Consider the following 72089-nt stretch of genomic DNA (forward strand, 5'->3'; position numbering starts at 1 on the left):
AGCCAAAACTAATAAAAGGCTCCAGTTTGAGAAGAGGGCTGTATTCACTTCAGTGCAGTGAGAGAGGGATAAGTGTTGTGAAGAGAAAAAAAGTATGTTTCCCACCAATGTTTAAAATAATGTAGAACAAATACTGCTGCTTTGACTGTCCATGGTTTTGCAGCCCTTGTGATTTTGCTAGAAATTACTCCCCTTCTTTGTTAGTTACAACCTCATGCTGTTCACACCAAGTTTCATGGAGTTGAATCATTGTTTGGAGACTTAGATATGCCCAAATTCTCTCTCTGCATGTTGGCATACTCTTCACTTCTAAATGAAGAACCTCCAACTGGAATAGCTATATAGTGATAAAACATATTGAGGCATACTGAGGGCTCCAGAGACTGATTACCTTCTATTAATGAATAAGAAAAGAATAAAATATTAAATGAGCTATCAGAGATCTTTCAAGATGGATGTATCCTTCTGGGTAGCAAGAAAAAGAGCCTGAGAACATAATATTTCATACTAAAAGGTTATTTTTCCTCCATTTTTTTTTCACTTAGGTATCGTTAACCATATTATCTTACCCATTGCTGCACTGGACCACTTCTCAACTTTCAGCTGTTCGATGTTCCTCTCAATGAAATCAAGTATCTGAATCAGATAACTCTGGAGAAGTAAAGGGAGTGTGAAATTTTTGTAATTTCCTCTCATCATTTTGTCTTGATATTCCTAGTGGAAGTGGAAAGGAGGAAAACAAATAATAAACCTTGCTCTTATTTGACACGTGACTTTTCAGCTGAGGTGGTTAAAAGTATTTTATGTTTAAGATAGCATATTGCTATCAAGAATTTGCATGTGATAAACAGCTCCAGAAGCAACCACAAACATGGCTTGCATTAAAATCCTTATAACATTCCATGCAGGCTGTGTACTCAGTAGTAGACTGAATATAAAAGTAATCATTTCAGTTTGTGTTCCAAATCTATTGGAGGCTTGGGAAAAGTTACAATGAGGTGTTTATGGGTGGTTTTCCATTCATACTTTTTCATGGCAGATTTTACATGGAAAGTTCCCAGCTCAAATTCAGAAGACTGTCACTTTTTCCTCTTCCTAACCCTTTATTTTTTTGTGTGTTTGCATTATATAACCCAAAGAAATAAAGAGCAACTAAGTGTCATGTTAAGGTGCAATTATCCAAGAATCATTAAGTTCAAACATAATGAGAAGTAAACAAAATACTTTGTGACTTTTAAAACATTCGTAAATACAAAGCAATCTGTAGGAAAAATATAAAAGGCATGTAAGTGGAAAGAGTTAGAAAATATTCTTCTTCCATGCATACGATATTTGTTTTTATATTTCCTAAAATTCATTTGAAATAAGCTGAATGTAATTACTTGTAAAGAAAATTGGTATTACACTTTCTCAATGATTTTTCAGCTCTTTCCCAACCTTATTATTCTATGAGTCCTTTGTCTACTTGGCAGAAAGGTATAAGTAGGTTACTCAGTAACAATTTCCTCTTCTTTTGTACCATTGTTCACCATATGTTTATCTGAATGTTTTAACCCTAATTTTTAAATAAGCTAAATAGGAACACCTTTCTCTCCTTCTGAATTCTTATTTTGTTCTCATTTATAGTGTCCAAGAAGATTTAGGTAAATTAATGATCAATATATCAAAGCATAAAATACATCTTAACAGAAATTCCAAAAAGTACAAGCCACTGATACTTTATATAATATATTTGGAAATTAAAATCCTATTGTACTCCCAATTCTCAGTATGAAAGTTGTAGTAAGAACAGGAAATGGCATAAAGTATTTTCTGCATGTTACCGATTATGTCATTGAAATAGAAAATTGTGAGAACTTAATTTTTGTTCCTCTCTCAAGATAGCAATTTCACAGCCATTTCTGGATGAAATTAAACAAAAGAGCTGCTTGGCTTTTATTTGCAGCACTGATCTGCAACCATCTCTTTTTCCCAAGCAGTTTTAGTGTAGGCACATATATTATTTACAGAAAATCCACAAGGAACATTTTTATGGTACCAGAATAGAAAGCATACTGTAACAATAAAGATCAAAGATTGATGCAATTGTGAGTACAAGTAATAGCTGCCTTGTGTGGCTGTTATCTCCTCCAGGGAATTCTTTAGAATGGCTTTCATTTTATGAAATGTGTTTTTTTTCAGTGCAGCCGTACACAAGTAGAGAACTGTACTTGTGTATCTTGGGTTGGGGGGTTGACTTCCTTTTTCGGCCCCAAGAAAGAAAAGAAACCAATATAAAATTGGTATGACTGGTTTCATGAACTTTGAGACTGCTCTGAACTTTAAAGAAATCAAAAATCACAGAGCTGTTGTTATATGTATGTAGTTTAAATATATTTTGCCTGTCTGACCTGTTTTTAAACAAGCAGGTGCCAGTAGCTCTGATGCTGTTCATGGAGTTTAATAATTTTCATGTAGAACAGTCAGGAAATACACCAGTGTAATGCATTATCTGCTGGCCAATAATGCTGTTTAGCCACTTTGTTCTGGAAGCATCAGATCTGAGATGAAGCCAAAGCAATTTGCATCAAATGAGCATCCTTCCCAAAGACACACGATGACAAAATGTTTGTCCTTTAAGATGGGGAAGATTATAGTTTATACAAGGTGTAAATATGTGTGTGTATATGTGTATATATATTTATATACATCTATATCTTTAATATAATATATTATGCAGTATATATAATTCTGTATATCTTTCTATATATGGAGTAATATAATACATGTAATTGTAAATGGGGACAGCATGAGACCTGAAGAAACACTGGAACACTCTTTTGTTTTCGTGAGCATGGCTTGACCTGACTTCAATTTTACTATGGTTTAATGCCCATGAGGAAATTATTTATATCTTATTTGTCAGCAGAGGTATAAATGTGGCAAAAAGGTGATCAAAATTTAAATGATTTCCAAAATGACAAAAAACTCTGGGACAACGCTATATTTTCCTCCTTTTTCCACCCTGTTGTAAACATTTCTTTCAGTGCAACCAAAATCAACCAAAACTAAAAAGCATATGCTTTTTCCTAAATCAATAGTCAGTCTCAACAGAAAAAAAAAAAAAAAAAAGTAAAAAAAATGCTGGCGTATGTTGCATTATGTTTGCAGATGTAAAAAAAATGTTGGTTTAGAATGGCAGGAAGGAGAACAGAAGTGATGACCTGAGTGATGCTCAGATGAGTCTGGGAAATAGAATAGTTTATGGTGACACTGATTTTTCAGGTTGATGGTGATAGAGAAAGACATATTCATAATGGCAAGAAAAATGGGAAATAAGTTCTGATACTGCTATGGTAGGTACTGACATTTAGCTACTGAGAAATCTAGAAGGAATAACACTGCATGGACATCCAGGTGTCTCTGAGCTGCCAAGTAATGCTTGATGCTTTGTACCCCCAGTCTGACACTGCTGCAAGGCTTCCAAGAAACCGCCATAAATATTTCACATTTGCACTGTTCATTGCTTTCATTACTTCAGCTCATATTTCTGTGAGATAAAAGAGGTGATAGTGTATGACATTGCTCTACCTCTCATTTATATTGCCAATAGGTCCTGCATTTTTTGTTTGTTTCAATTTCATCACTGTATACAAAGAAACAAAGGCTTGCAGCCTCTCTTGGCAAGCCACTTTACTTTTCCCAGCTAAAATGTATTCCTGCTGTGTAGTCATTTTCCTGAGCTTCAGTCTTTCACATCAGTATTGAAATACATTTGCCCTTTGTCAAGAATAGTCTTAATAACTTAATCATCATTTCATCATTTTTTTTTATTACTGAATTGCATGAAGCAGTAAACAGCACGTTAATTAAAATCTTCAGGCCCTATTTAATGTGAGGTATTACAAATGACAAGGAGGCCAAAGAGATAAATCAAAAAGGGTCAGAGGCAGGAAGTTCACTCTGAAAAAGATGACTTCATGTATTACAGGGGGGAAAAAAGAATCACAATATAGACTTTTAATTGAGAAGAAGTGTTAGGGAGGACTTAATCCCTGATTTAAAGAAGGGGGAGATGAAGATGTAACGTAATATAGTGGGGAAACAAAGAAAAATGCTAAGGCAATCAAGTTGCATAATATCAAAAGTAGGAAGGTGAACATTTTTTTGCAAGTAAAACTGCACTCAATAAAACTGATAAGAATTTGGAATATGAGCAATAAAAATAATTAAGACAATGGGAAGACAACCTTGTGAGAAAATTTTAAAGGAGATAACTCAATCAAATGACATCAGGAGGACACTTTACCTTTTGCAAGAATTTAAAAGTTGTATACAGTAGGCCAAAAGGGATTTATCCACCAGTCACCAGGGTGCATTTTATAAAACAGAAGAGTGCATTAAATTACAATAGTGCCAAAAGAAATATTGGACTTTATTTATTTAAAGACCCCAGAAAATTGTTTTGTCAGGATAAATCTATGAGAACAGTGTACTACAGGTAGAAAGAAATCTCAGAAAATAACAATGCAAATTAGCAGCAAACCAGGACAGAGTATCAGACACCCACTGAAAATAAACATATGTCAGCTACAATGTAAATTAGAACATCATGAACATAAAAAGAACACAGGTACATCAGCAGCAGAGTAATGCAGACAAGCAGTAAGAAACAACAGAAATAAATAAATACATAAAATTCAATCACATGAATCCCTGGAAATAGACAAACAAATGCAATCTTGCTTAGTAGCTGCTTGTCAGCAGTCATAGTTTCACAGCTCCTCCTTACCCTTTTAGCAATGTGAACCTACCAACCCACCTACAATCAGGAGAGACCCCATTTCTAAAGAAGGAAAAATGCATGTGACTACAGCTACTTTCTTCCATTCCTAGAATGTAATATTGGTGGCAGCAGCATCTCTTTGTTTTTTGTGTTGCCCTCCCACAGGCTCTACAAGATTTTAAACCAATGGCACCAAAGGGCTGTGCTGCAGGGTCATGCTTATTATATGAGATATAACCAAATAAAAAAGCTCCTCAAATTAAGAACGAGATTTTCCCAAAACTTTTTTTTTTTTGCAGTTTAATAGTCTGTTAAATTAATGTAACCTCTTTCCACTTGATATGTCACTCGTAGTCAGACCAATTTTAATGACAATACCTAATCTCGTCATGGAGTCCGAAGAGCAACATCTTCTGTTACTGAACACCTAACTTTCAGTAGTGTAGAGTGATGGATATTTGTAGGTATTCATCATCTAAAGTATTCTGAGAGCCGTGAAAGCCAAGCTGTCATGATGCCCTGGATTATTAACACTACGTCCTTTCTGAGGAGCCAACCACAATCCACACATTTTGGCATTCCACATAACTAGTGTCAGAATAAGAGAAAAATCTATCTATGAGAGTTTGTTTCTATTTTTTACTAATTTATGACTCAGAGTTGACAACTACCTCACAAGCAACTGGAAATTGACATTTCCCCAAAAAAAAATTTAAATGAATTTACATTTTTAGTTGCCATATTCTACCACGCATATTCAAGAGAAGCTATTTTCTGACTGAGTCCTGTGACATTTGACATGTCATCAATATGAATCAGACAGTCTTATGGTGTCAGAGATGTCTCCTTTGCTTTTAATGGAGACATGCCCATTTACAGCATTTAATGATGTAGTTCAATGTGCATTAAGTTCATTCCCTAGAACTGTCAGACCTGAAGGTCTTTGATTTGTGCAGCTATTGCTGTGAATCTGCCCTTCTAATTTCTCACACAGAAGAAGCTGGTCTGGAAGCAATAACAATGACAAAATGCAGTAAAAGGGGCTGAGCTTGTAATTTTCTTTCCATGTCAGAAATTGTACGTGAAAAAAAAAAATGTCTGAACAAAAGGCCAAGACTATTGGAAGTTTTTGTCTTGAAAGGATAGTAATATAGTGATTATAACTTATAAAGAAAAAGCTGTTTGAGGGAAAGTATTTTGTGCTCTCACGGTACCATCCCATTCTAATTAGAGCATGTCTAGAGAAATCATATGACTAACATTATAGTTTTTTTTAGAAAATTTATAAAACAACAGTAGGGATAATTAACACTGGGTTCACTGAAATGTTACTAGAAATACACATTTATGCAATACATTATTTTATTAAGGCTCAGGTCAAGTTCTGACTTGTGAGGTTAAGGTGGCATAAACAAGTTCTGTACTTATTGATACTAACCCTTCACGATGCTGAAAACTGGAACCGATTGTCAAGCATTTTGTTACACTGAATAGAATACTTGGGTGGAAAAATGGCTGATTAACTTCAATTTTACTAAATATAAAAGCCTGACCATGTAGAAAAACAATTCTAACTTGACATATCCCATAAAAGGATCTGACAAAGCTGTTGATATTCAACAACAAAGTGTGGGATTTGTAAAAAACAGTTCAGTGAAAGCTTTGCCTGAACGAATAATTGTAGTCAAAGAAGCACATAGAATGTTAAGAATCCATGCAGAATAGCAAAGGACAAACTGGAAAGCATAAGTATTCAACACATCTTCGGTGTTAAGAGCAGGTCCCACCTCCCTAATTCAAGAAGGAGACTATCAAAAAGCGTTTAGAGAAGCATGTCAAAGGTAAAGTTAAATCAGTGTTACAGATTGGCTTTTTTACAAGAAGAGACTACTGAACAGACTAGGATCTTTTAATTTGAAAGACAGATACTTAAAATGGAACATGGCAGGGATCTATACAATTGTCATGCTTTAACCCCAGGCAGTCACCAAGCCCCACAGACCTGTTTGCTCACTCCCCCACCAGCAGATCAAGGAGAGAATTGGAAGGGTAAAAAATACAGCACTTGGGGGTCAAGATAAAGACAATTTAATAGGGAAAACAAAAGCTGTTCATGGAAGCAAAACAAAACAAGGAATTCATTGCACTCCATGGGCAGGCAGGTGTTCAGCCATCTCCAGGAGAGCCAGGTGCCATCACATATGACATTTACCTGGGAAGAAAAACACCATTGTGCCAGTCTTTCCCCCTTCCTTCTTTTTCACTTTATATACTGAGCATGGTATCATACAGTCTGGAATATCCCTTTGTTCAGCTGGGGTCACCTGTCCTGACTGTGTCTCCTCCCAGTTTCCCACCTTCAACTTCCTTGCCAGCATGGCAGCACAAAAAGCAGAAAAGGCCTTGGCTCAGAGCCCTGCTCAGCAATAACAAAAACATCTCTGTATTATCAAGCCTCTGTTCAGCACAAATCCAAGACATGGCCTCATATCAGCCACTCTGAAGAAAATTAACTCTGCCCCAGCTGAAACCAGTGCAACAACTGTGAGAATGCATGGAAAAGCTACTGTTGACTTTTCATTATCCAGGAAGCTTCTAAACTACATGAGAAGTTTAAAATAAAAATGGTGTCACGAATTCACCAACACTCCAACTATGAAATTCAGTGAATACCAAGAGTTTACAGCCATCTAGGAAGCAATTAAGAGACATGTTTGATAAAACACCCACTGCTCACTGCCCCTAACAACCTGAGTGAAACTGTTTATTTACATCATGTCTTTGAGACAGACACTCAAAGAGAAGGGAGTTGTGAAACAAAACAGATGAAAAGAGAAAGGTCTATGTTTTAGACATAAAGACAAACCCATAAAGATGTGAAAGAAATTTGAGTCTTCCAGGCAGAGTATAAAGTTAACAATAATTTATTTGTGTATATTTGCCTTTTTCATTTAAAGGTAAGTTTATTTTTGGGGGGGAAAGGGTGAAGATTAGCCTATTCACTGACAAAACCAGATATTTATTTTACTTTGTGATAAAGTGTCTGGTTAAGTTTAAGCCATTATTTCTCTCTGGTTGGTATTTAAGTGCAGGTAACTTGATGCACTTTTTAATAAAGGCATGTGAAATTCAAGGGTTCTCATGATATAAATTAAATTTACAAAAGACAGATTTACAGAAATCAGATGGGTTGGAGGACTTCTAGGCAGTACAGGGAATTACTATATCACTCAGAGAAAAAAAAAAGAAAAAAAGAAAGAAAAAAGAAATACTGCATCTGTTAGCCTGATTGTGCCATCTGATCCCAAATGCAAAGTTAACCTGCAGTTCAGGTTATCTATCCATTCTAAATTAGAGATAGTAAAGAAAAATAATCTGAAATTTTGAACTTTGAGAACAGGAAAGAACTGTACTCTGAACACGTACACACACAAGCTCTTCAGCAAGGAAGGCACACAGTCCAGTGGTCTTATTCCTGCAACTACTAAAACTCAAACACAGGAGACACAAAAAGCTATTTATTGTTCAGAAAATCCTTTCAAATCCTACAGGCCCTTGCTACACATTCTTGTCCTATCTTGTACCTCTGGTCTGCAAGACTAATGTAGGTGGTGAGAAGATTATAAATTATCTGATGAGCTAAAGATAGATCCTGCCTCCTAGTTAGCTTCCACCTAAGAATCAACCACTCATAATCCTCAGCACTTCAGAGTATCCCACTTTCACCAGGTTACATGAGAAACACTGAATTTAGTACAGGTGGCCACAGCTTATCCTTTGTGAAGTCCTTCCAAGGTTTTACAAGTTGGTTTTGTGGGTAAGCACTAAGCTGTAGCTTATAACAATGCAAACACTTTAAATAAATATGCAATCAAGATATTAAATAAAACTGCAGTTCTGCTTTTGAAAGAAAATCATTAAAATGGTTGTTGGTAAAAAATATTCTTTAAACACTAGCATCTTAAAACTCAAATGTTTCCAGGTCTTTTTGATTAATGAAGCATATTTGTGTTTTTGCCATTTTTGGGAAAGATTGCCAGGCAATATCATAGAGCAAATTTATTTATTATTTATATCTAGAAACTGTGATACATTGAAGTTTTCTTAATAGATGTGCTTTTATCTCCAGGAAGACAGTCAGAATGTTAATAATGACATGCAAATTGTGATGCTAATTAAAAAGAACATACTGATGTACAGTGTTGACTATTGCAACCTATGCTTGCTAACTCTTTAGGTAGACTGAGTTCTGACAGATTTTACTCTCTGGTTTGTGTGGTTTAGGCTAATTTCTCCCAAGTATAGGTTTTACGTTCCACTTTTCACATCTATGTAGTTTTCCTTCTTCAGATCCACAGTTTCAAATTTTTCTTAGTTCACATATTTAACATATTTAACAAGTTTTCATTGAGAAGTAATCTCTCTGTCTTGGGCTGTTCTTTAAGCCTTTGTCTTTGATGAAATGGTTGTCACAGCCTTTATAGTCTCTCTAATTAATGTAAAAACCCCAAATCAAAACACAAATCAGTCAGATTAAAACATTTGCAGTACATTTTAATTATAGTCTTTGTAGGGCTTTTCCTTATGTCTATTTTCAATCCTTCTTTTATGACAGATTAAGAAGCAAGGACACAAGGCACTGTCAGAGAGAGAAAAGGACACCTGACTCAATAAACTGTTCTCTTTAAGTTTATCTCACACCCATTTTCTTCCTTAGTAACTATATCCTTTGATTCCCTTGCCGATCAGACATGCAGGGTTCTCTCTTAAACTCATTTGAGCTATTTGCTTTGATGGCTTTACTTGGCAACTGCAATAAGTGAAATTCTCTGCTTGAACTCTTTGTGTGCTATCTCTCTCTCTGCATTTAAATTGTGGTCTCTAATGTCTGACTCATTCGTACTGAGAATATTTTGTCCTACCTTTGCTATCATTCCTTCTCGTAATTCTAGATGTTATTTAGGTCATCTGAAAAGTTTCCTATTTCTCCTCACTTCAAAAAAATTTATTAAAGTGGTCTAAAATACTATTTAATTCCAGTTGCTTAAAACAAGTGGCCTCAGCTGAGGAAAAACCCCTAAATCTCAAAATAATGTTAGAAAGACTTAACTAACACTGCTTAGCGAAAACATAATTATCTTTCAGCTTGGTATGGGAATCAGATCCTTTGACTTCTAAGCACACAGCATCTTATAAGAAATGCAAATATTTTATGTCTGTTTAGTCTGAAATACTTATCAGCCTGTTATTTTAAAACTTTCTGATACTTTTAGTTCCATTTGCCTGTACAGGTAAGCAGTTTTTAAACTGAACCTTAGTGCTGAATTACATCATCTGTGGTAGGGCAAAGAAGAAGATCAGATTAAAAAAAAGAAATAACAGCAAAAAAATGCAAACAAACAAAACCTGAATAAAACCCATCAAAAATTCTAGGGCACTTTAAAAATTATTCTTATGGGCTAAAAATCAAGGGGTCAAATCAAATCTGAGTTGTAAGTTCTCAGGTCCTCTAGCCTTTAAATTATTTTAATATCTAGAAGTTCTTCCTCAGTTATGCAATGCAGGTATAGAAAGTGCTTAAACCTAAAAGGCTGTGTGTACTGAATATAATACCAGTGCATTCTGCAGTATGTCTCACAGTCTCCAAGCTGTAGTTGCCTGTACCAGAGCTCCTTTACAAGTGCATCCCCTGCCTGCATGCCTGGGCTTTCTTCCAAGGGAGAGAAAAGTGAAGGTCTCATCATCCTAATGCAGCACCACGCTGCATCTGCAAGGAGCACCGTTGATTCAGTGTTGTGGGTGTGCACAGAAACCCAAAAAACATCACTTTTTTATCTAATAAATTATACAGACACAGCTCAGTTCTCATTAAGAGACATCAGACACAAGGGAAAGACAGACAGGATTTTTAGAGGGAAAACCAAATTTCTGCTCATCTTACCAAAACTGTCATTTATAAATTAACTAGAGAGCAAACAGCAGTCCAACTTTCAGGATATCCACTGACTTGTAGCAGAGGTCTTTGTTGTCGTCCTGCTTTTCAGGACAGTACTAATGGTTTATCCAAGGTATTTTTCAGGTAAAATGGACATGTTACAAGACAGCTAGGGAAAGAATGGAACTGGTTTATGTCAGGCTCTAGAAGAACACTGCAGTAACTAAGCTATTAAGTAGAAAAGGAACAGTCATATTTTATGAGACAGAAATTATTCTTACTCTGCTCAGCTAAAGAAAGCTCATGCTGCTACCTGCTTTCACTTCAGGATTTCTGGAATGAGGATGCCAAGTGCATTCCCAAGTATATTTCCTAACTGCAGGGAGCTCTCATGGGGTTGGATTATTAGACTGATCACATCCCTGTTGTTTCCCTGTAGGTCATCTCTTTCTCATTACCTACCTGTCTCTAAGCTCAAGCAAGGAAGCAGAATAGTCATCCCCAGTATTCTACATATTTGATAGAATAAAAATAGCTCCTGTGGAAGATTCATATTTTCAAACACAGGATTTAAAACCATTTACTCTGCAGGTTCCTGTAATTTCAAATAAGGTTCAGAACCTACAAATTCCTGCATCCATACGTCTTGCACGCATTTGCATCTATAACCCCTCATTCCTGACAGCCAGGAGGTAAGTAGGATCTGCTCCTCGGAGGTTCAGCAGTGAGTTCTATTTCAGTATCAAACAGAAAAAAACCTACCCTAAAAGCAAATTTTGTGGAACATTATGAAACCAATTAGAGTGACCTTCACTAAACACATTAGGCTGAAATATTTGTTTCAGTTTGACTTTTTGTGTTTGCCTTCTCTTACAATCATGATTTTAATTTGCCTCTATTTTGTTGCTTCAGATAATTTTAAAGTGTTCTGTATATTACTTAAATAGCAACCTTGGCATTTTTATTCTACCACACTGACCTCTAAAACAATTGCCTCCATTTTAGATTGATAATAACTGGAAAAATATGCAAATATCCTTTATTCTCATTACTCAGTGTTGAGGTTTGTTTTGTCCTTTTGTTTTGGTTTTTTTTTTCTTTTTGGTTGGTACTTATGATCAGCTTTCTGATCACAAAACATTATTTTAATCAACATTTGTATAGAACATTTAATATTACGTAATGATGAGGGTTTTTCCTATTAATTCAGACTGTTTAGTGGCTAGCAGAGGTTTTTTATCTTCATAGCTCCTGGCACAAAAGAAATAATGTATTCAGAAGTACAGAAAACATGGGTAGTTTTATTGCATCACTCATGTTTATTTTATTTTTTTTATTTCCCCAATCCAAAATATTGGCTAATAAAAAAGTAGTTTGTAGTTCTTCTCTATAAGGGAATCAAAGTGCAGAACTCAATGACAGAGGCAGAGAACCATGGCAAATTATTTGGCTGTCATAAGAGACCACATAATTGTCCACTAGTAATTCCCAAAACCAGGCATTCAGCTGGTGAGGGGAAAGATTAAACCAAGCTTCATTATTCAATAATCTCAGTGTGGCTGGGAGCAAAAGAAGGCATAAGCAGAGCTGATTCCTAGGTTTGGAAAGGAGCTGTTTACTCCAGTAGCTTGAGTAATATGGACAGTCTGAGGAGGGCAATGCTCTTCTTGTCTCTCATCCCAGTGTCTGCCTATTTTCATGAAGATTATTCATCATGAACATGATTGATGGGTGAGATTTGCTACCCAAACTCTAATAAAAGAATCACCACTGAAGGAACTTTCAGGGACTGCATCAAAGCAATGAAATATTGAATTATTTTACCCATTGCCTTTAGCAGTCAGTATAAAGCTCATTAAAAAAAAATCCCAGTAAGATCTAAGGAAAAGCCTGGATTGTTGTGCTTGTCAGGGTCCTCAGTTCACTGCAAACTCTGAATGCCCTGACCTGTCTGTAGCCTTCTCTGCCAATAGCTGGCATCTATCTCTGCAACCTTGGACCAAACTTCTGGCACAACTTCTAAGTTGTGAAAAAAAGCTGTGAGGAGCTTATCTGGGACCTCTGCCTGTGCATCCTCTGCTTTTTGGCTCAGGTACCACATTTAAACCCTGCTGCTAAGTCTGCCTTTGCAGGTTCCTGGTGACTGTCACCATGCCTGTCCTGCTTCTCTTTGGGCACTGTGGGGCTGCCCTCCTTGTCACTGTCCTGCTGACCTTGGTGGCTCCCAGCTTGCTCCTGATGTAGAGCAGTCAGCTCATGCTACTGCTTTCCTTTGCAACCGAGGTGATTTCAATAAAGCACATCCCTGGAGCAAATTTGTTGCACTATTTCATTGTCTGTTTTATTAGAAAAGGAATTAAATGAAAACTTTGAGGTTCTGTTCATGGTGAGGGGGTTTTGTTATTTTTACTATTTAAAGAAACCCCAAAGAAATGGGTTCTTGGCATTTTCAATGGTATTTAAGTGCCAGGCAGATGTGGAACTCCAACCAAGTGCATTGCTTCCCATTTATTTTTTTTGTTCAACCCCTACTGCGTTGTGCAGTTGAGCTGGAAGGCCCAGATGCCACTTCTGCTCTAAAAATCTCTGCAAAATGTAAGTCTGAGAGAAATGCTGCAGCTGGGCCACCTTCTCTCATTGTTTCAGGGGCATTGCTATCCCCAGGACCAGTGACATGTGGATTGCACCATGCTGTTCTGCACACTGCCTGCTACTGCTCACGGAGTAGGCAGCATTGAAAAGCAAATAGTCATTTGGTTTTGTTGCTATCTGATTTTTTAATTTCCCTACCCTCAATAACTTTGGAACCCATTACTTCACTTCTCTTTTTGATAAAAATGTTTCACACCTTAAAAACTAATATCTTCTTTCTCAAAGTATGAGAGAGAAATGTGCCTGACCTTGTGAACACAATAATGGCTCTGAAAATCTTAAGACTGACTCAAATTTCTCTATATTTCTCCCCTATAACGTTTCCACATACCTTAGTGCAAGAACTACTTTATTGTTTCTATAAAAACAGGGTTCACAATACCTCAGAGTATTTTGTTTGTAATCACTCCTATTCAATTTACAAGTGTTTATTTTTGACATTTCTAAATTAAAATAAAAAAATCAACAAAAGCTCACCATCAATTTTATTGGAATTGTGGGGATCAGCAGCACAATTTGCAGATTGTTATTATTTGCATGATAGATTTGAACAACAAGGAAAGTTTACAGTTTATCTGATAAAGGAAAATACAATTAATTTTATTTTAAAAGCTACTTATAAATCACCTACTCAGGAAATATTCCATGTAATTTACAGGACAAATTATATAACATAAATAATGAATATTCTTAATGATCAGCTCATGAATGAATCAGAAGTATAAATTTCTTGACACAAGCTATTTATTGAAGAACTGCAAGTGGAAAAATATATTTGTAAAATTCATAACCTTTATCCAGATAACTTGCAAAGTAAAGAAATTTAAATTTTAAACTTTTTATTCTGAAAAGATGAATAATGTACATGCATGGCCCTTCAACTGATTGACTAACCCCTCCATTCAGTAGTTGCTTAGAAATAGTAAGGCATCTCTGAGCTAGGTCAGATAATTGATTTATCTTGTATACATCAAATCAGTTCTGTCTCGTTTGTGTGCTGAATCTCTTCAGCTGTATCAAACAGCTGCCTTTGTTAATACCCAAATACATGGAACTGCTTGAAAAGTGTTCTAAGAACACAGACTCCACGTGTTTTGGATTCATTTTGCAATCCAAATGAATCAGAGTGTTTCAAATATTTGTGCTGCCATGTAATATCCATTTGTGAACATTTAAGTGTTGTTGGATAAAGCAGGGTCTGTATTGTTTAGGTGATTTATGAACACCAGACAAAAGAAAATCCCAAACTATTACAATTTATAATCTAAGTAATTTAAGTAAAATTATTGTAATTCTAATTCACTGCATACTGACATTTAAGGTTAATGTAATGTAAAACTAGTTGTCTAAGATATCACATTTTTTCCTCATGTGAATTCTTAAGACTACCTGCCTTTGCATCAATAACATTTCCACAACAGCTGGGTTTTTTCAGAAATATTTGAAGAGATGCAAGACAAACCTTGTTCCGGGCAGCACCACATTTCTCAGTGAAAGAGCTGGCCAAGACAAAAGTGTGAAGTTGAGCGGCACAACAGGTTTTGGTTTGCTAAGTTCACACAAATATTTTCTCAAAACCAGTTGTTACAGCTGAGAAGGTACATAGCCAAGTCACACTGAAATTTGAACAAATGTTTGCAGAAACTGCACGGTTCATAACTATTAAGCAAATATTTGCATAACCCCCCGACACAATGCACTAGGTCTGCATAGTTTGGCTTTCAAGTTCCTGCAGCATGAGAATATAATTCATGAATGCTGTGCAGAGCTCTTTTTTCGTTACTGTGGTCTATCCAAAGACACAATGAATATCTCCCGATGAAATGTATTCCCTTGAGCACTGCTGCCTAACAAAAGAACTGAATGACTTCAGCTAAATGTTGCATTGTGGAGACAGATCACCACAACCACTATCCTCATGAACAGCTGTATCACAGATTTTGAGGATGAATGATTGTGCTGGTTTTGTTCATTTGCTTTCAGCCCTACTAATTGGACTGAAATATTAAAAGGAAGTTTTTCAATCACAGATGTAATTTCTTATGCAGTATATAGACTTTCATCTCCAGAATAAAGTGGTTACACTGAGCTGCTTTCTTGGACTCCTTCTCCAGGTTGAGATTTGGCAAATTCCAGACTGCTACAGCTACTGGAATTTCTCTTACAGTCAAGAGAAGTTTGGGGCTTTTTTGGTTTGGCCAAAACAAAAAAACCCAACCAAAACAAAAGAGAAGAGGGGAATGAGAATATATGGCAGAAACACAACACTGCAGACTGTAGACAGCAAGGTCATTGAAGGATGAGCAAGGGGAGGTGCTCCAGGCACCAGAGCATAGATTCCCCTGCAGCCCATGGTCCTCCTCGGTCCATGGCAGTCCCTAGGGGTGCAGATGCTCACCCCCAGCCTGCGGCAGAGCCCCAGGGCAGAGCAGGTAGATGGCTGGAAAGGCCATGACCCTGTGGGATGCCCATGGTGGAGCAGGCTCTGGCAGGCACCTGCTGAGCCATGGAAGGAGGAGGTCAGGCTGGAGCAGGTTTGCTGGCAGGGCTTGTGATGCCATGGGGGACGTACACTGGAGCAGGCTGCTCCTGAAGGGCTGCACCGGGAAAAGACCCAGGCCGGAGCAGTTTGTGATGAGCTGCGGCCTGTGGGAGGGCCTCGTGTTGGAGAAGTCCATGGGGGACTGTCACTGTGGGATGGGCCCAACACTGGAACAGGGGAAGGACTCCTCTCTCTGAAGAGGAAGCAGCGGCAGAAAAAACATGAGACGAGCTGACCCTAACCCCCATTGCCATCTCCCTGTGCTTCTGTGGGAGGAGGAGGCAGAGCCTGGGAAGGAGGGGAGACTGGAGGGAAGGTGCTTTTAAGATTTCTTTTACTTCCAATATCTTGCTCTGATTTTGGTTGGCATAAAGTTCAATTAATTTTCCCAAGCTGAGTCTGTTTTGCACATGACAGTAATCAATGAGTGATCTCTCCCTGTCTTTATCTCAGCCTTTCATTATATTTTCTTTCTTCTGCCCAGTTGCTGAGGGAGTGATAGAGTGGCTTTGCTGGGCACCTGGTATCTAACCAGGGTAACTCCCACACGGCACTAAATTTAATGCTTTAGATGAAATCACCTGAGACCAACCCCATAGAAATTAACAGGAAGTATCCTGCATGGCATTGGCATTCTTCAGGAAGATCACTTGACCTGCTCCAGTCGTGAATTTTGAATCCGATTTAGGTATAGATCAGAAAGATCTATCTCTATGGCTGCACTATATTACTTTCTGAAATTCCAATACACTGATGAAATAAAGGTGATGATAAAAATAAACAACAGCTTTTAATAAACAGGTGTTTTTAGATCATTGTCAAATCTTGCCAGTTTAATAGTGTAGATAGAGTAGCTACAGCACATGGATGTGAAGTGAGGTGACTGCTTTTTATTACTGAAAAATGAAAAGGCCTTTTTGCAGCAGCTATTTAATGGTAGAAAGAAACAGTGGGCCTTTTATTCAAAATCTTTGCCTACTCGGAGATCTAATCTGATGATGATGTGGAAGTGAAACATAAGAGGATATATTCTGTAGTTTGCAGTCACTTCTGATCCCCCTGACTCTCAGAACAATATCAAGCTGTTGAAAATTGTGACAGGTAGTTAATCCCACTTAATTAATGCAACACCACTTGCTTTTCAAATGCCAAACATATAAATACAGTGTCAGTTAAGATAAATTCTCCCTCAGTCTGGGCACCTAAAGTCTACTTTACCCTAGACTATAACTCAGAGATGTTTTCTTTTTTTTCCTCCTCCTTTTTATTTTAAGGAGAGTATACTTTGTGATTATTTGGTGGGTGGAGTTGATACAATCCATTTTTCTTTAGGTGACTTAGTGTTTTCCTCAGTGGAGTTCTTCACTTATCTTCTCCTGTTACTTAACATCTCCAAACAATAAATTCTAAATAAGATTATGTCCTGATTTAGCTATTTTCATTTTTAATTACCTTCTTATAGTAAGCAAGAGTTAATTTTCTTGAAGAATAATTTTCTTTTCATTGTTAACATCCTGTCTGACTATAGCGGAATGTTTTGTCATTTCATAATTAACATTGAATGGTCTCTTTCTCAAATTTACTCAATACATGGTAGATAATAGTGCTATAATTTCAAGATGAATTTTGAAGTTGAGCTTTGACTTCTTATGTGAAAGGAGGTTAATCTTAGTTCTGGCAATTTAGACACTAAATAAAAATTTTAATGAAGACTTTGATGTGGTATTCAATAAATGTTTATTTTCTAAAAGAATCTTGTCTTTTCAGTGCTACAGAAGTTTATATTGGTTATTCAGAAGATATGACTTTAAAAAAAAAAAAAACCCCTGTGTTTTCTCATGAAAAATGAAGTTTAAATACCTCAAATTCTTCCATAGAAGAAAGAAAATTGAACAAAATAGGGTGTTTTGTTTTTTTAAAGAAAGATTGATTTCCATTACAATCAGAATAGAAAAAACATTGGCTCTCTGAATTCTGCATAATAGGAGATTTCCATTATTTCCCTCATTGTCCAGCTATAAGAACATCCAGAAAAAGGTGTGTACTTTCATATATTAATATTCATATAAATAAATATAATTGACTAAAAATATAATAAATATATTGACTTCTGAAATATAGAAGTCAATATTGAAAATTTAGCTTTCTTTTTTAAAAGCTGATATCTGTCCTGGTTTTGAGTCAACAGCAAGAAGAATACAAAATACTAAAACATCATTAGAGTTAACCCACTTGAGTCATGCTTAAGGAATAAAACTTCAACACCACTGGACTTTCTTCCTGTCACATAAAAACCTTCCAGAAGGCGGAAAAAAAGAAAAAAAAAAAGAAAACGTGGAAACATAATTATACCTGTGTGAATGATCATGAAAATGTTTGCATGTCATGTTTCCTTTTAGGGCTCTAGTCCTTGAGATACACTTAGTTAATATGGAGAACGGGAAGTAGGAATTGTACTATAATGTAAGTTGTCAGAATTTGGCACATGTTGCTCTTCAAATGAGCTGAAGGAACCATGAATTTGCAGAACAATCAGCCTGCCCTTAATTTCTCTTTAAACAAGCAAATAAAAAAAACCCAAAACAAAACAAAAAAAAAAAAAGCTACTCCCTCAAAAAATATAGCAACCAAAAAATAAACAAACCCCCCGAAACGAAAAAAACAATCACCCAAACAAAAGCAATCCCATACCCTAAAAATCTTGACTAAGCAAAGATTTGTAAACCTCTAGATTATAACAAGAAGAGGAGCAAAAGACAGCATACACTTGCGAAGAAAGAAAGAAAAAAACTTCAAGCCACACTAATTTATTTTTATCACAGGTTAAGAGACCCATTTGGAGTGAAAAAATAATTGATGTGACTTTTTTGTTTGACTTTAAAGAAGCTGAAAACTGTTTTACTGGCAGTATTATAAAACAAGGAAATTTTATTTAGATAGAAATTCTAGAAAGCAGATACATTTTTAATAAAATTTCATAGAAGCTTTGAAATTCTATTCAAATAATAATCAAATAATATTAAAATGATAACACTGTGTGTTCTCTGGAGTCATAAAATTCAAATTCATTTAATTATTGGTGTTGGATGACTCACAGGATGTCCTGTCCCAGTCATGCTCCGAATGCCATGGGATAGGATAGTGCTTGCTAAGATTTACTGTTGATACCAAGGTGAGTGGGCTATCAAACAATCCAGAGGAAAAGAATATATTCATACATGAGCCTCAGAATTTGCAAAAATTGACTAAAATTATTGTTTTTCATGAAGTATTGAGTAGTAAAATAATGAGTTGCAGGAGTAAAGAACAGTGAATGGTGTGATGTATGCAGCCAGTGTCCAGAGGAGGGTTTGTGCTTTAGAGAAGACCACAGACTGAATGGGAATTAGCAGTGGTGAACGTGTCAGCCCTTAGTGCATAAACATAACTGTCATTTGTAAAAATTAAAAATTTTTTTCTTAATCTGTTTTTAGTGGGTTGTGAGCTTTTTCCCAGGCTGAATTTCAGGAAGAAAATAATGATCAGATATCTGTAATATCACTTGTAAGAAAAGAATGAAAAAAAAAAATTGATTATTTACTTGGGAAGGTTGTAGGGGAAAGGTAGTCAGACATGTAAAGATGAAAGGAATAAATTATTCTTCAGCTCTCTACTTTGTGTAGAATAACGAGGTACAATCTTACAGCACAACAAGATAGATTCCAGTTGCACTTCAGGGGAAAAAACATCAAGCAAAACACAGGATAGGATAAAAAACCTAAGAAAAAAATAACCAGTTTCTCAGATAGAAAGTTTAAGAGTAATGCAACATATCCATTACACAGTTTAGACAAATATCACTCTGGAATAACTTAGCTTTAGCTGACCCTGCCTTGAGCTAGAGAAATAGTCAATATAGCATCACTCCTTTCTTTCGTTTCACACTATAAATCTCATTGTGGATGGGTGCTTTAAAAAAAGATTCTGCCTCTTGTCTTTCTTATCAGAAAACCCTGATCTCCCCAGGGAAAGGTTTCTCTAGTCTCTTTTTTGTGCTCATTTTTTTCATTAAATCATCTAAATACTGGCCACCTGTCATCAAACATTGGTTGTTTCTCTTGTAAACAAATGTCATAACAAAACACTTCCCAAGTTTATCTTAATATTTCAGTCTGTGATGTACAGTTCAGAATATTCACATTCATAAGATACTGTTGCTAGCAATATTTGTTTTGGAGTCTTTTTTCTTTTTTTCTTTTTCTCCATTTCCTTTTCCTTTTTTTTTTTTGTTTTTATTTTTATGAATACACTCAAAATAAGCACTTAATGCTGTTCATCTTTTCCAAGTACTCCATAACTTATTAAACTTATTGGGAAAGCATCTTTTAAATCCACACTCATTTGCTTTTCCACTAATTCACTCTTATTCTGAATGCATCAGAAACAGGTCATCAGTGATGTGAACTTAGGACAATCTATTTAGAGACCTTCCTTGTGATTAATGATATATCTTACCAGTGGATCTGCAAAGTAGCATCTTCCTTCTGTTTCTTGACATAACTAAAAGGTTATAATCTCTTCTACTCATGTGACATTTGACATCTTATGCTAAAATCAGTAGCCTTACCAAAGGTCACTCTGAGTGCCAATTGAGGACAAAACGTGGTTATGCAATTTGCTGAGCAAGGTCATTTTGAAAAGCAATGAAGGTGTCTGCAAATGCAGTGAAGTTTGACTCAGCTCACATCTACGTGGTACAGAATGAACAGCAGTGGGGGGTAGCTTAAGATCACCCTTTCCTTTTAGCTCAGATATTTCAGTTTAGAGAACTGACTCATTTTTCCAGACAGTTTCTTCTTTTAGCTGACAAGAATCTCTCTCAAATGGGTCATGATTTGCACAAGGTGATGCTTTCATTTTGTACTGGAAACATGATTTTGATCAAAGCGTCCTAAATGTTAAGGATCTTTTTAATCTACTAATGGTGTTAACAGGATACTTTTCCCCTTTAATTTCAACCTAGTTTTACCTTAATTTTTTGGTGACTTTTTATCTCTTAATAATAAATATTTTAAGGTAATTTTTAAATATTTCCTTTCTTTTGTTCGTGCTGTGGATGGCAACTCTGAACAAACACATGACTAATACAAACCAGGCAAGATTTTCTTCCCTACCTCAAGATAACGTTTTTGGTCTATCATATTATTTGTGGCATCCTTATTGTCTGTCTCCTAATTTGCGTTATGTTAATTACTGAGATATTTCACTACAATGCTCTAACACAGCTATTTGAAATAGCTGAATTAATTTGCTTGTAGTAATTAGAAGTAGATGCAAATAAAAATTTTCATTTTAAGATAATAGGCAATTACAGATTTCTTTTCTCCATATCACATTTACAGTCATTCCAGAATTGCATATTTTAGTGTAAAATTCTTATCTTAATTTCTTCTTAGCCAAAAATAAATAAATTAAAGCACTGACATCCTGTCACTGCGCTATAAAAAAGATGCTAAGCTATTTGGACTAGAATTATAAGCAAAAATCAATATGTACCATTAGCTTTTAAGATACTTTTTTCAAATGTCATTCTTTGAGGATAAAAACATGTTTGCTTTGTAAAGCTCTTAACATTTCAAGCTGAAAGGCTTGAGCAAGCTTTGAACTCTGGCGTTTAAGATGCCTATAAATTAAAGGGAAAAATAACATTAAATGGTACTGCAGCTTGTGAAACTGACTTTCTAAAGTCTCTGAATATCTCAAAGTCCTCAAATGTACAGTTTTCTTGGAGCAGCCTGGGAGCCAAAGAACCCAATGCATACCATGGAATTCTTTTGCTTTATTTGGAAATAGCCTTATAGGAGTAATTAAAAAAAAATGAATTCTCTGTAATGTGTCAATAAACAGCTGGCTATCCAAACAATTTTCTGTCCACAGATGCTGAAACATGCCAGTGGAAACAGAGTGCAGTGCTGACTCAAAACACCTTTTCTCCTGACCTGCATATTTGCCACCTTCGTCTTGGTCATTATTGTTAAGATTTTTCTGCTTGCAGTAAAAAATTGTGTGATTGATTTTGTTCCCTTTGAAAAGACTGTTTCGTTTTGGTCTTGGTATTAGATGTTCTCAGCCCACCCTGCCCTTCCTCTTGAATGCCACTATTTCCCTGGGGCTGAAAATGTGTTTTTTTCCCCCCCTGTACTTGACACAAAATGAACATAGTAAAATTGCTTCTAATTATTCATATGTACTTCTCAGCAAAGCTGAAAGAAGACCTATGAGCATAATTTCTAAAGGAACAGTTACAACACAAACTCCTGGATTAAAAAGTTGTTCACTGTCAAGAAAACAAAAGAAAAAAGAAAAACCATTTTTCTTTAGAGAAAATTTCCCAAGCAAATAGTTCCTTCACAGACATTCTTTACATAATTCATAAATTTGTGTGGATTTTCCTATCAGACCTTTCACAAAAAAAAAAAAAAAAAGCCTCTGAAAAACTGTCTTTTGTCTTATGTGTCCTTCCGTCACAAGGCAAAGTAATAAAATACTAATAATGGCTCACAGAGGCTATAAAGAGACCCTAAATCCTTTAAAAAAATGGTTGCAGTCTAATTGTCTCATCTGCTCATTCATATTATAGCCTTCCATCAACAGTGTGTTTCTGAACTTGTAGACTCTCCAAGTCACAGATAGGCTTTAAAGTGGGAAGATAACTTTTATTTGTTATGGGCAATAAAGTTTGAGTCTCTACTGACTGTCTGACAAGAAGGTGTCTGGTGCTGTAGATCCAGTCAGGCAGAACACAAATCGAAATAGTGGCTAAAGGGCAAGATAATGGAGGAATGAGAAGTACAAAACCTACACAATAAAATTATATTGCAATGAGAGAAAATTAGAAAATTAGTAGTAGAGCCTAAAAATAGAGCAAATCTGCCCCTTGAAGGCATATACAGTAGGGATGATTGCTAATGAAATGGTACCATGCAGGTTTGCCTTTAGTTTAGACTCAGCAATGGTGATATAGCGAGTCTGGGTTGAAAGGATGCATAGGTGGGGCTGAAAGTCATGCTTGTGAATATGCACAACTATGAATTTCCACACCAAACCACTCGCTGTGTTCCCCTAGTCCACTCCGTGTCAGTAGGACGTCTCTGTCTAGTAGGTATCTGTGAACAGGCAATTGTTGTAGCTGAATTCTGCATCTTCCAGCATGAATTTTAAAAAACACACAGACCTCAGAAATAGGCTCACATTGTTTCCTGATTGGAAGAAGATTTTACATAGAAAGGTCAGTTATTAAAATGAATAGTACAGACCAAAAAAAAAGATATTACATGCACATGGACACAAGTGGACATGTGAATACATTCCTTCCATTGCAAAGCTTTTTCAGTTTTTCTTCCAATCTGTCTCCAGTTTATTTGCTGCCACTGTCTTACAATGACATCTGCTAGAAGAGCTTAGTGGAGTCGCTGACAGCTCCCCTGCAGTTGCTGCCTGTCAGTGCCTAATTCTCAGTCAGTAGTGTACACCCTCTCTAATGTACATTATAGTTCTAATTTCCCTTTCTTTCTCCTTGGGGCAACCTATGCTTATTATCACTGTGGATAATACTGCTAGGCTGGTTTCCTTGCCACCCTTCCTTCTCCTGAAGTGAAGGTGCAAATGAGATCTGGAAACCACTACAGTCTAGTTGTGTGTTTAAATTTCAAGTCTCTGGCTAGAAAACAACCCATTGCTCCAATTCCTCTCATGTCCACAGCTAATTCACTCTGTATTTCAACAGAAACATTTCCCTTTGTTTTAGGTTATCTTTCAAAATGATTTTTTTTACTACCTTTTATATATGAATGCTCAGCTTGTGATAGCCATTTTTAGCTTAGTGTCTCTGAGGACAATGGAAAAATACCTCACACTGATAAAGGAATTTTTTTTGCCTTCTGCTTACTACAAGTTCTTACCCCTGGGGGCAAATGAGAACATTTTTTGCACATGTGTGTCAACTTAAAGCTCCCACTGATAAAACAGGTGGAATTGACATTTGCTTTTCTTCCACTAAAATCAATAGTAGGACATCAGTGTAAAAATGGTAAGAGCAGATTGTGATTAATTTCTTAAAATTTTTGTTTCTGTGACTTTTGGATAAGTGTCTTAAGAGTGTGAACAGTTCCACAAAGACTGCAAGGGGAATTTGGGATCACATTTATGCCAAGTGCTCCAGACAAACTCAGAAAGATCATACAGGATTATATATAAAATACTATTTTCAACCCATATTTTAAATGATGTATCTAGAATTCCAATTTACTATGAATAGTTTTATTTTCCTTAGATTAATCAAAAGATTATTATTGTAAATAAAGATGATAGAAAGAAATTGGGTTCAGCAGATGTTGGAGATTCCATCTCTTTGTGTTGATCTAAGAGATTATTCGTATCAATTTCCCTTGGCATTTGCCTGAACTATGATCAGAAGAAACTGTGCTTCTAGATGGAAATCCCTTACCTTTATTTTTTTCCCCCAAGCAAGTACATCTGACACAGAATTCACTGGCTACCAGGTTATTTGCATAGGTAATTTTACAGAGCTTTGCAACAACAAAGACTCTAAGCTCATAATGAAAAAATAATAGCATTTTCATTTTTTTGTAAGAAGGTTTCTGATCCTCTTACCTATAGTATATTAAGGTGTAATTGGCTTTTAGAAAAAAAATCATTAAAGAAAAAAACATAACTACTTTAAATTTATGACAATATGCTTTCACAATGAATTTCTGCTTCTATCCTGGAGGACAGATCCTGTATGCATGAAGCTGTGCCCTTAACTTCAGACTGAGCACTGTCCATACCAAGAGACTTGTCCTAGATAGAGTGAACACTTTGACAAGCAGGGAAACAAAAGAAAGCTGCCTGACTTAGATATCCAGTCACAAATTGATAGGTAAGTTATAATTTCAGAGTACACATTGCAACCTACAGAGTAAACAAATTCACACACAAAAAAGACCTGTCAAGTAATTTAGAATAACAAATATATGCAAGAAAGCTGTGATAAGCTTGTAGACATTCTGCAGACAGAAAAAGAGGCTAAACTAATTTAATAAATTATTCATAGTGATTCATTCTCTCAGCATGGTAACAAAGTAAGATGCATTTTTTACTTTACTTCTATAGGAACTTGTAGACATGGAAAAAATTTTTCTGGTAGAAAGTTAGGCTTTTGTGCAAAACTACCTTTAAAGACATCCAGTAAGCTGGACATCAGCTTTGCAATATAATTTCACAAGCTGTTTGTTTCTTCATGAGTGAGTGCATTGCAGGAATAATAAAAGATTTTTCATACTAATCTGCCAACATTGCATAGAAAAAGCAGGAAATCACATCTATAAAGTGTATAAACTATTGTCAATACACCTAGTGAAATCAAACCCTTTGCTTCAATTCACTGCAAAGAGCCATGAGATTTGTTTTTTCCTCATTCCACTTTCATGAGCTGTCCTTTTCGACAGACCTGGTTTAGTAGCAGCAAATTCTGTGTCTCTCAGGAAAGTGAGCATGAAAGTTTGTCACCTTGAGTCTTTCTCTTTGACACTCTGTGAGTTAGATCCTTGCAGCTTGCTGAGGTGATTTTATTTTTTCCCTTTTTCTTCTGATAGGGTGATATGTATGCAGTTCAGAAAGCTTTCCCACAGAAAATCCCCAAAGGACAAACAGCCTGTGTATCTGATTGCAAATCAGCCAGCTACCTGATTCCTTGAACAGGGGAGTAATTGGCTGGGGATTTTATCTGTTTCTCTGGCTGATGCCAATAAGCAGGCGTGTTTATTAACAATTTATTTACAGAACACAGATTGATTTCAGGAAAGAAACATCACCAGCGTCTGCAAAGTGTGAGCAAACGATTTCTTCCGGTCCCACAAATAATCTATTATTTTCTGTTTCTCAGGGTTTTAGACTGAAATACTGAACATGCACAGGAGACAAAACGTAGGTGGAAAAGGTTATTCTTGTTTCTAGAAGCAACCCTGCAGAATAGGTGCTTCATAAATAATGTGATTAACTGAATAAACACGCTCCACATCTGCTTCAGACTTCCTGGACAATATTAGGCAACTCCATGTTGTTCAGTATTTCACACAACTCCTCCCTCACAGGTGGTCAAGAAGCAGATTCACATAGTCAATAATACATCCAGATGGATTATGCTAGAAAATATTCTTGGTTTTAGTCCCAAAAACCTTCACATTTCAGTGATGAACAAGGAAACACAAGTGTTTATGGGGCTTTTTGTTTGTTCCCTTGACTGGAAATTATGGTGTTTTTTTCTCCTTACATCTTAAAATGGATAAAATTAATTCAAAGTCTTTATGGTATTCTGTTCAGGAGTTAAACTTATTTTCCCAATAAGATTACCTTAGCCAAGAATATTTTCTTTCATGACAATGAAAGTAATTATACTAATATTATTTGGCTATGCTCAGGATCTGATCTAGAAATAGTCCATTTTATGAAGTAATACTGGCAAGTAATACTGAAAGTAATACTGTGAGTTGTGAATTTTATTTTGATGGTTCCATTGAGGGTCACACTGAGGAACTTACAGATATTCTGCCTTAGATAGCTTAATTTCATTCATATATAACTTGTTAGCTTTTTAAAAACGCTTAAGAATGAAAAACACTAGGCAAATGATAAATTAACTGTAAGGTCAATACTTCTCTTAACAAAGAAGATAATTTTTATTTTAAAAAATTGCTACAGAAAGTGGTACATTATTTTCCCCATAATTATTCTGTAATCTATCTCAGTCCAAGGTGTAGATCCTCTTAATGTGATTATCATAGATGCAGTATTGAATTACAATTCAAAGCACAATTTATCTCCAGAGAAGAATATGAATATTAATAAAATATCTGAGTAGGGTGTCCATAAAATAAAATAAAATAAAATAAAATAAAATAAAATAAAATTGTGTTGTAAATCTCCTTCCATGAATAAATGGCGTGTGACAAGTTCATAGTCACCTTATTGTGATAAATATTGAATTAGTGGAGTAAATTATTTTGTGCTTAGCTTTTGATAAGTTACAAAATAGCAGCATGTTATCAGTTTGCTTGAATGCAACCCAAACAAAATCTACATTCAATACATAATCTTACAGGTGTAATGTTGTGCTTAAGCCAATCAAAATTCAAATTTAGTTCTTCACTGAGACTCTAATGTCTTGGGAAAAAAGAAATGCCATAAGCATTAAGACTTTTCCTTTTTTTCTTGTAGTTTCTTCTGCTGAAAGGTTTTTTCTCTGAGCAAGATTTTAATTAAGAAACAGTCCCTGATGTAAGATGTCTTCTTTTTAATGGATGAGAAATTCCATTGTTTACCACCTTGAAAGAGTAAAAGTTATTGCATTGAGATGGCAGAATTTTACCTTACTAATACAAATGTATGGAGTTTTTCATACTTCTCTATTGCTGGCAGATGTAAAAATTGCTTATTGCAAACAGAATGGGCAGCTCACCCTCTCTAATATATGTGTATTCTCACATCCTCAGGGAAATGTAAATGTAGTTTGAGCCCATTCTTATGCACACCAGTCACTTCATTAGCTGGTCACAATTCCACTGAGTCTCCTTACTTGTAACATTCCTTTTTTCTTTTTTTTTTTCCCCAGTTTTTTTCCCCTGAAGGGTAGTTTTTACAGACATGGAGAACTTTTCACAACACAGACTTCCTCTCTCCTACTAAAAAATCTTCTTTCTAATTCTATTGACTCATAAAGTCCTCAGAACCTACATCACCAAAAAGGGTCATTCCTGATAAGTGGACCCTAATTATGAAGTAAAAATTAGCAAGTTAAATATGGCACTGCAGAGCTATGAAGTTCTGGAATTCAAACTTGCTGTCTGTAAGGAGTGTGCTCATGTTGATACTGCACCATGACTTTGAGGCTACATTTGTTTGGTGACAAAAAGAACTCAAAAGTGTTTGCAGTATTACCTAAAGAGGTAAATGTTCCTGGAAAAGCTCTTTTAAAAAGACTGAATGGCCAGAACCTGAAAGAAGATGAGGAAGAGAAAGAAACAACTGCAAAAAGAAAGTGTCATACCGACAACAAAAAAAAAAAGGAATAAAGAAAGCAGTTACTTTGCCATCATCATGTAGGGGTATCTGTACATACAGACATGAAAACACATAACTGTATATTTTGTAGTGCTTTCAAATTTTCTTTCAAGACATGGGTTTTTCATTGATTTTATTGAAAATGAAAGGATGTCCTCAGTAAAAGGAGTGACATATGGATACACAAGTACATAACCTCTGCAACCCAGACATTTCATTAGAAACCAAACATTTCATTAGAAAATTAAAATTATTAGGTAAAATTAATTCACCATTGCGAATGAGGACATACATCTGAAGTCTAAGTAAAAAAGGACCTTTGTCTCTGATAGCTTACTTGTGTGCTGTAAAATCTTTCAGAATCCAGTGAAGACACTTCACCACACTCGGAAATTCACTTAGGGATAGGGACATATATTTGCTGTTTTATCAATAAATGCTTACCATAGTCCTCAAATTTTTCCTTTCCCTTATTTTAATTTATGATATTTCATTGAATTACTTTCTTTCAAGTATATTTTTATCTTCCTATTTTTTCCTTGTATGATCATCAAAATTTTCATTCTCTTTTTTTTTTTTTTTTTTTTTTTTTTTTTTATTACTCTTCTTGCTCTGGTTTGCTTTTCATCTTACTCTTCATCATGCACTAAAGTGATGCCAGAGGCACAAAAATCCAAGAGAGAACAAAAATGCACCTCAGGAAAAAAAAAAAGACATCTATCATCCTTGAGTCCTTTTTGACAACCAGCAACAAGGTCGTGTTTAACACAAGGGTCTGAGAAACAAGATTGTGCAGTCATAGGTGGGCCACCACTTCTTATGGAGTATCGATATGACTGCATTTTTATGTTGCACCTGGAAAAGGGGAAATCAATAGCAGAAATTGCTAGACATAGTTTTATATTTTTTAATCCTAGCTGGAGTTATGTAGAGTTTTCTGCTGTGTAATTTGGCATGACACTGTAAGATAGTAAGGCAGTCAACCGGCCTTGGGAAAAAAAAAAAAAAATCCTCTTATTTTATGGTATTCAAAAAATAGCCAAATTACAGTTATTAAACCTTGATCTGGACAAAAACAATAGTTCTAATCCTGTGCAACAATCAGAATAATCAAGCAAGGATTCTGAAAAAAATGGTGATATAAGAAGGGATGTTGATTTGTTCCCATTGATACACTGATTTAAAACTTGATTAATCTGAGCTGGGGTTTGAATCATTCCCAGAAGTGGCTGCCAGGGATAAAATTTGTATAAGGTCATGAGTGTAGAGAGTGTTACTACCTGGCATTTTTGCAAATCATCCCTACCAAAGCTGATTCTAATGCAATAAGGCTGAAATATCTTGTGTTTGTTTGCTCAATAACTTACAGTTTCACATTCATAATTCCGGGGTTTTCTCTTTCTTCTGGCTCTGCCTTAGTGAGAAATCTCTCTTTAATAACACTAGGGAAAAGTAATTGAAAATATGGCCTTAAAAAAAAAAAGAATGAGATTTTTATTTGTTCAGCAAGACAAAGACAAGGCGCTCAGCCCAGATGTTCTTGACAGTGAGAATGATAGAGGAAGGATGTTATTTTATTGGGCAGCCTCTTGCTTGTGCTCTAGCTCTCACCCCAACACAATGACTACAATCAAGAAAGGGAAATTGCATGTGTCATTGTCCTAAGGAGAAAAAAAAACAAACAGATTTTATAATAGTAGTGTTTTGAAATTCAGTTATTACAGAGAGGTTATATGCAACTCCTCAAGCCCAGAAGGAGTGACAGGGTGGGGGGTGGGAAGCAGAACAATTTATTTAGTGATACAGTAATTTCTGAAATACCAGCTGTGTGAACAAAAAAGGTATTCCTTACAGAATGGTAGAAAATAAATGGTCTTTAATAAATTCAATAAATGTCTGAAGCGCTCAGACATTTCTGTCTCTTATGAAGTAGAAAAATGTAATGGTCTTTAGTCTTGTTCAGACAAAGGTAGATTAAAAATTAATTACCGTAGTAAAATATGAAAAATCATGAATAAACAAAGATCATGGTCTGACAAGGCATTTGAGACAGAAAACAGATCAATAATTGGCCCATGTAAGAAAAGAAACTTTCCTTCAAGGACTTAATCTGCTGAAAGAAATGATAATGCATAGCAGGCCTGACAATATAAAACTAAGATTTTAATTTGATAATCCTAGATTAAACATGAAGTACGTTGAACTCTCATGTGTTATTGTATCTGCTTGAAGCCCTGTTTCTCTTTTTCTGAAAGTAATGGTGAAAATGGAAGGGTCCCCTTCCTGCTCTCAAACTCCATTGGCAAATGATGATTATGAAGATAGCCATAAAATTCTTCCTATACTACAATGTATAAGCTATTTTCTGTGGGACCTCAAAAGTAATCATTTGTCTTAGTTATAACCTCTGCTGGATAAAGGCTCCCACAGCTGGACAGAGAAGGGACAATTTTTGGGGGGTTTCACTTAAGGAAAAAATCTGGTATTTCTAGTGTATTTATTTTTTGCAGTGCAAATATTCATCTGGACAATTCTGGAGATAAGCAACATGCAAGGCTTAATATTCTCAGCCTACTTCATTACGTCTGTGAAATAATTTGGTAACAAAACATCAAATGCTAATGGTAAAACAAAACTGGTCCCTTAAAAGAGGAATAAGGGCACATTTTAAAAGGAGGTTGGAAATGTAATGGCAGGAAATTGCTATAGTGGAATCTGAGCCATTAAAGTAGCTTGTTTCAGCTTGTAAATTACACCAAATTATATAGTTTGCATTTTATGGTGTTGGGTTATGTTTGTTTTTTGCTTTTTTCTTGTTATACCAGGAATATCCAGAATATATTAACATCTTTCTTCCTTAATATTATTATCCTGCTGTTTTCCTTCATTCTTTTACTTTTTGACCATTGCTTTCTTTCACTTATACTTCATCCCAAAACTTTTTCTCATTTTGAGAATCACATGGATAATTTCTCCTCAATCAATGTCCTAATTTCCTAGATTATTTTTTTGTTTTCCTTGCATAAACCTTGTCTTAATTTGATAAACTATTTGATATGATCAGATTGGTAATAAAAAAAAAAAAATCCTAAACTGCATGGCATAGTAAAATGTGGTGTTGCTGCTTGAACTGGTCCTAAGACAAAATCTTTCTAGTATAAAGCACCTCTGTGATATGAACAGGGAACTTGATTTGAATAATTGTAAGGAAAAAAAAATTCCTTTGTCTTGAGGAATTCAATACTTCAGTGGGAAGATGAAAACAAAAAAAGGAAAATGGAAGAATTAGGGGAAAAAAATATGTATTTACAAAAATCCCAGCATACAGTTAATGTAGAAAATCATCAGATAGCTATTATGAAATTGGAAATAGGAAGCCCCTAAATATAAACCATATAAATGGAAGAAAACAGCATTTGATTTAGCATTTGAGGTATAGTTCCTTGTGGACAAATTGACAGCAAATGAGTGTTCAAAGTGAAATTCACCAGAGCAGAAATACAGGCTTTAGTGCAAAAAGGATTCTGTGCAGGGAACCAAGGTTTATTTTCACACATAATGAGGGGACTTTTGGCCATGTAGAGTTTATAGATGATCATTAAATAATAAAGGAGATAGACTAATGAGATCAAACATAAAGAAAATACTCTTCAAAATTAATTTCCAAAATAGAAGTGTACATAAGACATCTGAAAAGAAAATGAGATTTCTTGCTAATGGCAGTATAGTGCTAAATGACATATAGTGCCATGCATGCAGTGGCTTAGCAAGCACAGAAGTCAGAAGGGAGTGAGAAGTTCAATAAAGTATGCTATGTGTATTATTCCAAGAAAAATTAGAGCAAACACCGTGACACATCAGGCTTGCAGTGGGTATCACTTTCATCTTATTGCCTAAGTGCAAAACTAGGGAAGATGGTCATGATAGGTCACAGCACAAACCTCCTGGCATGGATGTCTGGCAGGCATCATCAGAACAGTACAAGGAATGCAGTGGGATGTAACTGTAGGATACAGCAATCAGCAGGGGTCATGCTGGGCTCTTGCCTAGAAAGTAGGTTAAAAAACATAAAATGTTGAAGTTAACATGTTAAAATGGGTCTAAAGATAATCCTCATATTTTCCAATTCATCAGGGTACTTGCATCCCTGAAGCTGAATTAAGAAAAATGTAGATCACAATGCACCACAATACACTGCTTGTATCTATTCATATGATTTGGCACATTTATTGAATATTCAGTCCTTATAGAACATTTGTGTGTTCAGTGTTCAGGAAAAATGTCAATAACTAGATATCTGTGTAATAAGTATCCAGTAATAATAACCCTGAAATTAAATCAGTACATGAAAATGGATCTGTTCATGGAGCCTACACAAGATATCCATAAACACAAGCAAATGAAAATAAACAAGTATTGCTTTGACAAGGCGTTAAGTTGTATTGGATATCTACCACAACAATGGCAACTCTACTGTCTATACCTCTGGTGGCAATTTAATGCCTGTAATATATGACTTGCCACAAATAGTTAGGGCCAAAGAATTTTGACTTTAAATGTATTTGGATATTTTTTATTAGGAAAATGGAGGAATTATAGGTAAGTTTGGTTTACTCAGAAGATAAAAAAATATTAGATTGAGCAGGCTTTTGAAACAATAATAATAAAACTTGACAGTTCTCCTTTGCTGTATTGGAACATCACTCCCAAATGAGCAAGTTAATCAGACCCAAAGTGTAAAGATGAATCAGGAAGAAGAAAGTAGCAAGCTAACCACTTTCAGCACTCCAAAGATGGCACTTCAAAAGACTATTCAGCATACAGTATTCCACTGCACTAGAGATTTTCCAGAAGAATGACATGTTAGAAGGTGTGATGGGAGTCAAAGTAACTTTTATGACATTATAGTACATTTCAGCTCAAGAAAAGTGCACAACAAAAACTTAATCGCAGTGTTTACAAATGCAGGAAATGTGACCTAAAACTGAATCACAACAAAATGCAAAACAGAGTAGCACATATGAATTACTTTGATCAGGCCTTAGAAAAAAGAAGCATTAGATCTGTTCCAAAGCAGAGAAAACAATAAAGCATTTAATAGTCCTCACACCATCCAAAAGAGCTACAAGTTTAGTTTGAGATTACGACCAGCTAAAATCCAAACTCGTATTCCAAGAGCAAATCTGAGAAATGGTAAGTCAGGTACTGAAAGAATGAAGGGCAAGCAGGAAATCTGTTGTTCCAGTATAATGATCTTCACCAAGTCTAAATGATACCATCACTTCTGAAAGAAAAAAAAAAAAACAACAATATGAGATACAGTGGAAATTGAATATAAGAAAAACAATTACCAAAGTACTGATAAATATTTCCCTGCATCTATAAGACAATGATAACTGCAGGAACAGTACAAGAGATATCAATGCAGAAGCACAGAAACATATTTTGCATGTACTGGTAAGTACTATAAGCTACTAGTAGTAGGCATTTCTTATGGGTCCAGCTGCATGCAAATGACAGAAATTGTTGCAGATTTTGTATCAAAATATCTGTATTTGGAACATGAAGCCCTCATATTTTCATTTTAAGACAGCCAAAGTGACTGACAGGAGTGAAAGATTAATCTGGATTGCAGATCTTCATTTGCACACTTTTACAGAAGAAGGTGACAAAAAAAGAGGTGGAGCAATATGGATAAAATACTATAGTGTTTATCAGTGTTTTCCAATCACTCAGGACACAGGATAAGAGAATAAAGGAGTGACAAAGCAGTGAAGGTATGTCATTCAAAGGTAGAAATAAGGTAATGAGAATTTTGAAATGAAAAAATCAGACTTGCCTAAAGAATGTGACTGTGTCTGACTTGTAAAAACATTTCAGTGGAATCAGTCTGAAAACTACTTGTGAATGTATGGTACAATGCTAAAAGCAACCAAGAGGTATATTTTATATATGCAATATGGACATGCAAGTGGAAGAGTTGCATTTGTACAAAGTATCTGAGGCGGGTTGTGAAGAACCCATGGTAGTCAGAGCTGCACTTTAGAGAGGTCTGACAAGAACTGGCAGCTGCTTTGCTTGAGCATGGAAGAAACTGCTATTTGCTGATAGCTTGTTACAGTCGCGCTTTTAAATACCTGAACAAAGCAGTATGTTTGTCAGTGTGGCAGTGAGTCACATCATGACAATTTCCAATTACCATGACATGGTATTTGCATTTTGGATCATGGACTACCTCATGCTTTGACATACATTTTGAAAAAAATGGGAATGACTGGATTTGCACCTCTGCTGTCTGTGCTATCAGCTGATGGCCCAGCTGAATAGAGCATTCAAATAGTTAAGCAGTAACCTCTGTTTGCTAAACTTAAGCACAACCAGAGACTTATCTTCACAGCTGTGAGTGAGAGGGTTCAGTGATTTTCTCTTGCAAGTCTTTTAATAACAAATAAATGTAAATCATGGCACAGTACAATGGATCTGGGTGATAGAATGAGAAAGAAATATCACTCACACTTTTCAGAGGAATTTAGGGCTGGAAGGAATGTCCTGTGGGGAGTGGCTAAGGACTGCAGGTTTGTCTAGTTTTGAGAAAAGGAGGATGACAGGCTACCTCATTGCTTTCCACAGCTTACTGAGGAGGGAAAGTTGAAAGGAAGCTGCTGAGCTCTTCTTCCAGGTATCCAGAATGCATGGAATGGCTCAAAGCTGCACCAGAGTAGGTTCAAACTGGACATTCGGAAGCATTTCTTTACTAAGAGCATGATCAAACAGTGGAACAGACCTCCTAGAGAGTTGGTTAGTGCCCAAAACCCATCAGTGTTTAAGGGGCATTTGGACAATACGCTTAATATACTTTGAGTTGTTCAGCCCTGAAGTGGTCAGGCAGATGGACTAGATCATCATTGTAGGTCCCTTCCAACTGAAGTATTCTGTTCTGTTCTATTCTATTCAGGAGTAAGTGATCAGCGTCAAATTTGTGCTGTAATTATACTGGTAGTACACAACAGATCTTATGGAAACTGTTAGACAGTGGACTTTTCTAGCACTTGTCCAGCCCTGGATAGCACTCTTACTGCAGCTATGTGTAGTTCATGTATGTAGAATCTGTGGTCTGAAATATCATCCAAAGAGACAGCAGACCCTATAAACACTGCATCATTGCACCAGTAGCAAAAGTAGAACTATTACAGCCACTGGTGTCTCACCTGCAAGGGCAAATAGCAATATTTGTTTCAGCTACAATGGAATTTTAGCTGAAAAAGAAAACAGAATACAATATGTAGTGATGCAGTTAATAACTAGTGCATTAATATTGTCATCTGTAAAGCTCTTGTACTTACAGAGAACATGCCTTCCTCGCAGCTGGATAGCAGGTTTCATCATTACTTTATGAGAAGTCCTTCCACTTTTTCCACTTCCAGGAGGAGTGTCCTAAGTAAGTTTCTAAGAATATATGTATGCAAATTCAGAAATGTCCTGTGTAATTTTTCTTAGCCTTGTGGACAGTGCAAGCAGGTGTATCTAAGCTGGCTACCAAAGCATAAGACAAAGGTCTGGGTGTGATCTCCTTGGTCATTGAATCATCTCATGTTAATCATCAGTCCCTACTGTTTGGCCAAATACCTGGTGTAATCCCACCAACAAATTTATACAGCTTCGTTGTTAATGTAGTTTAAATTTCTGCTCCTGGCATTCTTGAAAAGCAGTATTTATCCTACACTGGAAAGCACTGGCTGTGAACACAGATCTGTCCTCCTGCAGAAATTCCAGTGCTGTTCCAAATCAAAGCACCATGGCCCAGAGAGTCAGGACTGTGGCAGTGAAGAGGAACTACCATCACCTGCTTGGTAGGAGTTGCTCTACTTTAAAACTTGAGCTCAGTCCAAGATGTAATTCCAGCAGTGGCAGAAGGAACAGTGACAAGTTAGAACACATTTTAAAAGCACAGCAAAATAAAACTGGCTTGAATTTGTTTTGAATTTAGTGTATATATCAGCATAGCCCAGCTGTTGTTCCTTGTTTTCATTTTCTGATTTGTACTTTGAAATTTTAGTTGGCCCTTATATCACAGAGGTTTTTACTGTAAAAGAACCAATGTGTCTACCTTATAATTTTTTTCACCTGACAGCTAAGCTATCTTTTAAAAAAAAAGTTCAGAAATGCTGAAGAAAATGTAGGGAAAGGTGATGGCAGTTCTTTAATTTGGTTTTCTATTATTTCAAATCTATTCAGTATTCTTTGTAATACTGCCACTCATAATGACTGTATTTGGAATTAACATAGGTTTCAAGTGTAATTCAATGGGTATTCAGCGTAACTTAGCAACAGCTAAAGCATTTTTTTCTCCTGTAAACTAGAGCATGGCTGTTGATGATTTTGCTCAGTAGACTGGGAGCCACACATTATTCTGAATTTCCAAATTTCCCAATTAAATGTGTAATATGTGATTTATTTATAATGCAGATTTTATATTGTTTATCTGAAGTTATGCAAAGGATAAAAAAATCTAGCATCAAACCTCTGGAAGCTTTTAAGACTGTCTGGATCATGGCATGGGAATAATATTTGAACCATAAAGGTTAAGTTCATAGGCAATTAGAGCTGCTGGAATGGAAAAACCTTTTAAAATATACAGTGTTCACACATTTCTCCATCTCAAGGTTTTTTATATGTGTGTGGATGTATTTTGTATAACAAATGGGGTAGAGGAGGCATTTATCCTATAAATAGATTCCTCTCAGGGCTCATGCTGTGTGTGGCAATATGTTCTCACTAAATATATAGTCAGAAGAAGTCTTACTGTATTAACCCAGTTTAAGTAATGAATTAGAGCAAGTAAATACACTAATATTATTTTCCTCAAAAAAAAAAAAATTGTGCACAAGAATATTCATTTTGTATATTCAGAACTGTTTATAAAAAAATCATAAAAGGCTACAGATTAACAGGATGAGCTCACCTGCCTAAAAGTGAGTGATTTGCGATATTTAAGAGGCAGTATTCAGGCTTCATAGTCTCATAGAATGGCTTGGTTTGGAAGCTGAACTTGATGAAGTTTTCACTGGCCCTCAGGTCTCTCTGGATGATATCCCCTCTCTACAGAATGCTGACCACACCAAACTTGCACTCGATCCCGCTGCCCAGGACGCTGACAGTGCTGAGCTGCACCAGTGTCAGTACTGCCCTCTGAGGGGTGCCACAAGCCACTGCCCTCCACTTGGACATTGAGCTGTTGACCACAACTCTTTGACCAATTCTCTATCCACTGAGTGGTCCAGCCATCAAATCCATGCCTCTCCAATTTAGAGACAATGGTATCATGTGGGACAATGTCAAATGCTTTGCACGAGTCCAGGTAGATTACACCAGTTGCTCTTCCTTTACCCATCAAAGATGTAATCCCATTCTAGAAGGCCACCAGATTTGTCAGACATGATTTACACCTAGTAAAACCCTGCTGGTTGTCACCAAACACTTCACTATGTTCTATGTGCCTTTGCATAGTTCCTGGAAGGATTTGCTCCATGATCTTGTCAAGTTGATTGGACTGTAGTTCTCCAGATCTTTCTTTTTTCCCTTGTTAAAATGGGGTTATGTCTCCCCTTTCCCAGTTAATAGGAATTTCACTGGAATGTCATGATTTCTCAGATATGATGGAGAGTGGCTTAATCAGCTTGTTCAGCAGCTTCTTCAGGACCCACAGACACATTTTATCAGGTCACATGGGCTTTTGTACCTTCAGGCACCTTAGACAGTCTTGAACCTGATCACCTACAGCTGTCAGCTCTTTATTTTCCCAGTCACTGCCCTTTCCCTTCTGTGACTTGTGTGGTTGGCTGGAACATTTGCCAATGAAGACAGGGATAAAAAACTGAGTACTTCAGATTTTTCCATGTTCCAGGTAACCAGGTCTCCAGTTTCTTTCTGGAGAAGGCCCATTTTCTCTAGGATTCCTTTTTCCACCAACATATGTATGGTAGCTTCTCTTTTTGCTGTTAATGTGCCTGGCCAGATTTAATTCTGTCAGGGCTTTAGGTTCTTTAAGCTGATCCAAATCTGTTTACTGAAGAACATTGTTTTTCTTTTATTAGTATGACAACAGATTTCATAAGAGGGAAAAAAATGTTGTTGACACATAAAACACAAACAAAAAAGAAAGATCTGACCAACTTTCTTCTCCTGTACTGTTTAATGGATTGAATTGCATGATTTTGTGTTCAATTACATTTTGTTTTAGAATTTTCATGAAATTTTGAACTTTATTAGATGACCATTGTGTTATGAGTGCTCAGTGGTGGGCAGAGAAGTTGTCAACATGTTGGTTTATTATTTTATACTTACTATTCTAAATGCATCCCAAAAGTTGGGATTGTGTTTTCAGGTGACTTTAAGTCTCTGAATGTGTATTCTGGCTGACATTTAGATCAGCTCATGCTTCTTGTGTCCATGCATTTCTAAATTTTCAGTGCCCCTAAAACAGCACTAAGAAAAAGAAACCAAGAAAAACAAACTGCTAAATTTTTCTACACTGACTCAGTCAATTGGGAATGAACTTCAGAAGTATAAATGGAGCAACATCACCTTGGAACATTTGTCAGTCTTGTTGAGCTTGGCAGCTTAATTGTCACGGGAAGAGAAGCAACAAGATAAAGTGCTATTCTCAAATATGTGGAATTTCAGGAGCAGCCATATTTTTATGACCTTAAAGAAATAATCAGTTTTTGGGTTTTTTGAGATCTGAGCAAATAGCTAAGATGAAGTATGAGAAAACACATGTTGGTTCCACAGCAGAAGTGTAAGAATAAAATATCAACCTGTTTTCAATTTAATTTTGTGTAGAGTGTTCATGAAATAATGTCTCAAGAAAGACATCACTGATAATTTTGCTACTGATATAATTTAGAATGCATATTCAATATTTTTCCAGTTGAGCAAACACATAACCCCATAAGAATCCCATCTTGCATTACAGTTCATTAGGCATAAAAATGATCTAGAGAATTTTTGTTTCATTTTTCTAAATAATGTTATTGGTATTCAAAAAAAGAAAGAAAAAATGTTTTTACAGAGAAAAACCATATTGTCTTCTATGTGTTTCTGGTAAAAATTTCCTCAGTAATAGACTACAAATTGATGAATGGTTGATACATTTTTCATCAACTTGAGAAGAGCTTTGCAGCTGAACATTCAAACATCACCATTTCAATTGGAAATTAAAGTTGCTATCAAAAGGACTGAGTATGAGTTATATCCATGAAGTAAAACACAAACTCAAATAAGCACTAGGGGAGAAGAAAGTAGGTGGAAAGGAAAAGAAACAGGACTTCTGTTACTTAGCTTGTCCCTTTAGCGTGAAATTCTCTCAAGGAGGACTGAAGGAACATTTCTGCTGTGAGAAGATAATAGCTGAGAACTGTTAAACAAGTCCAAACAAACCTCCTAGTATGAAATGGACACATTGAGGCAACTCTGCACATTAAATTAGTGGATCATGTTATAAAAATATCACACAACATTGATGAGACACATAGGCCAGAATTTTGTAGTATGCCAAACAACCATTTGGTTTTGGTTCCTGATTGAACTATGCTAAACTCAGATCTGCTGGACAGAAAAGTAACCAGACATCATTATTTTTTTTTTTTATCCACATAAACTTCTGCATCTCATTCATTTTAAATGGAGTTCATACCCAGTCTTTTCAAGACAATCTCTTTGACATGTGTGAGTCCATGGTGCCTTTTTACAAAAACTCATCATATTTTGAATCCAAAAATCAGAGGAAACACGTAATTTTGTTGTGTGATAGAATAAAAGCGTGTATATAGGGGCAGAGGACTTCCATCATTCTGCAGACAGTGAGTGCAGGATGCTTTTGGATCAGCATATCTTAGAAAAATGGCCTTTTTTCATGAACAAGTAAACAAATCTCATGAACCAATACCATTTAAACAAACAAGAATTATCACAGACATCATCAAAAATGCATCTAGCTGTCTTAAATGTGTTGACTGTAATTGCTAAAACAAACCATTGCAATCTTACTTGTCATCCAAACTTTTATTTAGAGATCTGTGATTTATAAAAACCATTGCAAATGAATTCCTGTTTTTTCTTTCTCCAGTTTTCCCTCAACCCAAACAAATAATCATCCACTTCTCTATGTGTCTTGCACCTTCATAAAATTCTTTAGTTTGTGGGAATACAAAAGACAAAAGACCTTTAATCTTTTATACAGTTATCTGGGCATTTTCATTCCTTAATGCTCAAAGAGTACTGGGTTATTTATTTTGCTGAATATTACATTGCATGCACTTTATAACATCTGTACTTGAGTCATCTAACCTATATAAAGGCAAATAATTTTTTAAACATATATTATATTCCCTTTGGGCATACTGCTATAAAGGTGTCCCTTTTATTTTTAATAATTTGAATAGTCATGTAGAAATAATTTTCTGAGCTTAAGTACCTTTCTGTGTAGTACTTTTCTTACATCAGTCTTCTTTAAGTGATTTGTATTCTTTACTTTCAAATGAAAAATCTGGAAGTTAATGAATATCAGCTCATCCGTTACTCTTGTTAAACACTTCAAAATATTCCCTCAGAAATTATTCTACTTCCATTAGTAGAAATTTTGAATCCTCAAGAGAGAAAGGATTATTGTTGCTTTTGAAGATTGCTGCTCTCTGACTTCCTGTAGTGACGCTAGAAGATAAAAACTTAAGAAAAATAATAAAATAGGCTAAATTAGCTTAAAGGAAAAAAAAAAAATAAATGACTGAGCCAAATAACATGAGTAGGATAAAGCCTGTGGACCCACTAGATGCTGGATGTGGAGAGTAGCTGCTGGAGTGTGGTGTTGCTTCCCTCCCCCGCCTCAAGCTCCTCTATGATCTGAGAAATGCTCATTATTCCTCGGTCTTTCCGCACCTGGGCTGAGTTCCTCTGGAGCTTATGAGAAACACAGTCTGTTCCCAGGGACTGCTGCTGTCTAACGAGCTCCTGGTTTTTAACGAACAGCCTTGGAAACTTATTTTTCTTGCCTGAATAACAACTCAAATGGAATAACATTTTCGTTATCAAATTTCCAAAGAAAGTGACTGACCTGCATTGCGGCCAGGATGGAAAATCACTTGAAACCAAATCTCTTGTGACCCTATAAGCAGCGGTCCTAAGTGAGATCATTTGAACTCTCCTGGACCACAGCAAGATGCCACCAGCAACCTTTCTCTGAGTAGGATGTCACTGCGATCTAGTGAGGTCTCCAGTTTGCTACACTTAGGCAATCTCTGAATGTTGATGGTGGATCCTGGGCTGATATATCCATTCCTCCAGACTGAGCCCTTAACCCATTAAGAAGAAGCAAATGTGTCCAAAGTGAGTACTTCACAGAACTCGAGGGGAATTTCGCACCCCTACCCCAGCCCCCAAGTAGATAGTTTTCTGTTTATTTAAATTTTTTTCTGATTTTGGTTTTTTCTTTGCTTTTTATCTATGCACTTTACCATCTAACAAGTAGTAGAGTGAACCTGGACAACAGACTTTGTTGTAGTTTCACTTTTATGTTAAACCTGATTTTGCTGATACCTTTGCTTGTGATTCTTTAAATGACCTTAAAGAACATATTCACCACATGGTCCAGCAGTTATATTTATGCTTTGGCAATTTCCTTCTGTATATTAGAGCATAAATGCCCTGTTAAAGAATGGCTTTTTCAGTTGTTTTTGCTTTGTGATCCTACTCAAGTCATTACTTTTCTAATCTTTTAAAAGAGCACTTTAATTAGGAAATCTAAATGTTTTCTAGTAAACTTCCTTCTTTAACATCTACTTCTGACCAGTGCAATTGTATGTTTCGCCTGAGTGATATAAATCTATGAAAATTGCCTTTTGTGGATAGAGAAAATAACATGTATGATTGCCACAGATGAGACATTATCAGAGCAGAAAATTTTCAAATTTCATAAAGCGGCGGTGCTACTGAAAAACAAAAACATTGTCAGAAGAGTGTGTATAAGATTTCTCTGGACCATATTCCTGTTTGGTGTCTCTCCACCTATAATTTTCAGTTAATAGTGTATTATTGTAGAAAGAAGTCCAGGAAACAGCTCATGTTCAGGTGTAGGCATCATGACCTGTGAGACACTCGTCATTTGGTAAGTTTTTTTATTGAATAAGTACAAAAGATAAAAGAAATCATTATGATATTTCTCAAAAGTAGTGTATAGTCAAACATTATATTACTAAGCTCCTCCTCATATGATACTCTCTTGAGGTCTAATATAAGAATGTTTTAGCCCTGAAGTAAAATGTGAATACATCCTGAACTCAAAGTGGTCAGAAGAACAGTGGGAATTCCTACAATGTTTGTGCAATTTCAAAATATGAATTAAACTAAGTGGTTAAAAATGCAACAAGGAGTGTTCTTGGAGACAGCAGTGTGGCATGAATAAGCAAGTAAGCAGAAAAATTAATAAATTTAAAATAATCATGAAAGTGGTTATGACTCTCAAGTGGTATGACTCTCAAGATCTGGCAGTATAAGAGCATCCTCAACAGGAGACAGTTTAGGGTCCAGTACTACATCGGTCATGGAAATTACAGTCTTATGTAGGATCAGTCTTTGTTTTATAAAGAACAAGACTCAGTTGGGTTAATAGCTGAAAATAATTGTTGCAGCTCGTGCCTGGGCATTATGTACTCCAGTTCTGTAGCACATTAAACTCCACCAACCCACTCCAATCATCTTCTAATCTGCTTCCTCAAAGCTTCCTCAGATCATCCACCACACCTTAGGAGCAAATACTGCAGGTGTTTAATCTTCACTCTCCCTGGCACACAAACAGGAGGAGGACTTGGAAAACAGGAAGAGGAGAAAAGCGGTGCTATCGTTTGCTTGCAGAGTTCAGAAATGAAACAAAATTGCTCTAACATTTGGTAGTTTTCTGATTCTCTTTCTTTGCTATTTGTTTCCTAGAGGGAACTGGAAGGGCTTTACTAGGAGAAAAAAGCTTAGCCTGCTTTTCCATCAGCAGTTGTTGATTGCTACTCACCAAAAATGTGTGACAAAAAATTAATCAAAAGGTTCCTCCAGTCAGGATTAAGACATGGTGTGACATTTGGGATATCTGTTGGTAGATGCTTATTTCTTTATAACTGATGCAGAATATTTCCAAGGTTACAGAGAACTAAGGAATCTTCTACATAATCATAATTGTAGAACAATTTTCCAGAAAAACATGTGTATACTTATAAATTTATTTCCAATCTAAATCTAGAGATTGATTTGAGAAAATATGTATTCAGGTTATTTGAAATATAAGTATGGAAGTAAACCAGAAATTAATGAAGATATAATAGGGCGGCGTAAATTTTCATTCAGCCTCGGCATTTGCTCTTTTTGAGAACATGTAGCCCCCATATTCATTTTCTTTCAAAGACAGAATAAGGGTTCCTCAGAACTAAAAAGAATTTTTCTTTTTTAGCACCTTTTGCTCATAATTTCTGAGATAGAAAACCAGAGGTAACAATGTCCCAATCACAGCAGCTGCAGCTTCAATATTCTCATTTCAGTAATATTCCTAATTTTACTGACATGTACATTTCCAAAACATTTTCATAGAACTTTTCCTGTTTTCCACAGCCCTTAATTCCTAATCTGTTATTCAGGTAAATATATTGTTTTCAAAAGAATATTTTCAAAATTCAGGTGGTATGTTTAGTTTGCTTAATTTGGTTTTTGGGTTTTTTTTTTCTTTTATAGTATGTATCTTCTCATTAAATTTTCTCTACTAACTTTATATTCCTCCACACTTCTGATTGTATAACCAAGAGATATCTCATGATATGTTTAGACATATGTTTAGGCAAATTTAACCTTACTGGATTTTATTTGAAAACACATTCAAAATATAGAAATGCATTCCCACCCTATTCTCAGCATGATAAACTGCACGGCTTCAGTGTGTTAAAATGTCAGTTCATTCTGTTAAAATGAGGCTAGGATGGAGAGATGGCTTCATGGAAGCATGTAAAACAAATGCCTTAAAAGAGCGAATAATTCTCAAGACCCAAAACCATAACTGTGAAAGTTCTGGTAATAAAAATGTGTGGGTTTTTTTTTTTTTCTTTGTGTTGGGGTTATTTTTCACTCCACCCTAGATGCAAGAAAAGTTCCAACTATTTCTCAGCTATTAGATTTTCTTAGACCTTTTTCCTCTTTCATGAGATATGAAAAGAGTGGTTTTTCATAGGTTTTAGGTTTTTTTTGAAAAGCAAAGGGAGATGTGGGAGGAATTGTTTTACTTCTGAGTCTTCTGATGGGGAAAATTACTGAAAGATTAAGCTTTTAAGAGTATATTCACAATTTTCTCCTCATTTCAAAACAAAGACCATTGTCAAGCTTGTCTTGGAGATATTTAATTGTAGTTTACTTGGTAGTCACTACTGTAGTTCTAAGATTCTTTTAAAATAATGCTGTTTATGTCTAGCAAGGAAGATCACCAGTCCTGCTAAGGTTCCAGAGCTAATAAACCAATGTTTATTAGACATTTATAGCTTGTTTCAGAGTCATAGTAATTATAAACAATCTAGAAAATCTGTTATTTGATAAAAGATTTACTGAATTTTCTGGTACTCTTGGGCAGTTACAATCTCTATTTTACATCTGCTTAATATGAAGTATGACCACAAGTGAAAACTTGAATTCTGTTCTGTAAAGTATTTTAACTCCTGTTAAAGCTATTTGTCACAAAACGGGAAAGAACATATTATATCTTTGTGAATCCACCTCCTAGTTTTTAGTGTTTCTCCTAGGCTTATAGGCAATTTAAGCCCCATGTATGCTGATGACTTCCTTTGTATGTAAATCTTTTGTCTCTGCCTTTCAGAGGAATTTTGCTTTTCAGAAATCAGTTCTTAAAGCAAGCATTGAGGTATAAGGTACCTAGGTTAGCTTCAGGCACTGAAGAGTGACTAACAAACTGCCAGCTGTTTGGATTTTGGACTAATACTTGCTCCCTGCAAACCATGTGTCAGAGAAATTTCTCTTGATTCTTTACTTGTGCAACATAAATGCCTCATTAAGCAAGGCATCATTGTCAGTGATGCCAGAATGGTTCCTTAGGTGGTCATAGTGCACCTCGTTTTGCTCATCTTGCTCTAAATATATCAGCACACATAAAGTAACTCCCCCTGTCCTTTTGCCCTGCTACCCCCCCAGAAAAGGGAAAAAAAAAAAAAAAGTAGGAAGCAATCCCAGGTGGGGAAATGCTTGTGCAACCTCTTTTTTTCTATGGTGCCCATGTAAAAAAAAAAAATTCTTTTCCCCTCTTATTTAAAAGATATTTCTCCTAATATTTTTTAATCTATCTCTTGTCATATTTTAGAGCTATCATCAATAAAAGCTCCAATACAGACTTGACATGGAAGAAACCCCCGAAGGCCAGCTGGAATATTATCCTCACTAAATTTTGTTTAGTTTTCAACTAAAATTACATTTAATCTGCATCTTTGCAATATCTGTTCTCACGGTTGCTCTCTGTAATTTCTTCACTTTCACACTTTGTTATATTTCTATCTGAGATTCTACCTGAATGACCTTTTCAAAGTCCAGCTAGTGAAAAATACAGTAGTTCATCAGGTGGAGAGCACACTTCCAGTACACCTCCACACTAGCTCTGTGTTGTTTGTCACACAGTGGTGCTTAACCTTTAAAACTCTGGGATACAGTATGGGGATTTCTTGCCTTCTTTGGTTAGTTCCTAACTGATATTAGGCAGAGGCCAGCTGTGAAGTGCTGAATGAACAGCACAGTGATATAGTAAAGACAGTTTGAGGAGGCTGAGGGCCCTTTGTCAATTATATGACTTTTCTCAGAAGGATGTGATCTCCCCGACAACTCCCTGCACTAATGGCAGTGCTAACAATAAAGACTCTCAGCAAGGCATCACAGACTTTTAATTTTTACCTCCTTTCCAGGGTAATGGTGACTGAAGCTAGTGACCTCCTCAGCATGCAGCAAAGCGTGTTGTTTCAGTCAGAATTTCAGAAAAAAAGTGTATAGGAGGAAAGAAGTACTTTTGTGGAGGTTAAATCATGTTGGTAGATGTTGTCACAGTCACTGTTGATGTTAAAAGCAGGTACAAACCATGGCATATGCCACCAGCCAAAAAAAAAAAAAAAAAGGGAAATTGTGAATCCATGCTGTAATTTGATCCTAGATGGAGTGACTTTGCCCAGTGCAGTTTTCAAAGCTGTGAGTAAGAAAAAAGGCATAGAAACTGTGAAAGTAGTTGTTGGCAGGTGTTTTACAGACAATCAGAATTTGCTCTGCTGAGTTGGAGAGGAAAAACCTCATGTTTCAGGCAGAAACTGCTTTACATTTCATTGTCGGGGGATACTTTTGTAAGGTTCCTCCTATATTCAGAGATAACTGCAGATCTTTTATAGATAAACATCATTGCAACAAGATATCTATTTTCATCATACAATACTTGCTAAGTAATTTCTTTTTTGTGTTAAAAGCCTAGCAAAGAGAAGGGTAAATTTTTCAGTGAGTTCATCTTTCAGTCATAAAGTTTGGAGTCAAGTTACTTGAAAAGCCTGGACATAAGTAATGGCTAGATCCTCTCCCTTTTCTTTCTCTTACTTCCCTTCCCACCCCTCCCCTTCCCTCTCCTGTCCCACTTTTGAATAAAATTAATGTATTCATTTTCAGCTGTGTTATCAGACTGTATCTTCCTCTGTTAACCCCAGCTTTCTGAAATAGCATCTTCAAAACTCTCTTTCTGAAGGCTGAAATCAGTCCAATTATTTGCTTGCCAATAACACTTTTTAAATTATTATTATTATTTTGTGACTCAAATTTCTTGGAGACAAAAAATTGTTAATGCTTTTTCTATGTTCCCCCTGTCACTGGGAGAAGAGCCAAGCCCAGCTGCCCTGTTTTATCCTTTCTTGCACTGTATAGCACTACTCTCTGCTTGGTGAGGAGATCTTTGCTATTGAGCTGTAGAGCTGTAAGATTATTCTCAGCTTCTGGATACATTTCAGATACAAAAACTTCATAATATAATTTGGTATCCATTCAGATTAATTTTGAGGTAGGTCTTTGATAGTGTACAGAGCTATAGCTCTAACAACATAGAGACACAGCCAGACTATCAAGTTAAGTTTAAAGGTGTTTGAAAGGTTTTATTCTGAAAAGTAGCAAAGTTATAGAGAGGGCTTTATCACTGCTGTTTAGTGTCTTAATATATGCCACAGTGTAATTTTTTTTTTTTAAGTAGTGATTATTAAATAAAATTATATCAATTGTGGAAAACGGTCTTCTCCTTCCATAGAGAGGAGAATCACCTCTGTTACTAGCCAAGCACACTAAGGATACTTCTTTTGTATATTTCAATGCAGAAAAGAAATAATGAGGTCATTTAAGAAGACAAATGTCACACTAAATGCATTAGACAGCACTTCAGTTTTTATGTAGAGCATAAGCTTAGTCAATAATATCACTCACAGACAAATTACACTATGTGACACCTGGACTCTTTAGAGTTAGTACAACCAATTACTTGGAAGAAGTGCTCTGAGTCTCACACAGATTTTCAGTTTCAAGCTTTTGAAGACTGAAGATGAACATATAAATGCATAGTTAAATATTTCATGTTCCTTACCAAAGTGCCAGTTTTGGACTATCAGTTGCTGAAGTAGACAGAGAAGTAATTTAAAACCGCAGAAGCAGATTTTCAACAGGTGCAACTTGGCCAAGGTTGATTAATTTAGTTTGCCTATTGCTTGCATGAGGAGTAAATCCTTAGAGTCACTTACACTAATATGGAATCAGGATAGATCCAATAGGTCTTACAGCCTTTAGAAGAGGGAGTTAAGGCTGAAGACACACTCCCAGAAACTTGAGGAGTGACATACTCAGCACAGAGCCTGTCAAAGCCAATATTCTGTGTGTCACTGCACGGTCTGTCCCACTGTGGGCCTTAATTTTCTTGGTTTTAAAACATTATATATCTCTACTCTTTTCATCATAGATTAACATTGTTGATAAAATGCATGCAGTGTTTAATATTTTAAAGAAATCCCTTAGTGGAGAATCACAAGTTTTTCACTGAACCTTAGCTTACAGTTAAAGATACTATCTAAAGAAAAATGGCCTGCCAAAAATTCAGAAGGCATTTTGAAATGATTCAAAAGGCATTTTTTTTCCTTTTAAAAATATTTTTAAATTTTGAGACATGTTTCATCATGTCAAAATGATCTGGTTGAACTATTTTGAGATTTTCTGAATTTACACGATTAGTACAGTATGAAAAGGTAAAATATACTCAGTGAAACATTTAGTTTGGATGTCTGTAAACATGTACTGGAAATGACAGTGACATTTGTCTCCATGGTCTGAACACAGCCTATGTCCATGTCCTGGTTTCAGCTGGGCTAAAATAAATTTTCTTCTTGTAGCTGGTGCAGTGCTCTGGCTTGAATTTAATATGAGAATAATGCTGATAGCACACTGATGTTTTAGTCAATGCTCAACAGTGCTGACTCTAAGCCAAAGACTTTTATATCACCCATGCTCTTCCAGCAGGCAGGTTGGTGTGCAAGAAACCAGGATGGAGCACATCCAGGACAGCTGACCCAAACTGGCCAAAGGGATATTCCATACTCCAGAGCACCATGCTCAGTGTACAGTCTGGGGCAGTTACCCATAGTGGGGCCAATGGACTGGGCATTGGTAAGCAGGTGGCAAGCAATTGTGTATCACTTATGTTTCTTGGGTTTTGTTCCTCTCTCTCTCTCTCTCTCTCTCTCTCTCTCTCTTATTTTCATTACAACTACTAATATTTTTGTTGCTATTATAATAATAATTATTATAATCACTAGTATTTTTATTTTTATTTTATTTTGCCTGGTTTCAATTCTTAAATTGCTCTTATCTCAACCCTCAAGGTTTAATTTTTTTCTTTCAAGTCTTCCCTCCTGCAGGGCAGCAGGGGGGACGTGAGCAGCATAATGTGTCCTGCTTAGTTTCTGGCTGAGGTTTGACTACGACAGTAGGTGAATGCCTGTGTTCATTTTTTTCCCTTATTCTGCAAAATATTTTTACAAATATTTTACAGGCTCTCAAACTAGCAGTATTCAAGACACAGAAGCCTTTATTGTGCCAAAGGAATAAGTATAGAAGTCTAAATAAAGCTGCTTAGATTTCATGTCAGATTTGTAGTGTATTCCTCGTCTGAAAGAATAATTATTTCAGTAATTGTTTTAAACACTGCAGTGTCACTTAGATAAATTGAAATATTTTGAATAATCACCATATGATACCAGAGTACTTTATTTTAAGACTGGTCCTGTTCCCAGTTCCTAGAACAACAATGTCTCATTGACAGATTACTTTGGATGTCCACACTAGGAAGCTGAACCAAGAATCTGCAGCTATTATGATTAAATATATACACATTTGTTTTGATTTTTCAGCCCAACTCTTATCCCTTGCTCACATGTACTCTCCCTGGTTCTGTTACTATGGTGTAATTACTTTACATCAGAAGCTAAAGAGAAATTCCAAAAGAGATTTGTGATGGAAAGGGATAAATTGATTTCCTGAAAATCTTCAACAATTCTGGAGAAAGCATTTATCTTGTTAACGTGAACTCTAGGATAGAGAATCTCTCCATGTTTGGCAGTACAAATTTCAAAACAATGTTCCAAGGTGCCTGAAATGGTTTCAGCAAAACAAAGACTTCTGTTTTTCCACATCTTCCACAGCAAGGAAGCCTAATAGCTCACAGAGTCACTGCATCAATGTTTTTAAGTCCATTTCCTTAAGTTCTGTTTGCACAGCTTTAGAGAAAGGCTTTTATCAGGCAGAAGGCTGCTTCTGGCCTTGGAGTTGCCAATTTTGAGGCCAAATTACTATGGGAAGAAGAGGCATAAGTTTGATAACTCAGTGCCTCCAGCACACTTAAAACTTTGCCTGCTTTACCACACCACATGCAGCCATTCCTCATATACAACCAAATTCAATTGTGGGACCAGCTCTTCACTGATACCTTAGATTACTTTCAAGTTAATGCTGTATTTTTTCAAGCCATAACATCCACTTTATCTCTTTCAGGTGTAAACAAAACAGTGTCTGTTCTTTTGCCTATTTAATCAAAGCAGTTTTTCCTTCTTTTCTTCTGAGTCTGGCTAAATTAACTGAAATGACCTGCAAGGTTGTTGCTATCTCCAGACTGGATCAGAGAATGTAGGCATTGCACTACAATCTACTTTAATCCCATTACAGCCATGTCACTCCTAGGCCTTCATTGTGATTAGACAATTAGATACCAATGGCTTTCTAATGGATTTATTACAAGGCATTAGCTCATGAAAATTCTGCAGTGTTAGCTGCTTGCCTTTTCGTTGTCACAGGAATCTGTTAATTTAATAGCTTCCATAACAATGTTAGGAGTGGTAGTGAGAGAAATTAAACATGATTTGTTGCTGAGGCTAACCTGCTCCATGATTTGGCCTTGTGGCTATTTGGAGAAACATTTTACCTATTATACAGTCAAAGGTGACTGACCAAACTTTAAAATGAATGTGGTTTTTTTTGCACCCCCAAGAAAAGTGTGTAGCTGAATGTTGTCACAGTACCTGAAGAATTACTCAGTAGTTTAGGAGCAATGGAAATAAAGGGGAGTTGTTTAGCTACGGCTTCTGAAAATACTAGCCAGAGTTTAGCTTATCAGGATGAGATGGGTACTGGTGGCATCTTACATCTGTGTGCAAGTCACTCCTATTTTGTCACGACAGTCACACTTGCAAAAGTAGGACCTAGGGTGGTGTGAACTTTCCTCAGCACTTTCATTTGGAGCTTAAAAGTCTCACATCTTTTGTGTGAGGCACCAGAGCACTCCAGCAACTACCTTAAACAATCAAACAGGCAGTTGATTAATTAACAGTAAAATATTTACCTTAAAAAAATCCTAATTTTGATCTTGATTGCCATGATGTGTATCAGGGAACAAATGGGCTCAGAGTGAGTAGTGGGTAAAATCCTCCAAACGTAGTAATGGCTATTCACTTCTTTTTTTCATGAGTCTGGTGGGCAGATGTATATCACAGTAGAAACAGTACTCATTTTTTTCCTCTTGCTGGCAGATGGAGAGGAGCCAAGGACTGAGTATGCCTCTGAGATTTTATTACCTAATATTTCCTCCTGCCTGATCCCTGTCAGGCAGCTGTGAGATTCCCTGGATGGCTGATATGTGTGAGCTTGAATGGCTGTGGTCATGACCACAGACATTTTGAGCATAAAGGCTTTCATATTTTAAACCTGTCTCTTGAGCATTCTTCACAGGCATTTAAAAGAAAAAGGATGATTTAATGTATATTAACATCTGAACCCAATTAGCTAAGCTAATAAAAAAGGTAAACAGACAAGATATCCAAGAATTCACCCCTTCTCTGTATCTACAAAGCTCTGAGATGTGATGAAACATTAAGATTTTCCCATTATTTAAAAGTGACTGGTAACTAGGCAGCTTATTTTAAAGTGAGGCATACTGACTCAAAGCGTTGAATCTTTGTGCTATGTTTTGCAGATATAACTGCCTTGCTGTTTACTGTGCTGCAAGGACTTTGCCAGCATCCATTGCGTTAAAAAATGGACTTCTCTGGCTCCTCTGGCCAGTTTCACAATTTGCAATTTTGAGGAAATTGTACTGTTCCAAAAAAGGGCTAATAATATTTTTCCTTCTGTTTTTTTTTTTTTTAAGTCTTTTCATCTACAGCATATAAATTATGGTAGACAAATTCCAACTTTTTGTTTTGATAATACAAAAATCCTATAATATCAGCAATTCAGATAAAATTAGATTAAAAATTATGTAATGTGTGTATACATATGAGTATAAATATAGTGTCAAAATTAATATTAACATTTAATCTAAATGTCTCTTAAAATTAATATTAACATTTAATCTAAATGTCAAATGAAATGAAATAGGGTGATACATTTGAAATGAAATGTTTTGGCCTTATCAGACTGAAACAAGAAGGATGAAGTGATTCATTTTGACACTTTCCTGTGGAAAATTTCTTCAAAATTGAAATGTTCATGTAGAGCAACTCGATTTCATCAAAACTGAATTTTTGGAGTTGTACAGTGTTCTGCTGAAACGTTTTTGAGCAGCTGTAGGTGGAGCCTGTCTCTGTGTGTGTGTCTCTGTTTGTAAACTTACCTTTCAGAGAGATGAAGGGTACCAGGCATATTAAATCCACCGTTCTCTTTGGAAACTCTTCATGAATTATGCAACTTCATCTGAAGCCAGAGTCACACTGCGACAAGACAGGGTCAGACCACAGCATGGAATATTTTGATATGTGTCCTCCACTAACGAGACTCCCACACAGAACCAGCACAAACATTCCTCCATCTAGAATGATATCAGTATTACAAATTTTTCCTCCAGGAGGTATTTGGTAAATAGGAAGTATTTGGTATTTGGTTAGTGTGCCTGAGCATATCATCCAAATGGAGAATTTGGGAGTTATGGCATTTCCTAACAGCTTTACTAGAGCATTTATCTGGTAAAACCAAACATGAATGACTTCTGTTTTGTGATTTATTACGAATTTAATTTCATAATATGGATGACCATTGGTGATGATCAGTGGTGAACCACTGGTGATGAACCACTGGTGGTGGTTCTTATTATGGCACTTAGTTTGTATTGCAACACAAAAGGATATCATTTTCCCAATATAAACCCAGCAATATATGTCATTGCAGGAACGACTTTATGTCCTAAGTCAGACAAAAGTCACACTTGTAAGCTACAAAAGTAAACATGAAGAGCGTATGTAGACCAAATAAAGAAAGCTGCGCCCACGTTAAAGATGGCCAGCCCTAGCAGCAGGAGAAGCTATAGCTCAGATGTGGTTTGACACCACCATCCATCACCCTGTGGCTCCAGGGTGGCTGCTGGGATGGGACATGCACCTGACTGGCCAAGGGGCAGCGCAGGGCATGATGCTGTGGTCCTGAGTGGGTTCTGCAAGGCAGGAAACATGCACTGCCTGAGGAGGAAGGAATGCTGGAGGGATGCTGGGGACACAGACTGCCCTTCAGGGGGGTATGTAGGTGTGCATGGGTGCTTGTGTGAGCGACCAGTACCGCCTGGGACTAGCTGAAAATGGGCTTTAGAAATTCATAAGTGTTTACTAATGGTTTGCATGTCTAGAATTGTGGCTTATTTGCTGAATAACATTGATCCTGGATGTGCACTGTACTGATTGCTTGTTAAGTACGTGCCATTAATAATTCAAAAAACTGCTTTGGTTTAAATTACGTGAGCAGCTTTTGCCTGTGACAGATATAAATTGGATAGTTCAAATCTAGACAGCAGCCTTGAGACACAGTTTAAAATTTCCTGCACTTTCATTTATCCTCAAAACCACCAATGATTGATACAGCTCTTCAATTTAGCTATATTTACTATGTGGCTATATTGTTGAACAGCTTATTCTTTGATTAAAGTTCAAGAGTTATGTTCTGCAGTTTAAATGTATTGTTTGCATACCAATTAAAATCTTAAAATTGTGATTTCAAATACCATTTTATTTATAATGTATTCTGAAAGAAACCAAACCTTCCTTTTGATTAATAGTAAATTTTAATATACATTTATTTTTTCCTGACTTGGGAATTTTTTTGTTTTATTCTGTAAATTTATTCTCTGCAGTCACTATCCAAGGTTCCTGTCCATGCAACATTAAAATAATTTTTTTTTAAAAATTTTTTAAATTTTAAAATTCTGGTTTTGTACCTTGATGGGGATTATCAAAATTCTTGTAGTAAGATTTAATATTTGCACACTGCAGCTGACATAGCAAGACATGAAGTTCACGTGAATGGTATGTAACTCACAGATTAATTTAATTTTTTTTTACTTTAATTTCTTATTCTGAAGATTAAAAAGCTCCCAATGAAAGCAAGACAATATCAGTTTATTGTTTATGGCATTTTATGGTCAAATAAATGCCCTCTAGCTTTCCACATTATTCGCCAACAACTGTCAACATCAAAAATAATGTCACAATGAGGGTGAATCAAGTCCTATGAATAAATAATGAAATCTATTTTCATTTTAAATTCAGTGTCACTATAAAACAGAGACAACCATAACAACAAAGCCCAGCAGCAATTTCTTTAACCAGTATTAATAAAAAGAAAAATATTTGGATTCAGAAGAGTATAAAACACATGAGGAAGTACTCCACAGGACTTGTAAAAGATGAAAAGATGGGATTTTAGAATTATTCTATGCACTAACAAAGCAGCAAATGTTTATGGGACTTATTTGTGTTTTCATAGAGAGACACAAGTGAAATGCTAGCTAGACTGAGTCAGCAATAGCATTTACTCTTATGTGAAAGCAGTATGGATCTTTATAATGGTGTAGAAAAAAGGGACTACATGATGATGATAAACTGCAAGTTGAAAACATATCCATGGAAGCTGCTGATGTACCTCAAAGTTCTGTTTTCCAGGGACAGCACTAGAAACAAGGAGCTGCAGGTAGGAAATACATAAGTGGGGGGAAAGAAACAGACTGGAAATACTGTTGATTTTTTTTTTTTTAATTTGTCTTGGCATCAGCCAGAACCATATGGAATAATATTTAGTGCAATGTATGTATACAGAATGAAACTCCTGTAGGTTTGTAATAACATGCATTTCTGCTAACAGAGGGTAAATAATTGTTTGGTGATTCAACTTCACAAGCAGTTTTATCAAGGTCGTTTAAGCCTTTTTTGTTAATTAACCGTAGTAGTAATGAGTCTACTTTCCCAAAGTTCTTCAAAATGTTTCTGCTGATTTTGAGCCTCTACAGTGAAGGTCTATCAGCCTACCTACCAGTAAAGTAAAATAAACCTTTTTTTTGGAAAGCCGTGGAAATGGATACAAAATACAGAGTTCAGTTCTGTCTGCAGGTGTTTGATGTCTGTCCATATGCACTGAAATACTGTTTTTCTAAAATGGCAGAGAAGTCTGCCAAAAATGCAGAGAAATCTCAGCATTTTTGCTGAGATAAACTGGAACTCCTCAGAAAAATATAATAAGCACAGCTATGGATGGTTTGGAAAGCTTTTCAGTTCCAAATCATAAAACAATTAGAAATATTTTGAAGTGATGCACCTTTCTGAGCTGCATCTAGTTGATATGAATGTTTCATATCAGTATTTGTCTGTGAATTTGAAAGCTGTCTTCCAGTCTATTCTTTAAAATAAGAGTTTTATGAAATCTACTCTACCACTTTGCATGGAAACTTCCTTATTTTGGTGAATTGGGTTAACATTGAAGCAATGCAGAATTTGTTCACAGCAGTCATGATCATGTCATTCTGAATATACATACACTGCCAGTGTATGTATCAACTGTCTTCCAGCTTACATGTTTGTTATTGATGCCTTTTTGGATAAGATGTTAAGAATTAGTCCTCAGGATAACATTTTTGATTTAGCACAGGTATGAGAAGTCTGAGTGAGAGTTTAAGACTTGAGTTTTCACGTAGGAAGATGGGAGATTCAAACTAGGACTGCAGCACATGGCTTTATTTGGTGAGAAATTGAGGTGGGTGCATAGTAAGAAGGTGAAAGAGGGATAAATAAGTATGAGGGCTTGATATGAGCAAGTAAAAAAATTATTAAATGATGATAAATACTTATTGCTCTGTGTTTTTATTTTCTGGAAAACTTAAACTTTTACAAATGTGTATTAAATCTCCCAGAAGTAAAACAGTTTTTCTCTTAACGGTGTTAGGATTTGATATTAAATACCAGAAGACTTAGTTGAAAATTGCTTTAGTGCAGATAAGTACCTTTAAATATAATTTACAAAGATGGAAGAAAAAGCCTTTGAAGAGGTACCTCTGGGGAGTTCCAAATTCCATGGAAAAGGGGTTAGGTTCCAAATATGTAGGAGAAACTCCAGCTGCTAGTAACAATGGTTACAAAACCCCACTGTCACAGATATTTATCTTTGCATTTAGTGTACAGCAATGAGAAAAGCAAGTCAATGCCTTAGCCTGTCATTTTCTGTGAAATGCTATCAATTTATTAATGAAATATTTGTATTGTGTATTACTAGAAAACTTGAATCCTTAAAGGGCAAGTGTGTTAAACAAGAAACAAAACCAAAAACAAACAAACAAACAAAACCACAAAAAATTAACAAAAAAACCACAAAAAAGAAAACTAAATAAGAGAAAAAGAACACAAAAAAAGAAAGAACACAAAAACAAAAGAAAAAGGAACCGATTTAATGTAGGGCTAAAAGTCAATAATATCTTGCAATGGCATCAGGTATGAAGGTACAGGAAACATTATGTAACATAACTTTGAGAATTGCTTAACCTCAGGGATTTTTGGAAATGCTTATAAGTGAAAGAAGAAAGTGATATCAATTAATGGGATAATAGTGAAAACCAATTTTTCTGGTTTGGTATTGGCAATATTGCACCATTAAGAATTGAGGAAATGACATCTAAAACATATACCAAATATGAGATATGAACCTTCTGAAAAGAAGATAATGAATGTATGGTATTCTGATACAGCAGCTTTGATTCAGTGTGTGTACCACAACATGCTCTCACAGTAAATTGCATGTTTTAAGTTACTGAAAGGGGTTGTTTAGTGCTTGAACACTGAAAATATTCTAATATCTGCGACAGTAACTCTTGAAATGGTGTCCAGCTATTGTAATGGAAACCAAAGACACACATGAAGGACACACAAAAAAATTCCAAGCTTAGCGTTTTTGTGATGTACAGGAGAACACAACTAAAAATGCAGCCCTTTTATCCAAACCGCAGTGAGAGCAGGGGAAGGGAGAACAGAAGCAATAGAAAAACAGCCTGAAGGCAGTAAATAGAGAATATGTAAAATAATTTTAAAATAACACTGTCTATTTTATTTATTTTACTTTTAAAAAGCTATGTTAGATCATATTAGTTAATAATGTTAAAAGAAAAAGGAAATTTGCTGAGTAGTAAAGTTTAGTGAGTTTATCTTGCACCTGGAAAGGTGCTCTAATTCTGCTGGATAAGATTTATTCTGGTCACTGGCAGGGTTCAATACAATTATGGAAGTTTCTATAGACTTAAACCATTCTTGTTATTTAATTCTCATAATTGAATCAATCCTGGTCTGGGTTTTAATTAACTTAAAAAAAAAAACAGGCATAATATTTATCACAAAAATATTAAATGTTAAAAATGTCACACTTGTTTTCTATCTTCATATGAAATCATCAAGCATGGTTCAGACATCGAGGCTCTGATTACTTAGCTACATTTGAACTATATTCTATTCTTCTGTATTTTAACCTGATACTCTGTTTATAATAAACAGTGCTGATCACAATAAAAATAAAATACATTTTCCAAATTCTCTAAGGACAATTCAGTAAGGACAGAGTCTTGATCAAGGAGTAGTAGTTATGGTCTTACATCATAATAAATGAAATGACACCTGGCTCACAAATCTTCAGCCTCTTCTTCCAAGGTTCTGTGCCTGCAGAAACTTTCTTAATATATGTCACTCTCCCTTTCTAAAATTTGTAAACCAACCCTTCCTCCCTCCCTCCCTCCCTCCCTCTTCTGTCTTTGTCATATATTTTCATATAGTATCTGATTGATGACCCTGTACCATCAAAAGCTTTAATACCATAGAGAAGTCTCCAAAATGGCCAGCAATCAGACTTTTTTCCCTACTTAAAAAGGTATTTTCAGTGAGAAACTGGGCAGCTGAATGACATGCATGTTTCCATGTTGCTAAAGTTTGGAGAGATCTTTCATAGATTAATGCATAAGAGGTGACTAATATCAGGGACAGTGACTGATATTAAAGGTGGTCCTTTCTGCTGCTTCCTATGGTAATATTTGCAGTACAATATCACTTTTTCTTCAAATTTTTCTCCTTTTTCACAAGCATTCTTCTTCTTAAGTTGTTGCATTAAATGTTTATGCTAATAATCTCATAATGTACAATCACTTCAGTCTAGTAATTATCAAACTACAAAATGTTGCTTTACAGCAAACTGTACACAGATGATGTAGAAATGTTAATATCTCTAGTACTTTTCATTTGTTACTATGGAAATACTGTTCCTCTATTGAGCTATTAGTAAACACTGCATTAGTGATGCAGCCAATGACAGAGAAAGCCTTGGCAAGCACAGTGGTAAAATTAAGATGCATATTGTTAGAGATCTGCAGTTTCAGCATAAATGCATAGAAATGTATTTCTTTTCCTTGCCTTTCTATGCTAAAAATATCCAGTTCAATATGCAGCCTATTTGGACATAAACTTTACAAGTCAGTCACTGAAATACCTTATAAAAATGCATTCTAAATCAAAAGAGATGTTGGAGAAAAAAATAAGAAACTTTACCATTTTTGTTATCCATGTAAGTATCTTCCCTGCTAGATATACCTGCAGGTTTTGTTTTGTTCTACTTCTTACCAGAGTTAATATTCTTCTGCCTTCATGTGATGTAGAAAAGCCCTTCTGTATTTATCATCAGTATTTATTTTCCTTGTATATAACCACATGATTGGGAGGGAACAAGAAATCTGGAACACTAAATAGTTCCTCTAATGTTTCACTGTGAGCACATTTGTTATTTATCTGAATTTTCTATGCCTAATGTTCTGAATGGCCAAATTATTTTTTCCTCTCTAGAAGCTGTTAGTGTCAGGGAAGAGATGGAAATATTTTCATTGTGAAAAAAAATTTTTTTGCTTTAATTTTCAAAGTCTTTTATGGCTTGGCCTTATTTGCACATACACATGGTAGGAGGCCAATGTTTACCTGATTCTTCCAGCTTCAGTCCACCAGGGTTGTCAAATATATAAATCTATAATATTTTCCCAGATAATGTTATGTTCACTGTTCATGAACATCATGAAAGCTACTTCATTGCTCTCTTTCAATTCTCCTATAGGACACTTTTGCAGAGATGACCCAAAAAAACCTCAGCATATGTTGTGATCTTGGCAGGAGTGACTGCTGCTTCTCCTGGTCTTCTGAGCACCTCATGCTCTTCTCTGCACTACATTGCCTCTTGCTCATGTTTCAAAGATGCCTGCAAAGCACAGCCATCTTAAGTACACGAAGAAACCTGGCCAGGAGAAAATGGGGATCAGCATGGGCTACTTTATGCACATAAGCTTATCAACTCACCAAAGACTTACTGTGTGTTTTGTTTTTCTGATGTATTTTATATTTTCTGGCTTAGAGAAGCCATAGCTTGTGACTGGCTCTATAAACATCAATAGCAATACTGATAGTATATAGAGATAAATTTATATACATTTTAGAGAGGGAAAATTAATTTTTTTCTCTAATTACAAAAGTACTATGATTCTAAATTATGTGATTTCTATTTATAATAAAATATTTTCTTTATTAAGAATTAGAATAGAGGATAAATTATTTGAAGATAAAACTTTATGGCATCATGTGGCATTATGTATGTGGCTAGCCTGGACTCTGGCCACAGGGAAAATAAGCAGAAGTTTTGTAGGTTTTGGAAACAAGATCTCTATTCTATGCTGTGATGGAGACATCTTTGCAAAACGTATTAATTTATTTCCAGTATTTCCAAAATTCAGCTTAAAGGACTGAGAATGCCACACAAATAGAGTTCAGTGATCCTTCATGCAAACACCTACAGAAGATATGCCGAGAAAGAAAACCTTTAATACTTGTCATGCAAACTTCATGAAGTTCAACAAACTCACTTGCAAGGTCCTGTATCTGTGTCAGGATCCCCACCAGTATCCATAGAGGTTGGGTGAATGGATTGAGAGCAGCCCTCTGGAGAAAGACTTGGAGATACTGGTGGGCAAAAAATTTTTCATGACCTGCCAATGTGCACTGGCAGCCCAGAAACAGAACCATATCCTAGGTTACACAACAAGAAGTTGTGTAACCTAGGATATGGTTAACTAGCAAGTCAAGGGCGGTGATCACAACCACTCTACTCCTCTATTGTAAGACATCACCCTCATTACTATGTCCAGCTCTGGAAGATCTGCACATGTTGGAAGACAGAGGAAAATCACAAAAATATTGAGAGGTCTGGAGCACTTCTGCTTTGAAGAAAGGCTGAGAAAGATGAGGTTGTTTGGCCTGGAGAACTGGGGAGAATGTATAGGAGCTTTTCAATATATAACAGAGAATTGTTAGAAATGTGCAGAGAGGCTTTTTTCCAAGAGCTGCAGTGACAGGACAATGTATTTCAACTAAAAGGGGGTACATTTACAGAAGTTATAAGGAAGAAATTCTTTACTGTGAGGTAAGTGAGGCATTGGAACAGGTTACCCAGAGAACCTGTGGGTGCCCATCCCTGGAAAAGTTCAAGGCCACGCTGAATGGATTTTTGTGCAACCTGGTCTAGCTGGGAAGTGTCCCTGCTCATGACAGGGAGTTGGAATTCGATGCTCTTTAAAGATCCTTTCCAATCAAAAGTGTTCTATGATTCTATGATTTTTGGGGGCGGTTGAATTAGTAGGTGGGTGGTGTTCTATAAAATTTATGTTTTTATGAATTAACTGTGGCAATACAGAGCTCTAATAGGTAGTCAAAATTATTTTTCTGTGTATTATTTCAGGCACATGCTTTTAAGTGTGAGATAATAAAAAACGTTCACTGCAACACTGACCTGGAAGAGTTCCATAAAATCACTTAATGGTCTACATCACAGCATTAAATGATTCAGTTCATTAGAATTAATGAGGGGTGGTAGATGTGGAAAAGATTTCATATTGGATATGGTCATAGTAATTCGTTCTGTTCACTAAATAATTATGTTATCTCACTGGCACAAATCTTTCAATCTTAATATATTATTTTTAAGCTGCCTCTTTTAGAGTTTGTTTTGATAACCTTTGTTGGATGCAATATCCAAAATAGTTCACTCTGAGGAATAATACATAATTTAAAAAAGTATAAAAATATGCTGTTCCAATTCCCAAATTACATCATACGTACATAAAAATATGTTGTTCTAATTCCCAGATTACATAATGCATAAACAGCTTTGATTAATCCATTTAGTCATTCTCATTGTATTATGATGTCAACATTTTATAAACTTCAGGATTGCTATAGAACTCATCAGAGAAAAGTCAACTAACTTTTAAAAATTTTACTTAGTAAAATAAGAAAAAAACCAAAAATTCTTCTTACACCTGGTGTTTTAAAGGAATATCTTCAATATTATACAAGGTGCTTTTGTATAATGAATATAATGCAAGAAAAGCTATCTAGATTCTTGTGGGAACCTGAAACACATTTCATTTGTCTCTATCATTATGGAAATTTTGACCATTGGCTCTTAATTAGGTGTTCTCATTTGCATGATGAAAGTTCATGAATTTGACTAGACACCATTCATAGCTCTACTTTATTTAAGTTGCTTTTTAAGGAACGATATATTGCATTGCAGTAAACAGGGGAAAATATCAAGACCTTGGCACTTATACTGTATATTTAACACACAAAAAAGACTTCCTTAGGACTAAAGCAACCATGGCTAGAGGTAGCAGTTGCCACTATGTTTAGCTGAATTAAAGTCTTTCTGAGAAAATCCACTGCTGGTCCTACCAGCTAAAATATTGAAAATAATCTCGTGATTGATGAGACAGTGGCAGTTGTCACCAGCCTGCGGCTCTAAAGAAAGAAGATTCAAAAGGGCAAGGATCTTTTGTAACAGTGCACTTTTCAACCCTGATAGCTAAGAAAGAGGGTGTTCAAATGATCACAGACATTGCAGAAATTACAGAGCCATGTCTCATTTCATTAAAACCAAACAAAAAATTATCTTCTTGTAATCTTGTCAGTGCTCAATTAGGAAACCAAGGTACACTGCAAGGGAAACTCAGATGAGCTAAAATTAGAATATAAAAATTAAATATTTCTTGAAAAAAACTTGCCAACTTAAATGAAACTTTGAGGATGGTGTTCTGAATGTATTAGACTGAATACAGGTTACAAGTATTATCCACACAGCGATTACTGGTCTCTGACCTTATCCTGGGGCTAGCTGTGAAGCCTGACTAGATATTAGCATATATAATGAGAAAATACATCATATCATTGACTTAATCAAAATATGATAATTAATCATTGCTGCATCTGCCTTCGGGAATAAATTTTTTATAAATTATAATTAGCCTACAAAAGTAACAAGTGAGCTTTTTAAGCTCCTTTACCTCTTTATTAGTCTATGAGCTAAAAACATCAAGAGAGCCTCAACTTCTGCTTCCTCATTTTGGCTCCTTGTATTTTGCCTGAGTATCAGACAACGGGGTCTCTTTTTTGAAAATTATCTATTGAACATAGTGCTCTGTGAAGAACCAAAAATGAAAAATTATTACAGAAGATAAAACTAGAATTTATATTCTGCTTGATATGTATGTCAAAACTATATGGTTAGTGTTTTAATTCAGCTAATGGCTCAGGTGAAATTATTCATTTAATGTTACAAATCTGATAAATTCTGGTGAAATAATTGTAATAAGCATTATTTAAATCACTCTGTTTGCTTCAGACCAGACATGCTATCATGAAGCAGTAAAAACCAACCAAGCAAACAAAAATCCCACAAAAAACAACCCCAAAAAAAGATGGGAAATGGGAACTGGCCCAGTGGGTGTGCCTTGGAGTTTACTTTGAATTACTTCGACAAAGTGAGGACAAGGGAGGTAAAAATTTAAAGAGAGGTTATTATTGGGAAATAAAACTGAGAATTTTCTGAATTGTCTTTTAAAAACTAATGAAAATTTCTGTCCATAAGAAGAAATTTCAGAAAGTAGCTCCAAGAAAATATCAGATTCCATATGTAGTTTCAGTCATTAAGGTAAATAGGTTCTCAGTTCTATTTTTTTTTTATTTTTAAGAATAGCTCTCAAGAGATTCATAAAAGCAGAAATAAGAGTCATGTTTTAGACAGAAAAGATTTGCAAATATTTTTAAGCTGTACAGATCCAAATATGAATCCTGTTTTCTTCCTTCAAATCTCCAGTTTGTTAAGGTGCAGATTCCAGGCATTTCTTTCCAAGCTGCAAGATTCTTCTTCTCTATATTCCCAAATCTCCAGGACTGGCTGTGTGACAAAAAGTTTCAGAAGCTCTCTCACCCTGTCATATTCAAGATCAGTCATTTCACACTGCCAGCAGGCCCCTTCTTAACACAGAACTAAAAGTGTTAGTAACACTTGCTTTTGCTAGAATTCCTTTTGGACTGTGTGATAGGACCAGGAAATGTGCGTATGATGAGATGTATTCTTTTTGGAGATACAGTTGTCATTTAGAAAAATGTGAAAATGAAATACAAATAAAAATAAGAACCTTCCTTCATATACATAATGTATATATTTATACACACATGTAGAAATATATATATACACACACTCCTTTTTTTGTGCAGTGCGTGTGTATGTTTTGTAAATAAAGCCCCTAAAATAATGAAAAAAATATTACAAAGCCATGTAATGGGCAATATTCCTCTGGAAATATACCATTAATTATGATGAATTCTCTCAGTATTCATGGGGTTGCAATATGTAATCCCTTAGGAATTCTGTTGTAATTTAGCATTAATTAATTTCCACCTACAACAAAGCATTCCTTAATTGTGAATAATGTAGTGCTTATTGCCTTTTTTGCTAACATCTCTGATTTTTTTCAGTGTCTTTCTCCTTTTACCTCTAGTAGTCAGAAGGTTATTCTGTGTATTTTTAGACATCAATACACAGAACTAAGATCTCCCTACTACCACTCAAACTCAAAGTAATTTGAATGCATTATTTATCCCTTGAGTAATTTGCCACAACTAATCCTCACAAGCAGGTCTAATGCTGGATCCTCTGGGATATTCCTCATTTCTGATTAATATTAACTGTGAATTCACATCTTGAAAAAATGCACCAGTGGGGTACTGTCATTAGGCCTCTTCAATGCTGAAACCCAGGATGCCAGTTTTCCAGAACCAACAGAGCTGTGCCAGGCTTGTCAAGCACATGAAGCCCTGTGACACAGCCTGGGGAATGACCCAACCCCAGCCTCCCAGGCAGGCAGCAGAACAGCTCTGAAAGGTTTTGAACACAGGCTACACATAGTGATCTCCATCTGGCACTCTTTGATCCCAGACCTGAAATTGCTAGCATGTCTATCCATACTTTTTGTGTCAGGCAGGTTAAAATACCTCGTTTTAATATCTAGGAAATCTGTATTTATGTGGTGGTGTTGTAACTGGAATTCTCTCTCTGCAGAGGTGTGTCTTAGCCAGGTAAATCTATGATGATGTTTCTTTCTTACTTTACTACTCGTCTGATCACACCATCGAACCTAACAGAGCTGCTACATTCTTTTCAGGTGTTTCAATATTCCAAAGTTCAGAGACATTTTATTGTCTCTTGAACATAACAGTAGGAATGTAACTACCATATTATAAACCCAAATAACTCAGTATTTTGGGATTCGAGAGATTGTCTTTGTTGAAGTGTTTTCAGTTTTTTCTTTTCTTTCAGATGAAATGTATTTGAACTGTCACATTTTTCAGTCACATGAATGAGAAGAAAGAATTACACAGAGCTTTACTCTTCTGACAGTACTCTTAAAACCTCCTTTATACTTCTTAAATACTGTTATCAATGCTTCTTAAAAGAAACATCTTCCAGTTAGAGGGCTTAAAAAAATACACTTTTTTTTTTTTAAAAACAGCCACTGATATTTTATCAAAAAGACTAAGTGTTTATAGTGCACCAGAGAACAATAAAATAGAAACACACAATAGAAAAAAATATAAACAAAATATATTGCATTAAATATACTAAAGGTCAATTTGAAAAGTAACTAGAGAACATTACCAGCCATTTTCCAAGCTACATCCCCAGTTAGTTTGGTGGGACAATAACATAGTAATAATTTCAATAAGATTTTAATGCAAGCCTTTAATGGAGACCCTATTACGGTACCATTTATGATGTGCACTAATGATGGCAAGATGATTTCAATATCACTCTAGAGGGATTCCATTATGAAACCATTACAATATGAAACTGCAAAAGCAAAATACTTTCACGAGAAATCCATAGAGAGAGTGGGATGCTTCCATTACTGGTTGCAAAGTGATATAACGGCGCTCCAAGGATCTCTCTACAAACCTATAGGGACCACACCACCATGCAAAATGACAATATGTATGATAAGCTTCTTTGCAGATAGACTTGTATTTCCATTTTAAAATAGCATTTTTTTTCTGAGACAGCAACAAAAAAAGTCATCTTTATAATCATACTTTTTTTCTACTTGCATTCCAAGAAACCTTTGTTTGCCTTAACAAGGAATGACCTTCAGTCTTCCTTCCTTTTCAACTCTAATCTTGCTGTCATGTTTAAGAGAGAAAGTGAGCTTAGTTCTTTTTCTTTTAGGTCATGTTTGTTTACCAAAAATGCATCATTTACTTCAGCACTTACCTACTGAGGTGGATATAAGAATAATCTGAGGTCTGTGCTGTTGAGCAGTAGTCCCTTCGACTGATCCCACTGACAGGGATTGGCAAAACTGTAGGATATGAACTTAATTGGAAAATGTCCTAAACCTAGAAAGTTCTAGATTTGAAATGGTTTCGTTTGGTTGACTATCTTCATTTATAAGGCTAAATTCTCTTGTAGTTTTTTATGAAAGGTCCATGTTAGAATTGCTTGTGAAGGTGTTGATAAAACCTTTCATCAAGGGTAAGAAGTTCTACAAAAGTATGCCAAACTTGCCAAAAAACATAGTTAAGTGTCCTTTTGTGACATGTTAAAAATGACATCGTTTACAAGTTTCTTATAGAAAATTTTCTGAAACTTCCCCCCTCCCTCTTCCCCATTCTGCTAAATTATGAAATTGCAATCAAAATTGAGGCAGGTGTGAGGGGTTGAAGAGCGTACACAGAATGTAATATGTGTGTGTTTTTTGGTTGGGTTTAATTTTCCTAAGGTAAGGAATCTGAATGGACATTCATTTCCAGAATCTTGGGAAGTTTTATTCAGATTGACTGTGAAGCTTTATTTCTAGAATTCTGAAGTCTTCTATTAAAGTGAATTACTATTTTTGTCTCATCTCTGTAACATATATAGAAAGTTTCACTTGCCAAGCAGCATTCTTCTTCAAAACCCTTCATGGATATTAAAGTCTCTAAATCTAAATAATTAAGTATTTCAAATACAGTGCATTTGAGACCCCTTTTTACATGACTGCTTGCCATTCAGAAGTCCAGATTTTTAGCAAACCCTTGTTCTCTTCTTCTACAATACATATACAAGCATATTTCATTGCACATACACCAGAAAGACACATTTTTGAAAATCACAGAACACATGGGGTAGATTAAACTGCATGTCCTGTTCCTCCTAATGCTCTTTGTCTGACATCTTACTAATTAATGTGTTCAGCTCAACAGATCAAGGGCTTTTAGTTGAAGGATCTGTTATCACAGCACATTCCTCCCTTTCCTGGTTTTAACTAGCAGGCTTCCTCAGATTCTGTGGAGCTTGAGATGTGCTCTTTATCTTCTCAGGGTTTTTGATTTTTTTTTTTTGCTTTTCTGTTAATTGCATTTCCTAATTTTAAAACTGAATTCATAACATTAACTAAATTTCACAGCAGGTTAATAGATTTAAAGTTGTAGAGTTTCTGTAAGTTTCAGCAACATAGAAGACATTAGAAGAGATCAAAATAAAGTTATTAGTGCCCACACAAGAGGAAGAACTAAATATGAAATGCTCCTTTTTTGTACCACTGCTGTATCCAATGGCTTCTCTCAGTACTGATACTGCCTACAAGAATGAAGGAGTCTTGACTCAAAATTCAAAACATTTTTGTTGAAGTATCATGAACTCACATCTTCACTGTAATTCCAGCTTGCATATTGTATCCAAAGTATTTAGAGGAAACTTGTCTAGAGTATTTCTGTACTGCAACCAAGGTAGTAGTGTAGGTGTATAAAGCAAGAGTTGTTAACAGACCTGAACTGTATTTAGAAAAAGAAGGTCAACTACAAGATGGTGTGAACTTCTTATTGAAAAGAAAATTTCTCCAGACTAGAAACTTTCAAAACCACCTAATTCTTGATCAAGAATATGAAGAATCAGAGAGCACTGAGCTACACTGCAATCTTTTAATGATTTCTAACCTTGTAAGATTCAGGCAGACATACCAAACTTTATTCTAGCTCTCAGGGTTTTTGATTTTGTTGTTGTTTTTTTTTTGTTTGTTTGTTTATTTTGGTTTGGGTTTTTTTTTTTTTTTTTTTTGTTCTAAGAGGTCTTAACATTATTTCAACATCATTCTTCTCAATGGAGTAAATTGAGGTAATTCTCATCCCAGCTCTTCCATTTACTTTTGCAGTCTATACTGCAATCTGTTTAGCAATAATTTCTTGGCTGTTTACAATCCTTTGAAATGCTTGAAAGAGCTAATATTGTATGCTTGTTTTATACACCATGTGTAACAGGCATGGAATCAAAGCACTGGTTGAACTTCAACGCTGGCATTCCCAGCTTGCTTGACTCCAGCCACCATGTCAGCAGTGCTCACAGAATCAAAAACAAGAGCAGAGCACTGTGTAATGCAGCCATGTGTTCTCGTTTCCACAATTGCAGTCTCTGCAACACACAGAGCTTGTGATGCTGTCCAAAAGATAGCAATTTGTTTGCAATTTGAAAATGGGGTTTTTGACACGATGTACTTATTTGACACTATAATACAATAATAGGGTTGGGGTATCATGGCTATTGCAAAACAAACTATTATTGGGAACAGAGTCTTGTCCACAATTACAGCAAGGATACTGAAAAAAGGAGAACTCTGACAAAATTATTGCATGTATAGAGCTTGACAAGATGCATTTTAAAGGAGCAGTCACTTCCTTTCCAAGAATTCTTGAGATTCAAAACAAAATGCTCTTCAAAAAAATCTTGACTCACCTGGCTCTTTTGTGGGCACTGTGGACACAAAAAGTTTTAAGGTGTCTGTATTTATGTCCTTATTGTATATGCACTGCATACAGCATAAAAATAAGTGATGCTATTTTCACTGTGTGAGATCCGGGAGAGAAGCAGCCAACTTGTAGCTATAACAGGCAGCAGCAATAACCATCACTACCAGCAAACTCTGGCAGATATTTTTGCTGTCACCATTGTTTCTTAAAATAAAATCATTTTTTGTTAAAAACTGTCTTTGCCCTCGTGCCACTTTGATATCTCTGCTTTTCTTGCTGTCTTGGTTAAGGCCACTGGGAGTGCAATTTACAGAGTTCCAAATTTGATATGGATCCCTTGTGGAGGTACAACCGGAGTTCATATATCTCTGATTCTTTCAATCCTCTTTTGTCTCAAGGGGAGTATAAATATAAACCTATTTGGCCGTCTCTATAGATTTTTGAGGTTTTGTGCTTTTCCTCAAACTAAAATTGATAGTTTCACAGGCAAAAAAAAAAAAAAAAAAAAAAGGCAATTTTAATTCAGAAAGCACAGAAAATAATAATCTTCAAGCACAAGTCTTCTGACATTACCTAGAATAATCCAGAGAACAGCTGACAAAATTTTGTTTTTACTAAAACTAAATAAAACTAGGGAAATGAGCAACTAACCTTAAAGAGATAAGCACTGGAGTAATTGAGAAAGGAGGAGGAGAACTAGATGGAAACAGAGAGTGACAATAAATTGTCACTTTTGCTGTCACCATTGCTATACAAAATAACAACCAGCGGTGTACTGCATTATCTCTGTCTTCAACTGTATCCTCTGATATGACCAGAGTTCTTCTTTTATAATAGGTATTGCATATCAGAGTTTAGAAGTTGCTATTAATCTTGTGTGAAGAAAAGGGAACACATTGAAGACATTACTGTTAGTCAAATAAGGTCTGAACAGTCTGAAGGTCTAAGCAAATTACCTACAATTTATTATTAGTGTACTTACAATGATACAAACTCTTATAGGTACTAATACACTCAAGATTTCTATGCACAAGCATCTCTCATTTAATCTTTTCCTCCAGTGTAAATTCACCCTTTAAATGTCTCTCTAGATCTCAAAAGTGAGCAGCTTCAAGGAGTGGTAGGATTTGAGCTACAGCAAGTTATCAACATCCCAAGTGGTTTGTTGGAAGAAATATGACAGAGATTTCTTCTCCCTCACTGTAGGGTCCACGTATGGTCACTGGCTTACAAGGCTGTACTTCTTTATTGATCAGTAACTGGCCAGTGTGCATTGGGATTACAGTTTGGTGTCTCTGGTATCCTCCAGCATCTTTGCAGTCCCTCATCATGTTTTGTTTTAAGTTCATAAATCGCTTGCTCCCCACTGACTAAATACTTGTTATTCCTATCCAGCAATTAAGAAGATATTACAACACACAATTGCCCAAAGTTAAAAAAAGTTCAGGCTGTAGTATCTTACCACTGCACAGCTGTTGTCGAAAGAAACATAGGAAGGACTCAGCTCCAGATAAACCAAACAAGTCCTGACACCCTGCTACCGTAGAAAAAGCCTTTCACTAGCAATTAGAAAACTATATTTATTGGATTTAACCTGGCACGTTCTACTGAATTTCAGCCTGAACTTCCACTGGTCCATATGATTCAGCTGGAGAAAATTTACTTTAGTTCCTGGGAGAGATAGATTGCAGGTACGAGAAGCAGCTGCATCCAAAGATTGCAAGGGAATTAAAATACAGATAAAAAGTGAACAGCAAATTTCAAAAGTAAGGGCAGTATGGCATGTTTCTGTCTGTTGCATGATAAGGACACCTCTCTTGATACCTACATAAAGAGGATCACATTCACTGTGATTTCCTTTTATGACTTTACTAATATTTCTGGAGTCATATCAATGACTCCAGAAATATTAGTAAAGTGATAAAAGGAATTTATTTGGCTTAAAGACTTGTCTCACAGAGATAATTTGGTACTTGTCAGACCTAGAATTCCACAACTCACTAACACTTGATAAAATTTCTATTCCATTATCATTAACATGACAATTGTTCTTCCTTTGTGTCATGGCTGAATTCTTTTGCTCTGAGTACTCAAAGTCTAATTCTTCTTTCCTTGTGGAAAAATGCACATAATTTCTACATGTTAAAGATTTAGCTACCCCACAGAGATAAAAAAGGGGGAAAAAAAGTACTTTACAATATTTACAGATCTTCCAGATTTATCATCTACAGTAATACAGAAGCCCATATGGGACTCTAAAAGATGTAGACATTTCTCAACTCAACTCTCTCTACTTTTCTCCACATCACAGAAACATAAGCAACTTCTCCAAAAAATTATCTCCAAATGAAAACTGACTTAATAAGAAAGAAATTATTTTTTCTCCTTTCTTGGGAAATGTCAGACTGCGCTGTGTCTATTGGTATCAACAATTTGATGCAGGATATCTTGAAACCATTTAAGAAGACTACCTAATTACAGAATTGTTTCCAATAGTTTAATATGGCCCTAGAAAGTGAGATTAATGTTTAAAAAATTGAAGTAACCATTTTTTAAAAATGGATATATGCCTGGGAGATGACAATGAAATTTAAAAAAAATATTGTATTTTCATTTACTAGCCTTGTTGAAAGAGAAAAGAATACTAGTGTGCACCACAGACCTAAATGTCAAAAAGTCATCAATCAGTTGCAGAGAAATTACTAATTTTTGTGGTTTCCTTAATCCTTAGATGTTTGGACAGTGGAACAAAGACTTCAAAAGGAACAGAAGAAAAGTAGTTCCAGTAATTTGGCACAATGAGTGACTGAATCATTGGCCTGAACAGACTTTCCTGTGGCTCAAGGAATTTTCCAGATAACATTTTCTCTGAACACAGGTCTATGTGAGTGTTTCTGTCTGCTGCGCTCCAGTTCACAGGGTAAGGTCCTTTCATGTTAAAGGCACCATTGAGATGTTTTTGCCACATTTTAGGAAGGTGCCAGAGAGTCTGGGGAGTGCCTCTGTGGCAACATAACAGAATCCCTTTTAAGCTGCAATACATTATATCCCTTTTTTTTTTCCCTGATGTCTTCACAGAACAAAGAGTAGGAAAATGCCTTGATTATTTTTCATGAACAGGCCAATTTTGATCTCATGGCAGATAATTATTTTATAGTATGCATGGGTTTTTCTCATCTTTAAAATATTATTACAAATAACTAAGAACTTAATGAACATTTATTGTTTTCTCCCAATAGTGTTTACTGCGGTTCAGAGCAAGATATTGTTCAAAACTGAAGCTTTTCACAAGTCATTGTGTGTGTATCTACAATATTTCTTGCTATGGTGAGAATTTACCAAAAGTCTATGGATAGAAAATGAAGATATTCATTGAAAATAGAGTTATAAAATTACAGAATAAAATCTGCCTGTCAAATTGAAATTATTATGATTTACATACATGCAATTTTTAAATACATGAGCACAAACCAGCATTTTTCCACATAGACTGAACCTCTAAATTTTCAGGATTTGATCATCAGTGCAAATCAGATCACCTGCATTGACCTCCAAGTTTAACAGCATTTTAAATGTATCCCAATATCTCTTCCACTGTCTAGGATGGTTTGGGTACAGCATAGCATGGTTATACCTACATGAACTGGAAGAAAATATAAGTGCTATATATAGGTTACCTGCTCCTTGAGGACCTCTATCATAATAGGCATGTTTCCTAAATACTTTTTTTTTTTTGTCAATTCTGTTATATTTAATTAAATGAGCAGCAGTAATACAGAATATCTGTTTTTCATCTACATGGAAGAAATGATCTTTCTGCACAGCCCCACTGATTCCATATGAAGGTAGCAGCCCTCCTGTATGTCACTACTTACATGCAATTTAAGAGCTTCAACGTGGCATAATCAGGCATTAAACTGCATGAACTGCTTAAACTGTCTGGCAGATAAAAGTTGTTCCCTTCTCATTCCCTGCACAAGTAGAAATATAGAGGCCTAGTTTAACATTAACTTGCAGATTAGGTTTTGCTGC

The sequence above is a fragment of the Pyrgilauda ruficollis genome, unplaced genomic scaffold (assembly GCF_017590135.1).
Source record: "Pyrgilauda ruficollis isolate IOZ18807 unplaced genomic scaffold, ASM1759013v1 scaffold41, whole genome shotgun sequence".
In the NCBI taxonomy this organism is placed as follows: domain Eukaryota; kingdom Metazoa; phylum Chordata; class Aves; order Passeriformes; family Passeridae; genus Pyrgilauda; species Pyrgilauda ruficollis.